Source organism: Larus michahellis, chromosome 3, assembly GCF_964199755.1.
Source record: "Larus michahellis chromosome 3, bLarMic1.1, whole genome shotgun sequence".
Classification (NCBI taxonomy): Eukaryota; Metazoa; Chordata; class Aves; order Charadriiformes; family Laridae; genus Larus; species Larus michahellis.
Genome location: NC_133898.1, coordinates 69,443,686 through 69,507,970, shown reverse-complemented (window position 1 = coordinate 69,507,970; position 64,285 = coordinate 69,443,686). Strand labels below are relative to the sequence as shown.

The 64,285-nt window shown below is 44.5% G+C and overlaps 1 protein-coding gene and 1 long non-coding RNA gene across 3 annotated transcripts; both read right to left on the bottom strand.

Annotated features, from left to right (window-relative positions):
• Window positions 1-7,342: 7,342 nt before the first annotated feature.
• On the bottom strand, window positions 7,343-20,672 carry LOC141740084 (uncharacterized). The gene is made up of 3 exons (XR_012585878.1): window positions 20,582-20,672; window positions 7,919-8,005; window positions 7,343-7,526 (listed from the first exon to the last, which is right to left on the bottom strand). It is a non-coding gene; the product is annotated as an uncharacterized LOC141740084 (long non-coding RNA).
• Window positions 20,673-22,837: 2,165 nt separating this feature from the next.
• SGK1 (serum/glucocorticoid regulated kinase 1) lies at window positions 22,838-31,425 on the bottom strand. 2 transcript variants are annotated; one of them, XM_074580671.1, is made up of 12 exons: window positions 31,098-31,425; window positions 28,304-28,379; window positions 27,793-27,868; window positions 27,242-27,346; window positions 26,689-26,772; window positions 26,454-26,585; window positions 26,054-26,166; window positions 25,725-25,848; window positions 25,288-25,383; window positions 25,015-25,170; window positions 24,819-24,908; window positions 22,838-24,084 (listed from the first exon to the last, which is right to left on the bottom strand). In XM_074580671.1, the coding sequence occupies exons 1-12, from the start codon at window positions 31,327-31,329 to the stop codon at window positions 23,917-23,919; spliced, it is 1,452 nt and encodes a 483-aa protein (XP_074436772.1). In that variant the 5' UTR covers window positions 31,330-31,425; the 3' UTR covers window positions 22,838-23,916. The 2 variants fall into 2 exon arrangements, with proteins under 2 accessions (XP_074436772.1, XP_074436773.1); XM_074580672.1 differs by lacking the exon at window positions 31,098-31,425 and adding an exon at window positions 28,491-28,694.
• Between the last annotated feature and the right edge of the window lie 32,860 nt (window positions 31,426-64,285).

Here is a 64,285-nt window from a genome sequence, read left to right as displayed (position 1 = left end):
ACAACGTGGCCAGGGTCAGCAACTTTAAGAGTTATGTGTTGAAAATCAAACTGAAGTTAAGAACGGAAGGTTGGAAAGTACAATACAAAAAGAATTGATCTCAGAAAATGCAATAAAAACTGAATTTTACTTCAGATTTTTACTTTCATGGCAGTATAGCCTTTCCATCAAATAAAAGGAAAGATTTTCTAGCTTCTGGGTGACCTGAAGGGCCACTTGTAATAGTAACTGAATAATAATATGTGTGTGGTTTGCCATCACACACTGTTCTTTCCTGTTTGCATCAGATATTTCACATGTACCTTTTTTTACCAAACCAAAGAAACAGCAGCCCCATACATTTGAAAGCTGTCCACTTGAAATAAAATCAGGAGGCAGTGATAAATGAAAGCCAGAAGGTTCAGTAAAAATGCCTCAAATTTTATCCAGTTCGTTATCTTGTGGGAAATGGCAAACCAGTTTTTCTACTCAAACTGAATTTTTTATGGGCTTGATTTCTTTATGTTTTTGATATAACTTTTTGGAATCGGTGGGGAAAAAACAGTAGGAACCAGTAAGAGGTATATCAGAGCTACATTTCAGATGTCTTTATTAGTGTATCCAGGACACTGCTTGGTGTGATTGGAGTCATTTCAACCAGCTACTTCACTGGCAGGGGCTGAACTTGAGCCTGAACTTGGAGAAAATGCCTTAGAAAGATGGACGGGGGTGAACAGTGAGCGCGTGGCCCTGATTTCTCACTTTGCTTCCACCATAAGCGCCCTGTCACCTACGTGGTGCAGCGGCTGCTGGTGCGCAGTCCCACGGCAAGGGCTGGGCCTGGAGCAGCCCGTTAGTAATGTCACCCACTGCCTAAAATCAGGCGGTTTTCAGGAATTTCCAAACAAGGTGCCAAAAATGGAAGCCCTTTAGATCACTGTTCAGTGGAAAAAGGGTTTTGCTCTTTCCTAATGTGATGAATTGTTAAAAACGTTAACAGTGTTGTTAAAATTCCCTTTGCCTGTTCCAATTAAGGAAAGGGATGTACATTGTTAAGAAAAATGTGAGCTGCAGAAATATATTTTTTTTTGTTGCTGGGGAGCATTTTCTCCCGCATGGAATATGTCAGTCACACAGGAAATGCAGTCATTTTCATGGTTTTAATTATTTCCACTGAGAAAGTGTTTTGTTTTCTCCTGAAAATCCTGTTGTTGCAAAAATAAACAACTAAACGTCATTAATGCTGTGCTTCGACTTCTTGCTGGTTTTTGACCGCAGTTGGCAACCTGAAAGCCGTTTTACATGCAGTCATTAATACCAAATGTCTGGGTAAGCTTTCCAAAGTCCACCAAAATTTTCAGATCATTGCAGGCAAGCAGGAAACAAAAACCAGCCTCCAGTGCACAGATCATTTTGTGTTCACCCGGCAGACACAAAGAAATAAGCAGCGTACGATCCTGCTTTGAGTCATCCGTTCCCCAGAACACCTCTCATCTGGGTTCGTTAACAGGTAGCAAAGATGGTCTTCAGTAGACAGTATATGTTTGGAGGTCTTCAGGGGAAATTCGGTCCCTTTTACAATCTCAAGCTGGGCGTTCAAAGTAGCTCAAGGTCAGTAGCCACCTCTGGCAGATGCCCAGCGGGGATTTTGCAGAGCAGGTGGGAGGAGGAGAAGAACAGGAGGAGGTGCCATGCTGTGGGCAGGCAGCAGGGCTTCGTCTGCCTCCATCTCTCCCCTTGAACAGAAAGGCAAGTTTCCTCTTCCCCAGCTCCCTGACGGTACCTTGCCAGAAGCTGTCGGTGCCCCAGTCTCTCTGCTCGCCAAAATTTGGAAATGCAGGTAGGGGAAATAATACACTGGCAGCACTTCAACGGGGAGGAGCCAGCAAGGTTTCCTTCCCCCACTGCACCAGCCCCATGGGGGAGGTATGCACTCTGCTGCCAGAGAGGCTGGGGAGGAAACTGTTTGCTACCCACTTTAAAAAAAAATAAAAAAAAAAAAAAAAAAAGAGGAGGGAGCGAAGGCCATTTGACCGCCAGCTCTCCAGTCCCTCACACTGTCTGATGTAGCTCCTGAAGAGAGATTGTGCCTGTGTGGGCAGTAGCAGCGCTGCGCTGTTATCCGACGTGGATCAGCTGGACGCGCGCCTGTGGAGTCCCGGGGACCTCCCTGGGGAGGAAACCCTTGGTGGGACCATGGCCTCAGAGCGGACCCCTGCCACACACCTTCTGAAAGCACTTGGTGCTGGTTGCAGCCCGCTGCAGTTCAGGAGCTGGTGTTTGCTCTTCAGTCATTTGCAGTTTTATTTGCTTTTTTAAAAGCCCAAGGTACACATCACCTCTGGCAAAGCTGATTTAGTGATCTCCAGGGTAGAAGCAAACCCTCTCCTGTAACTTTCTGTGTAGTTTACCAGCGTGATTTTTAGGAAGGACTTCCCCGAGCCACTGAGGACTGCAGCCTGGGGGCTGATGCCACCTCCCTCCCTGCTGCTGGCACGGGCGGACACAGCCTTGCGAGAAGGCAGCTGCCACCCGTCACCAAGATCCCTGCCATCCCAGCGCGGCTGCTTGGCTGAGTTACTTCTGTGAAACAAGAGACGTCGGCCTCAGGACTTGGACCTCTCTGAAGATTACAAAAGTCCTGGTGCACTCATTTGGCTTCTCGACGGCTTGGGCTGCCAGCCTATGAGCAACTCCATTCAGCAGACACCCTTCTCCCTCCCTTCTCATTCAGATTCAGGCTCCGTGCCGCTCGGTTTGGCTTAAACCTCTCTGTTTCAGACTAATCACTGAAGCATTAGTTGTTTTCATTCACGCTGATGAAATAGGCATTGGCAAAGGCCAAGGGGCTGTCAGTGGTACAGCGTGCACTGCGCGGGAGATGCACAGGGGCCTGAAGAGCCACCGTGCTGCCTCTGAGCAGGAATGTCCCCTAGGAAGGGATGACCAAGATTGGGTTCACAGCGAACAGGGTCCACACAATGCTTTAGCCTTCCGATACAGCTTTTAACTTCATCAAGTCTTGTCAAAGAACCATGGGCAAAGCACGGTTTTGTAGTTAGCTGTCATAAAGTTTACCTCTTGGTAAGGACTTTCCTACAGTGGACATAGCGCACGAGAAAGCTTTTTGCACACGTGGAGTAAATAGGCAGGAGTTACTGACTCATCTGAAGGTTATTTTCATACCACAAAAAGTAATCAGAAACTCTGGAGTAGCACTAGGGTGGCTGCTTAGTTGCAGCTACTTTTACGAGAGTAAACGAACTTGCTAGTCTCTTCCTGGCGTCTTCTCCGGGAAGTGAAAGACCCGTTTTCCTTCTCCATCCTCATTACAGAAAGATCACACCAATTTCGTTGACTTTCGGGGAAGCTGGTGAGGAGTCTTAGCACTGCCTTCAACTTCCCTCCCCCGAGACAGGGAACCTCGAACATTTCCCTCATAAATATTAACCTTTCCTAGGTAGGGACCAATACCCAGTCCAGTGCCCGAAGAAATGTCTCCTCTTCCCTGTCGGTGACTCTCCTGAATTGCACCTTTACTTTCTGCAGTGGATGTCTGCCCTCTCCTGTTGGGCACCTCGGAAATGTCAGTTGTACTCAGTGAACGTGCCTTCACCCCCCCCCACCACATACTCACTCATGCTTTCTCACTCTCAGTTCTCTGACCATGTCTTCTCCTCTCCCGCAGCCCACCCAAGGGGGCAGAGCAGCTACAGCAGCGAGGAGGGAAACTCAGACCTTCTGTTCCCTTCTGAAGAAAGTCCCAGTTCGCTGCAAGACATCGGACTTTTAAACGGCTCTCCCTGTGGTTTAGTGTTTTTTGTGGCAAACAACATATTTGGACAAATATATCCGTATTTATCATTGAGGGCTTGGCTCCCTTGCAAACTCTAAAAGCAAATACACTCGGGACAGCTCTCAAACTTTTGGACACGTGCCGCTGAAATGAGAGGCAACATGTTAAAGTGCCTAATTCCTGGAGTCATGATTATCACATCTACACGATCCATCTCTCAGTTGTAAAAAACTGAGTTAGTTGAGCTTCATTCATAGAAACTCAAGAATGAGGATATGAATGCAAGTAACAGCATTTTTTAGTTTTAAAAGCCATGTTTTCTAAGCTGGTCATTTGATTTTGATTTTCCAAAAGGCATATGAAGCGTTTAACATTTCATCCTCAGCTTGAACATACCTGACATTAAAATTGAGGAGCAGAAGCGATTTTATGGATAGAAGAGATTTAATCCTTCAGGTTTATGACCACAGGATAGTTGGAAGAGTGCAGCCCTTGCACCGTTGACATGGATGGGGCAGTGGTGGGCACATACCCCAGGGACTGTGCTCAGATGTGCAGCACCTTTACAGTACTCCTCTGACAGTCCAGTTTCAATTTGCCAGTGAGAAGGGAGGGCCTGAGCACAGGCTTTGTTCATCTGAAATCCTCCCTGCCAAGTGACACCCGTGCTGGTGGCAAACAGAGCAGTGAGGGCTGGGGGGCGCAGCTGCAATGGTGTTCCCCCGTGCTGAGCTCCTGCAGCAGCACAGCGGTGATTCACTCTCAGATTTGGCATGGATGCTTTCAGAGACCTCCGGCGTCATTCCATCCCTCCGGCTTTGTTTCCACGTGTCTGGTGGATCGAATTGAGGTTTGATCGCTGCAGGTTGCCGTGAGTTCAGAGAGGAGAGACCTCTGGCCAGCCCGGCCACCCTGAGTCCCCCCAGACGTGGTTCCTGCCTGGGCTGCACCGCCCTGGGGAAGAGGAACGTTGGGAGCAACTCACAGCTGTCTCAGCAACAGCTTGTGTTGTGCCCCCCATTTTAGTCCCCTTAATTGAGCAGGGAAAGGAATCAAACAGCTTCTCCTGTTTAGGCTGAGTCTCCTGATGATAAGACAGGTTTGTCTCGATGAATCTTGTTCTTCATGTTTGAATACCGCATGGGTTTATTTTATGCACAAGGGCACCTAGAAACACTACTACAAAAGGCAGTTATGTGGAAGTTGGGAAATCCTGGAAACAAGAGAGTATTTGTGCCTCTGTAACTCAGCTCTTTTGTGCATATGCACAATACATTGTTTAATATCCTTATTGCATACAGGTTCTTTCACACGCCCTCACCTTGCTCAGTACACAAAGCAGATAATGTTTAGCTAATAATCATTTGGAGGTCTGTGTTACATCAGAGCTCAAACTGCGAAACCACAGCCATTGCTGCTGCCCTTACAACCTACAGTGCTAGTCAGCATTTTTATTTGGTTTGGTTTGTTCCAGCCTTGGACATGTAGATAATCCGTCATGGAGATACGGTTAACAGTTTCCCTATAAATTGCTAGACGGTAAGGTAATCTATAAAAATTTCATAAACCTGAATTCATACATCTTCACAACATGCCAATAAGATGAGTGGATAGCATTACCTCTGCATTGGGGTTGAAGAACTGGGATGTATCATTTTAAGTCCAAAAACATCCCTTAACTTTGGATGCCCAGTCTGAGAAACCTAGGATCTGTCCTTGTCATTTAGTATTAAACAAGTCTTAATACATATAAAGGCAGTTACTGTTGACTTTATTTGCACTTGGGAGTCTTGAACACAGCTGAAAAAAAAGCTTCAGGATCTCAGATCATACAAAGAGAAAAAATAAGTCTGACAGCATCCTCTGTAGGCCATCTAATCCACCTTCCTGCCCTAAAAAAAGGTTAGCTATATCAGTCTTCCCTGGGTATCCCTATTGCAAAATTGTTCCTGTCTGACCTGTTCTTAAAAATACCTAAAAACATAGAATTCACTGTCTTCTGAGGCAGCTCTTTTCCAGTGCTTAATTATGCTCGTTGTTAGACTGGTGTTTAGACTAAACCCTCTGTACTACAACTAGTCCATCTTTCCTTGCTTTGTCATGAGGGGACATGAAGAACTGTGTATTCCTCCGCTCTTTGAAGATGCTGAGTATCTGCTGCTGGCCCCCGGAGCCCTCACTGGCTCACACCTCTCTTTGGGGAGCACTGCCCAGAATGGGACACGAAACGCCAGCAGAGGTCTCAAGGGTGCTGAGTAAGGCAGAAAAATTTCTCTGTACCTCCTACGTGTTACTTTTCTGCCTGTATGTCCCAGATGTAATCCTCACATTTCTTCACAACAGTGTCAATGTTACTGCTCATGAATAACTTGGGGTACACTACAGTCCCAGTTCCTTTTCTGCCAGGTCACATTTTGTAATTTTAGGTAATCAATTATTCTTACTTAAATATAGACCTTTGTGGTCCTCCTAACTGAATTATTTCCTACATTTTTTCAACTCACTACACTAATGTGTTAGTCTTCTGCCCTCCCATGTGCCTGGTGTTGTTTGTGGTCTCCCACACAAATTTAATACACGCATATGTAATGACACGAGTGATGGAGCAGAAAGCACAAAAGAGAAGCAGAAGCAGGGCAGACCACTTTGGAAACAATGGTGGATTTTCTTACATTTTAACTGTGATTTGTAAATAATTACAGAATCACAGAATGGTAGGGGTTGGAAGGGACCTTTGGAGATCGTCTAGTCCAACCCCCCTTCCAGAGCAGGGTCACCTAGAGCAGGTTGCACAGGAACGCGGCCAGGCGGGTTTTGAATGTCTCCAGAGTTGGAGACTCCACCACCTCTCTGGGCAGCCTGTTCCAGGGCTCTGACACCCTCAAAGTAAAGAATTTCCTCCTCGTGTTTAGGTGGAGCTTCCTATGCTCAAGTTTGTGCCCATTACCTCTTGTCCTGTCACTGGGCACCACAGAAACAATTAAGTAAAGTTCCCATCATAATTATTTTCCAAGTGTTTAAGAAACAAGGCATCTACAAATGAACAAACTACTGTGGAAAGTCTGGTGTAAGTGACTTCCCCAGCATCAGGTAGCAACTCTGTGTCACAGGCTGGGGTTGGAGCTCAGCTTTCATCTGGCTCCAGGATGGGGCACTTCTTGGGCCCCATTCAGTCCAGAGTTGCCTGGGATGGGTGGGTGGATGGGGGGAGCTCTTCTCCCAAGGAGAGAGAAGGGCAAGGTGCAGCCTCTCGGGCACCAGGAGCTGGGAAGGAAGGATACGCTCACTGAAGACAGCACCTTTAGAGACTTCAGCTTTTAAGCTCTAGCATGCCTGTACATGTCCTAACTCCTGATTTAACCAAACCTAGACAGGGCTTCGCAGGAACAGGAAGGCATACATACTTGGCACAAAGGTTACCCTTGCTAAATTTCAAGTGATTGGGACGAGGCAGAATGAGAGAGTAATTACGACAGTAATGTTTTTGAAAGTAAATATATTTTTGACCACTGGCAAAAGCAGATTTTACTCCTAGCATTGCTTGTGGAGAGAACACTCTTTGCACTGAGTTTTGCTGCAGATCTTAAATGCAGTGAACCTGCTGATCACAACGGCTGTGGCCGGAGTGAGGTTTTCAAAGCCGGGGCAAAGGGACCGGAGAAGCCGGCTGTTGTACCAGGCTGCCATTCTGTCCAGGAAACATGAAAAGGAGCTGGGCAGGCAACCAGAGAGCCCAGGACAGGGTGCTCAGCTAGAAGGAAAGATGACAGCAATTAGTCGGTGCTCAAAGTGCCTCAAAAAGTTACAGCCAAGTAGCATTTTTTCATAGCCATGGGCAACTGCTGAAATTGCCTCATATGTTTATGAGTAAAGGGAAAAAAGCAACCCCTAACTCTTCAGTTAAGTATATTAAGTGGGTTAGTATGTATTTAGTCATCAGGAGCCCTGCCTGTGGCCATCTATGGCGTGGGTACTGGCAGCAGCTATTGACATTCACCTCAGGACAGCTCTTCTTTTAATTTATTTTTTTTTTTCCTTAATTTCAACAAAAGCTGCTGAAGTTTAGTAAGACGACAAGCACCCAGAAACAAGGTACCTAGCCCAAAGCAGCGGGCAAATTTATAAATACCTAGTGCCACTTACCGGGTGCCCATTGAGGATGTCCCTCAGAAGAGACCAACTGCCCTCACGTTCTCCACCCTCTGGTGACAGGGATGAACAGCAGCGGACCTGGGGTGGGATTCAGAAGAGGTGGGGAGGGAATTACCCGTTACTGGCTCTTCCCCTTCCCTCGGACTCCACGGGTAAATGTGCTACACAGATGTCATGTACTTCCTTTATTGTAATAATGATATCATAATCTTCACCATGACAGAAATCCATGGGAACGATGTGTTACGGTTTGAGAAAACCCATAAAAATTTATTGTCATTTAGACAATTATTCTACCACCCAATGACCCCTCCCCACCTGGAAAGGGGAATCAGGGAAAGCAAGGAAACATGAGGGCAGAAATATAAATAGATTTAATAGGATAAGACTAAATAATTAACAATAATACTAAAGACCCGGTATTAATCCTGATACTAATGTAAGACATACAAAAATTATACTCAGCCAATTCTATCAGTAGGGAGCTGTGCACTCCCAGCTGTGGACAGTAAATGTCAGACACTGCGAGTACTACGGCTTCGGGAGAAAGGGAAGGCAGCAGGGGCCTGGCACTGGGGCAAGAAGTTCCTCTGGACCGCTGCCATCAAGGGAGAGAGAAACTACGCAGCAAACTTTCTAATTTATATAGAATGTGATTTTCATGGTATGAAATAATACTGTTGGCCAGCCTGGATCAAATGCCCAGGCCTCGCTCCTCCCCATCCCTGCACCTGGCAGGGCTTGAAAACACTGAGACCTTGAATCCTACACAGCCAGCTGGCTATAAAGTGAATATTTTCATGAATTCAGACACTAAAGTCTTCCAAAAGTGGAGTTTTCCCCAGCATTAGAAGAGAAATTAGTCCTGTGTCGCTCAACCCAGGACACCATGACCCCACAGAAGCAGGTTTTGTATTGTTGATTTGTGTTTCTTGAGCATAGACAAGCGAAATAAGCTCCTGTTTTATGGGGTTCAGATTAATACAGTTTTTGAGGAGAAAAATCCACTGCTTTTAACAGGGATTTTTTGGACCTAATTTAAAAGAATAAAATTTGTCTATTTTTATTCCACTAGAGGTCACTAGCACGATATTTTTACAAAAAGGTGACAGGAAAGAACAGGAAAATTTCAGTTCAAGAAGTTCACTTGGGACTCTACTATGGGATGAATCATTCTGGAATAACTGTTTGTATCAAACTACTTTGGAGAAACTTCTCACACAGATTTCTGCTTTGCGAGCTGAGCATTTTTCTGAAAACAACATCACTTTAATTCTGTACTAGAGCGTGCACACCATAAAAAACACCATAGCTTAGAAAAGTTATATCATACCAAAATAAGTGCACTGAGAGAATATTTTGAAGTGGTTAGGCCACAATTAAAGAGTGGAATGTTCACTAATAAGAGGGCAAATTAAAATAAGGATTTTAAATTAGATTCTGTGCTCCTTCTTTCCTGTGGCTAGCTCAGTAAATGAGGACCTTAGAGGAGGTTTTGAGGCAAGATACATTAACCCGGATTTGCGACTAGCCCTGTGGCTACTCCAAAGTCTGCCAGTGTGCTGGCAGATGCCCCTGCCTGTGGCACTTCTGCTGCCTCGTCACTGCAGCCATGCGGGGATCTAGTCTGGGATGGCAGCAGCAACTTAACTCGTTAGGGACACACTCAGTCAGGCACCGCTTCTGCTGCAGTGCCGTGCCCTCGGTTACCCTGCCTCTTCCGTGGAGGCCGTGCTCAGCAAGTGGTTGTCTCATCTCCATTGCGAGTGGTGTTGCAGCTGGCTCGTATCAAATTTGTTGTGATATGCTATGCAATATATAAATAATCAGGGCCAGGGATGGCAGCAGCAGTCGCTAAATGGGCCCCGTGCCTCTCACACACGGAACAACAGGAAGGGAGCACCGAAAATGCCTTTTCCCTGCAGCAGTCTGAGGCCTCCCACAGCTGCCCCCATGTTTCCCCATGGCAACGTTGCAGCTCACTTTTCTGCCCCCAGAGCTGCACCATGCAGTTCTCGCTCTCTGTGTGGCTGCAGCAGTGTCAGGTCGAAGCCTTACTTAACCTGTTATCCCAAGGTCTTAACATGGCCTCGCCTTGACACCTCATCCTATAAAAGGAACAGGTTGTGTAAGAGAGCCATAGGCTATGTATATTGGTTTCGTTGCTGGAAAGTTGTATTTTTCCATGAATAATGCAATTGCAGGCCTCAGTGTGCTTTTCCAGAGGGGAGTAGGGCCATCACACATCCTGCTGCTCCAGGAGATAAGGGCACACAATAGCCCGGAGCTGTGGTGGACAGCCCCTAGCACACCACCGGGAACTTCACCTTTGCTGATGGACCGGGTCAGGGGCCAGGCAACGGGAAACAAAAAGAGTCTCTTCCCAGAAAGCTGTGCATTGCTCATGAATCACCTGATATCAATGGCAAATGCAGCTGCCAAACATTGTGCAGCTCCATGAGCGATGGTTTACGTAAACCATTTAGTGAGTTCATATGCACCTTTGCAGATATTCTCCTTTTCCATGTTCTGCCCCCAACTCTTTGCAAAGCCTTTCCCCAGTTATCTCCTTGCTCTTCAGTCCTCTTTTGGGTCTACTCGCCTTCCTAACCTCACCCCCTCTGTGGGCATCACCTTGGCTGTGCTCCACCAAAGGAGGTCAGGAGACAAAGGGCCCATCCACCTGCATGAAACTTGGAGCCACCGCAGTCCCCATCAGCTATGGGGCAGTTCAGCTGCTTCCTGTTAGAGGACAGGTGCCAGGCAGTGAGCAATTCATGATAGGACACCAAATGTGTTGGCTATACTGTCACTGGGCAATCTGAGTGCTTGCCAAACTGCAACAAATGTCACTCCTTGCAAGACCCAGCTGTGAAGGGAGCATGGCAGACACCTAGAGAAGGTGTTTGAAAAACGTCCAAATGTTTCTGGCAGCAAGTAGTGGTTTAGAGGTATCAGAGACAGCAAAACCTCTACCTGCTTCGCTGGGCCACTGACATTTGGGATGGTTGGAGCAGAAACTGAAGCAGACTCTTTCCAGTGCTCCGCTATGTACCACGTTTTTGGAAGGAACAGCTAATCCACCATATACGTGAACAATTTTATTCCTCATGGCACTTCACAAGCATCAGTTGCCTTTAATCCATGACAGCTAGTGCCTCTCAGCAGCATTATCACTGCAACGAAGTCTGTGTAGTATAGGAAGAGTGTGATGCTCCTCCAGTTCACTTCTCGGTCCTTGCCAACATCACTTTTGCCCTTTCTTGTTCAGGACAATCTTAAGTAAGACTCTGGGATGGAATAAAATTGGCCTTTCACTAAATTGTGGATGATCACCCCCTTGGTAATTTCTTTTGCTCACCTCTAGCTGACTGTCTTATAAATCACAAGTGACACTGAGAGAGTGAACAGGGATTGATCATTCGCCATCCTCTTAATACAGTAATTCTAAATCATCAAGAAGAAAGACAGAAGAAAGATCTGGGAGAAGCGATAGCCCGTGGCAGTAGTCAAGCGCCACTGCTGTCCTCCCACGGTGGGAACTGAGTGAGGCAAGAGATGACCTGTGGCATACCACCTGACACTTTTCTCTTACGTATCAGGAAAGGTGGGAAGCCTGTTGCCACCAGAAGGTGTGATGACAGGACAGGGAAATGCACTTGGTCAAAACTTAATCTGGCAAACTTGAAAACAAGCGGTAGTGAAGAACGTTGCACGTGTGGTTTCTGCACAGGCTCACAGCTGACGTGAGCACCGCATGTCCCCTCTGGGTCTGTTGAGACTAGACTGAAAGCCCGGCTGTCACGTCTTGCTTGCTATTGCTGTCAGAGTTAACTAGGATAAGCATCGATCAAGCTAACGGTGCTCCTGCAGCAGAATTGAGTGGAGATTGTCAAACCTAGCTAAGAAGCACATAATATGTTTGACCAGTCAAGGTCCCTGCTAGCAGCCCCCCGCACAGGGCTGGGGATGTTCACATCAGCTCCTTTGGGACAGCAGCCTACAGGTACCTTAAATCCAGTTCAAGGATGCCTGTGCATTGATGCAGGCACACCCTGGCTGCAGGGTGTGTGTCCTCCCAGGCGCAGGTTCGAGCTATGGTTTGGGAAATGGGATTTCTTACTTCTGGGATGCCATCCCATGCCTCCTCTTAAACCCATAATCACAGCAAACTGGTACTTTTGTCGTGTGCCTTTGGATTAATCCAAATGGGAAGAGCCTCTTATGTCACTTACCTGCAGGGTAGGAAACCTATCCTGTTATGCTCTTGGTGCTGCTGAGGTCAAAAGGCTGCAGATAGAAGTAGTGTACGTAGAATGAGAAAATATCAGAGTATACCTCTGCAAATTTCAAGATGCACCTGCTATCAGAGTTTGGGTTTGCGTGCCTACAAATTCTCTTTTGTCATATTCGGAGCGTAAATTAACTAATTAGCTTGTCATTCAAGTCATTAAGGAGATGTCATTAATTAGCTTGTTTTGGGGAAATCAGTACAAAATATTTAAAACAAATTAAAATCCTTTTCTGATGAAGAATTTATAGCATGAAAGATCTATAATCCTAGCTCTGGAATATATTGGCGAGCCGATGCTATATTCAAAGGAGGGAAGGGGAGCAGGTTTTGCATTTGATGTAATCAGCTTCTGAAGTGACTCTTCATTTCAGTAATGGCGCTTTTCCAGCTGCCTTTTCGGAGTGTGGATTTCAATAATAATTAAAAAAAAAAAAAGGCACGTTTATAGAGAACTAAGCTTCCTGGAAATACCACATTTGAACTCACAAGCGTCTTAACATCCTTTTTATATCCTGATGGTGTAATCAGTGTATTTTTATCCTTAGCCAGCAAGTAATTTAGCATTAGCGCATCACCTTATTTAGGGCGGTTGCAAAAGACTCCCCGATTTACGGTGAACGTAAGAGGAGAATCTAAACCTGTAAAGACAGGCGGTCTAAATTTAGGAAGGGTAATGGAAAGCATTGTGCTTAAAGCTAAAAATGAAACCGGATAGCATCGTGGGAACAGATTACTGCCAGGCTCTTCAGTTCTGTAGCAGGACTCGCCTATTTAGTAGTAATAACCATCATGGACAAATTTTGGTTCAGGTTTAATTATGAAAACCCGTACAGCTCTTTCGCCTTACTGTAGCTTATGTTGACATAAATAACAGCAGATGTTTCCCCCCCGCTTTTTTTAAATTATTTTAAATTCTACCCTTTTTGAAAACTCCTGTTTAAAAAGGACTGAGACAACGAAGTTTGCAGTCTTTCAAATAGGAATAAACTTCTGTTTGAATTTAGAGCCTCCAGGACTAACGTGGAACCTAATGACTCTGCACCAAGTGTCATGTGAGTCTATGAATTCAAAATCTCAGGTAGGAGAAAATCTTTCCTTTAAATTAAAAGTAGATGATTGATGCAGGAAAAGCTGGCATGACCACAGAGACGTGTGAGTCCCTGCTTTTTAGATCTGCCAGCATATTGTTACAGATGTTGTCTACAATTTTTAAAAAATAGTGTCAGACTGTTTGGGACTTGCTATGCCATGATCAGGGCAGAACCTGAACCAAAACACTCAGAAAGGAAGCTGTTGAGGATGCAGTTCAGTGCCTTGTATAGGAAACTAAGGGCCATCTATGGTGGGAAAAGAGAAGATGTGAGATTGCCTGGTGATAGGGAAAATACTCTTGTCTGAATCTGACAGGGACACAGAGACAGGGATGTGACAAGGGGCAGACAAACAGAGAGGGTCAGGGGCAACCAGGGTGATGGGTTTTCAGTTGTCATCTTTGTGAAACCAAATTGCAATTACAATTTGCTACTCAGTGATGGATAAGTAGAGAGATATAATAATAGATCCTGGTTTTGATACGTGGTTACATAGATAGCTGCTGGATTTTAAACCGTGAGCAGTGTGTATTTTGTCTCCACATGTAATGGATTTGGGTACTGCATGTGCCTGTAAGACTAATACAGTATACCTAAGTGTCATCCATCAGCAATGAGCACCGTGCCAAGAGTACAAGACCACTGAAAATTGAGTTCTGGAATTCTCATCCAGGGAAGGGTATTGATCTCTGTTTTTAAATGGTCTATTCAAAAAGGCAATTCTGGGACCCATGCAGCATTTTTATTTTTTTTACTTGAAGAGGCCTTATAGGATGACATGATAATATAAAGGTGTATTTGCTGCAACAGATGAAAGACCTGAAATGGAAGCACTGAATAGAGACCATATACTTGGCTACACATGCAAAAAATATCCACTGCTTTGTTCATGTGCACCCATAAAATTCCAGAGGATAGATGCAAATAACCTGTTTGCAATTGCCCACACTTTGTAGATATTTGGGATTTGTCTCATTTAGAATTGTGACATAAAGCTGTTCCCAGCAGAAAAAGGTAAGGATACATTGTCAAAAATTATTCTCACTATAAAAACTTGCGTGTAATTTTAAAACAGTTGTGGGACCAGTTGTTTTTTTTTAATTGCACAGCAGAAGCTCAGACTGATTTCAGTAGAGTCAACGGTGCTGTGCCAGCATCAACCTGACAGAAAGAAAGGTGAGAATCAAGGTCACACTGTTTTTTCTTACTTCACAACCAGTGATCTTTCCAAAATAATTTTAGAAAACTATATTTATCAAATTTATCAAGTTAAAATGCTGAACTGCATTCAGACACTTAAGTTGAGCATTCCTGGGTTTCCAGAGTGGCTGGAGACTTGACTACGTAATAGGAAGACAAACCCAGCTGCATGAACATACTTAAGAGAAGATTATCTGGATTCAGTTGATGCTTATCTGGAAGATGACACTGCTTCTCTCAGACCCTTCATGTGAACACTATAGTCCAAACATAGGAACCTTTTGAAAATGTTGCATGGTTCATGAACATCACAAGTGCGTGCTGGAACATTGCTGTTGTGGTCCATAGCCCTGGGCCCCGATACGTGGGGGTTCTACACAGGCTAAACAACAATGAAGGTCCTGTTGCCCACAACTAACAACCCACCTGCAGCCTCGAGTCACCACCTGTAACCTCCAGTTACAATCACAGGACTCAAAGGGATGGATTTTCCACAGCCCAGCTGAGTGACCATCAACAGCTCTGACATCTGCATGAGAGTACTGAGCCACATTAAAGTCTCACTTTTGCCAAAATGGCAAGGTCCTGCCCCCCCTCACAGCTCCCCATCTCTGTGCTGGACCCTTATTCTGTGCCAGCCCCAGGGCAGGACAGAAAGGAGGAGGGTTATGGGACCCTCCTGATTTGGTTCAATGAACTGCTGTTTTGGCTCTGTAGTCTGTGCAAACCCATCATCACTGTTAGCCTAACCCAGCTGTGGAGTAAAATTGGCCTTAGGTAGCTTAACCCTGTAGGTTTTACTTTGCAGCCTCCAGCAGGGACAGAGGGTACCTCAGCTGATGGGCAATGGCTCATTAAGGCGAGGGAACTCACCAGCTCTGTTACCCCTCTTTCTTACCAGGCTGTTCCAATCAAGGTGACATGGAAACCAACATTGTACGTCTGGCCTGTCCATTGCCACAGAAGTTGCACAGTTGGAGTGGAGGGAGGGCAAACAGTAAATCACATGGAAAAATGCTCATCTGAATGCATCAGCAAGAGCTAGAGTACATGCAGTGGTAGGCCAGGTACTCACCAGCGTTAACTTTTATTCACATAAATAGTCCCACTGAAGCCAAAGGGAGAACTGGAGTGAAGACGCTGCGTGTGTTTGTGTGTTGGAAGGCTCTATAACCTGGCTCAGAGTGACTAACCACGGTATTTTAGCATGAACAGCTGGTGAATTATTTTTGACCCAGATGGTGACAGGCCCTCACCAAATGTTTGGGCTGATTCATGCTAGCTGAATGTCTCCACTAATGATGCTCTCATCTTGTATGAAAAAATGGTTTACAGGTTTACGTGATTTAGTATAACTCTCTGTAGGTTTTGGCACTATTTCACACAAGAGCTGCTCTTCTGCAAATGATTTTCTAATGGAGTATCCCAGTATCTTATCTATTTCCAGCTCTCTGCCATTACCTGTCACAATATTTTGCATTATGGCAACATGCCAAGAGATGCAATGTCATGTTAATAATTGTTAATATATCATGTATATTTCAGGGCAGATAGCCAAAGTGATAGGTGCTTTAGAAAAAATAAAACAATTTTTTTTTTCTTTTTGCTTTTCATAGTCCTTGTTCTCCAGCACTTTTCATTTTGTAGGCTACTTGTTCTTCTTCTCTCCTTGTTCTCAGATGCTGAAATATTTTTTTAGTGACCACAAAATAAGGAGCAGTATATCACTAGTCATGTGTAAACCATAATTTAAAAACCCATGCTTTGGAAGTGTGTTAATCATCACATCTGATAAACCTTCTACTGGCTTGCAGTGATGTTTTAAACAAATACAGTTTTTCTTTGCTAAATGTTTTTAATTGCTAGCAGGGCTTATCAGCATCTGCAAAGGTAAAATACTTCAAGTCCCTAGCGAGCTGCATGATTTCCAGTTAGCTCTACGTCCTTTTGATATCAATCCCATGTGCCTATAATGTGATCTGGTAAATATATGGCTATGTTGAGCAAAATATGCACATGTTGAATGATCACTTGCGGGGTGTGTGTGTGTGTGTGTGTATGTGAGAGTCTCTTTTAACTGACTGCATTTACCAGTTAGTGAAAACTCCCTTTGTAGGCAACAGAAAGAAAACATCCTCTCCAGAGGGCCCACCACCTCTGTTTAAGACAGGTGAGATCAGTTGCTCTCCCTGGGTACCTTTTCCTGTCTGTAAACTGTAAAGTCACTGGTGAAGGGAGACTCGGTGGCTGGCTCAAGTCTGACCCCATATTTATAAAGCGATATGATTGAATTAACTTAGCCGTAGACTGTTTACTGGTGTGGCTCAACGTATCTCAGTGAGATGATATTCCATATACAGGGCTGAATAAAATAGTACTTGGATAATGTCTTAATAAGCAGAAGTGATTCTTACAAGGTTTAGTCCCAAGTCTGCAAATTCATAATTCAAAATACGTCAGTAAATTTTAACTTATAACCAACCCGATGGCTGGAATTGCTTGTACCTACACCACCAGCCTCTATTTCTTGAGTTTAAGGATGGCATCTAGCCAGGGCTATGCATGTTATCCCAACTCTGAAGCTGAGTGATCCTGAAGCGCAGAGAAACTTCAGACCCAAATCTGGAAACATAAATCATATCGGAGACTCTCTTTATCGTTAGTCAGTAAAGTATGTCCCATAGCTTGTTGCGTGGTCATCACTTAAAAGAAGCAAATGGGTTATTTTGACCATTCTGAAAAGCTGCATATCCACGTATCATCTCTATTTCTTATTTCAACGTACCTCAGCACAATCAGTCAGTAACTGCCATTGTATGGCACAAATTACTTCTGTTCAAATCCATACAAAGGCTATTTTTAGCATATACAACTGAATTGATAGAGCACAGTTCTCAGCAGGAAACTTCTCTGTATGGCATATACTTTGTACCTCAGGAGACATTAGTTGCACAGCTATCTTAAGAATAGTGTGTGCATTTATCTGAAATAATGAGTTGATTTCCCTGAGAAGAGCAAAAATGGTAACTGACTGACTGACTGACAATATATTTTTGAAGCCATACAGGACTCTGTGTTACATCTCTACTCCACTCTTCAGTATCCTATAATGAAGATTACATTTTTACAAAAGGAAAGATACAGATGTTTTCTATACCAGTACACAAAACCTCAGTATCAAGCCACCAGAGAACACTCGTAAGCGTAGACTCTAAAGTGCAGAAGGAAGGATGTTTACGGGTACCGAGAAAGAAGGATAAAGTCTAAGAAGGCTTAGGCCTTATCCTATAAACCACTTATTTGTGTGCTTCATATATTACATTCATAAGAGATGGCCTCAACTGCGGGATATTTTCTCTTCATCAATGTGTGAGGGACCATTCACGGAGTACCGGGTTCCTCACATCCTCCTGCACGGTGGGGAGAGCTGACTCAGTGAATAGACCCTTACCGAATAAAGAGGCTGAGGCTGTGGACCTTTTCCTAAACACCTCAATTTTCCCAAATAAACAACGACTGAAGGACATGGTGCAATGTTGTTCTTGCCTGTTGCTGCTCATCTGGTGCTGCTTATCCCGACCTGCTAGAGGACAGGGAGGGAGACAGCAAGTAAACAGTGTTTTTTGTACTACTCAACGATCTATGCACTAAAAAAAAAGAAAAAGTGGAGGAAACTCTTGTGTTAGCTGGGTGCATCTCAAAGGCAGGTGGATCCAGAGAGGGATGTTACAGAGGAGACTGCACCTGACAGAAGGGTGGGTTTGTCAGGGCTGATTAAGGAAAACAGCTTCGGGAAAGAAAAAACCTCTGCCACCGGGAGGTGACGTCTGCGTGGAAGAGGAACCGGAGCGATGAGATCGTTCCTGCCCCTCACTTAAACCAATCGCCATTCCAGGTGTGGAAGGGGGACATCATTTTCCAGATGCACGAGCTCCAACGCCCTCGTATTCCGGAGTTTCTACGGCCGCTCCAACGCCTTCCTCTCCCAGGCAGAAGCTGAGCGCTGCAGGGAGGTTACCACAGGGTGTCACCCTCGGTCCAGACTGGCACCCACCGCCGCGGCCGCCCCCGGGGGTGGCAGCGGTCCCTCGGTGGGCAGCTGTCCCTTGGAGGTCTCCCACAGTCAGATACGGGCACTGCTGGGGAAACGGCTCAAGGGGGTTCCTGATCGCGTCCCGGCGGGTCCTCGGGTAGGACAGTGCTTCCCCCCCGGCGCTGGGTCAGTGGTACCACGTACAAAGAGCAGAGACCGACCGTGTGGGGGTGTTGACCCCTTTCTCCAGCCCTTGGACATGGGGGCAAAGGCTCTTTGGCAGCGCAGCAGAAGGCACCTCACTGTCGAGGTTCTCCAGGCTTGAGGTCTCCGCTTTCCCCACCCCCCCACCCCCCTTTTCTTTCACTCCAACAAATGGAGCAGGAGGAAACTCCTGAATAAACAACAGGCCCCTGCTCTCTCCGGGGTTGCAAACATCCAAAGTTGGAAAACTCATTTCACACAACTGCAGGTGACCAAACAGAAATGTGTAGTGATTATATACTGTTACTCTAATGCCAGTACTAGTACAGGAAAGCCACAAACTACTGGATTTCAGTCTCTCAAAGGAGAGAACTTGTATTTAGAGCCTTACCTGACACTAAAGCAATCTGCTGGCCAAATTGTCTCTGATTCAAAACATATATGCAGTACGTATTTGTATTAACTGTTTAAAGTTTCTTTTTTGGACAGCATGCTTTTTTTTTTTTTTTTTAAACCTCATTTTTTGGAAAGTAGTTTTGGAAGCGTTTTTGTGGAAACTTTCCATAGACAGTTCCTGCCAGCATGGAAAATTTTATCCCGATCTTTATATGTTGGTCTTGATAGCAGAAACTGTAAATGTGGGGAGAGTCAGAAACCACCTTACTACCTCTGCTGGGGTAACTCTAGCCCTGTTAAACAGGAGAGTAATGTTGTAGAATATTTCACTTCACTTCTTAGAAGAGTACATATGGGCCAGGATTTATCTCGTCTACCCTTTAGGTACCACAGGTAAGATGCCCAATTAGGACCACCACCCAAAGCTCTTTTCTGAGCAATATCCCTCATTTTTTTCAGCTATTTGTAAAACTGTTTCACTGGAGGTGCAAGGCCATACAAAAATCGTGGTTTTCTTCATTAATTTCTACAGGCTCTTTATGAGAAGCGTACAGAAGATGGGCATAGACTACTTTTTAAAAACCTTTTGGGGGAGAAACAGGCATCTCCTGATTAACTTGCTTAACATGCAGACTGTCTTACAGAAGTAACTGCTGGTTAAGTATAGAGGGAGCCCAAGAAAAATACTGTCACACTAAGAAGCTTCACTTATCTTCCTAAGGCTCGTGAAACGGTACATGGCTCATGGTACACAGAGATAAGTAATACAGACTAAACCACGTGAAACTTCTGAATTTACATATTAAAATGTTTATGTCCATATCATCAATGCACTCCATCCAAAGGGTGTATGAGAGCCCAGGCACGTTCGCTATGCAAAATGCAATATAAGGAGTGTTTTAAGGTTCATTGGGTTGACCATTCTGCTAAGTGGAGCCACCCCAGCTGGTGGCAGTTACAACACTGCCACCAGCAGAAAATTTGAATTATTATTTCCATTTTATAAATGGGTGAAATTAAACCATAAATTCAGCTCTTAGTCGAAATAACACATAACATCTATGTCCGCTGGGATCTCAGGAGTCCTAGCCCTTTGCTTCTCAGTCCAGAGACTTTTCTCTAAAGGGAATATAGACCTTACAGACAGGGCATTCTGTAAAACAAACAAACCAACCCCCAAAACAGCTGACTGCCATAGACTCCTTCCCCTCAGGCATGACTGTAATACATCAAATTCAGTGAGATTAAAAACATGGATAATTTTTTCACCTTTTCTACGCTAAAGAATTGAGGCAGCCTGTGTTGAATATTCATTGCTAGCAGTTGCAGACTTTTGCACAAAGCAACAGCCGCATAATGAGCCTATGCACGGTAGAACAGTTAAAATGACAATCAGACATTGCTTTTTGAAAGTAACCCATTAAAATAATACCTACATCTTGGCAAAGATGAAAGGCACCCAAGGTACACCTCTGAGTCACCAAAGTTCCATACTTCTTCATTATTAATGACTCCAGTGCTTTTTTTCTTGAAAACGATAGATACTACTAAATGTTTGGGTACTGTAGGGCTGCAGTTCTCTCCCTGCGTATCTGCACGTAGCACCTTGCTAATGCCTGGGAAATGTGAGGCAAAGATAAAGCGTACTGCAGAACTTTATCACTTGAAAAGCACAGTTCGATTTTCTGTAGGGGCAAATTAGCACTATATATTTTAACATCTCTAGCCTACAAGTCCTCAACACAAAAGATGTTTCAGGCACCTCATAGCACTGTAAGACTTTGCAAAACCTGTCAGTACACTATTCAAAGAGTTATTGAATGCGTGAATTTGGGGGTTGTTGGGGTTGGAGGGGGAGGTGGCAGCATCTCTTTCGTATACTGACATGATCTGAAAGGAGAGAGGTTTCTTGGCTGCTATAAATTAGCATTTTCATCTCTGAGTGTGGTCTCCCAGACACGCTTTACAGCTGAAACCATACAGGCTTGGTTTTTTTGCTCCTACATCCAATGGATAACAAAAGATGGAAAGTTACTACATGCTTTTATCTCGGAAATATGATGAATAGAACTATCACCCCCATGAGAGCTTTGCTCACACTGCTGTTACTGCAGTGGCCTGAGCAACAGTTGACTCTGTCCAGGTTTTTCTCAGCAACGGCTCATTTTGATTCTCAGAATTGCTGAGACCACCAACTGCAGTAACCAGTGGATAATGGGAGCTGTAAGTAAGGTGCAGACACTCAGTCCCTCATAGAAAGAAGTCAGCCATCACCGTGCAGAAGAAATTGAGTGTGATCACCCCAGAAGTGGTTATCTTAATAATTCTTGGCTGAAAGTCCCGCTTGCAGGCCACACAGTAATACTCAGTAATAAAAACCTGTATTTAACAGCTCAGTTTTAGACGAACAGTCAGTTTTACCCCATCCAGATGAGCATATGATCAGTTGGTGAAATCCGCCTCCCCGATACAGATTTTGGCACACTGGCAAACTGAGGGTGCATTACACTGCCCTACCTCATAGCAGCAATGTTCAGTGCTCCAGGATGGACTCCCACGTAGAGAGTTTCCATCAGCCTCACTACAATCTGCTTTTAGCATATGTCTACAGCATAGTGATAAACAGCTCAAGGCTTTTGTTATACAACGGACTTAAGGACTTAATTCTTCAAGTGCAGTTATGCTTCGTCCACAGCAGAGAGCAGTACCTTCACTTTGCCAGAGGTAGAGAAACTCATTTTGAGGAGGTGTGAACATTTGTACCATGTAGGGGCACCCACATTGACACACACCCACTCCAACACCCACAGCTGGAAAACCAAGTATTTTGCTAAGGTGTCTCCATGATAAGACTTGCGTGGGTACAGTTTGACGGAATAACCATTACACACCTTAGCAAAATTACACAGGTTTCTTAGCTGAGTGGCAGCTCAGACTTAATCATAGAATCATAGAATAGTTTGGGTTGGAAGGGACCTTAGAGATCATCTAGTTCCATCTCCCTGCCATGGGCAGGGACACCTCCCACCAGACCAGGCTGCTCAAACCCCCATCCAGCCTGGCCTTGAACACTTCCAGGGATGGGGCATTGACAGCTTCCCTGGGCAACCTGTTCCAGTGCCCCACCACCCTTAAAGAACTCCTTCCTGATATTCAACCTAAATCCACCCTGTTTCAGCTTGAAACCGTTACCCCGTGTCCTATCATTACACTCCCTGATGAAGAGTCCCTCCCCATCCTTCCTGTAAGGCCCCCTTTAGGGACTGGAAGGGCGCTATAAGGTCTCCTCGGAGCCTTCTCTTCTCCAGGCTGAACAACCCCAACTCTCTCAGCCTGTCCTCATCGATAGGTGCTCCATCCCTCTGATCATCTTCATGGCCCTCTGCTGGACCCATTCCAACAGGTCCATGTCCTTCTTGTGCTGAGGACTCCAGAGCTGGATGCAGTTCTACAGGGTGGGTCTCACCAGAGCAGAGTAGAGGGGCAGAATCCCCTCCCTTGCCCTGCCGGCCACGCTGCTTTTGATGCAGCCCGGGATGTGGCTGGCTTTCTGGGCTGTGAGTGTGCATTGCCTGCTCACGTTGAGCTTCTCATCCACCAGCACCACTTGTTCTTTATTTTTTAAAAAAACTAAAACTTTTTCAGAGAGAAAACCTTTGTTTTAAAATAAAACATGACAGAGTTTATGGAAGTTATTTTTCAGGATTTTACTGCAAACCAATGGGTTTGGTCACAAAAAAATATGATACATATAACCATGTTAATTATATTACATTACAATGATGGTATACATTACAAGTAAGTCTGTAAGTTTAAATATACATCTAGAGTTACAACTGAATGTACAGACCTTTTTTACAATACATACAATCAGGAATGAAAAACCCCCAAACCCCAAAACCATAAATAATGCCCATTTTACAGATGACATCTTTTAAACTAAAAAAGAAAAAAAAAAAAGAAAAAAGAAAAAAAAAAAGAAACCAACAGCTTTGACCGACTGCAGCTGGGGCATTTTGGTCCATAAAAACCCTTTCTAAAAATAGAAATCTTTTTTCATAGCAGCAATGCTTTCTTCAAGCATTTGGATACAAGTAATTGTGAGCCCATTTCAATAATTTTAGTTGACTGTATAGATTTACAAAAGAAATTTCAAAATTACACTTAATTTATCTTCCAAATATGGAAGAAACAAACAATGCCCCACATTGTGGTATCCTGCAAGTGTCACACTGATGCTTTAAACTACGTCCATCTGTAGTACGCAGACCACACGCATACCATTTGTTCACATAGTAAACCCACATAAATGAACTGAGAAACACACTCTGCAACAGGGAAAGCTTTGGAGCTCACAAGATCTCATCAGAAAAAGGCACATTTCATAAAATCGTTATCACGTTCAGCTAGATCTTCAGGCAAGGCTTTTCGGAGCACGATTTCAAAACAGCTTGTTCTTACTCCTACGATCTGCCGGAGCAGTCTATGGCAGCAGTCACTCTTGTTTTTCTTTCCCAAGGAGACAGCACCGCTTTGGGGGAAGAACGAATGGAAATGAAAAGCCTGTAAAGCTCATTTAGAGAGTGATGTGCTCTTCAAAAAAAGCTTCCAGCAAACAGTGTAGTTGAAATTAAGGCTGCAAAGCTGCCATGGTGGAAATGTGCAAATTCTCTTTCAAGATGACTGGTCAACTGGCAGTTCCACCAGAAGGCCAAACAAAAATAAAAATAATAATAGTTATTATTATTAAAAAAGAAAGAAAGAAAAATGTTCACAAGAAAGAGTCCACGGGTGGGGCATACGAGAAGCCCAAAAAAGCCTCAGCAGCTTCTTTGACGCTGGCGGTGATAAGGATGCTGTCCGGGGACTGGCCGATGGAGTTGGGGACTGGCTCATCTGTAAACTCCGGATCAAAGTGTCGCAGGTCACTGGGGCCACTCTGTGGAAAGGGCAGAAAAGGAAAGATGCAACATTTAGACCCAAACGTTTTTGTGAGCGCACAGTGCAATTCAAAATGGGGACAAGCATCCTTGAGTGGAGACTCACAGTGTTATCCCCTCGGGCCCACTGTTTAACAGCCTTTGCCAGTTTTAGTTTGACCTTTTTTTTGTATCTTGCTGCACATTGTCTCACTAAAACCAAGATGATTCAATTTAATATGCTACCATCCAACTAAGCTCATGCAACACAAGCCAAACGCAAACACGCCACTCTGCCATGCAGCCGTTTCCAGGGGAAGACTTTGATCTCTGGGCTAGTTATTAAATTTAGTTTCTAAAATGCTCAGAAAGAGAACAACCTCCACAACCAGATCCCTCTCTTTAGATGTTAGTATCTGACAAGCCAAATATAACTCTGCCCTTGGGAAGCGACTTGCTTTCTACACCTTACCTTCCCCCTTTGGTAAAACAGGGATGCTGGGGATTATTTTAAAATAGCCATGCAAATGAAGCATGTGAGAGGCCAAAAAAAAAAGCTAAATTTAGATTGTCTATCAGCAAAAAGTCAGCTACCTCCCATTTTTAACCTTGCGTGGACAGCCCCAGGGGAAGGGAAAGCTGTGCTCCCCAAGCACAGCCATCCAGCCAATTCCCCCCGGCTCCTGGGCACCCCACAAAGACAAGGGGCGAAAAGACACTCTCTGTACGTTCTATAATTAGAAATGATACGTACCACATTTGGGTTAAAAGGGGGTGTAATCTTCTTGTTAATGAGATCATCCCAGTTAATTGGGGAGAAGAAGATGTGATTCTTAATCTCCATCTGTTACAGAGAGAAAAATAGATTAATTCAGACCCAAGCTAATGTAATCAGTATGGCCTAGTCATCCCCCTGCGCTGCCTACAGGCACCTGGCATTTTGCACTTACAAAGTCCTCCTTGGCGCCAAGCCTCTTTGTCCTATCCTTCTGCAAGAGGCCTTCCAGGAGATGTCTAGCCGAGTTGGTAATATTTGGCTTCAGCTGCAAGGGTTTGTTCAAGATGTTGTCGTACATTTCTGCCGTGTTCCTGCTGTAAAAGGGTGGCTGTGGAAATGGCAAAGGAGAGACCCGGGTTAATGAGGCTGACAAGCGGGCATGCAGTTTCTTGCAGGGAAAGGATGAGTAAGCTGGTTTGATCTGCCACGAAGGATTCGCGCTTACCAGGCCATAAAGCATCTCATACAGGACTGCTCCAAGGCACCACCAGTCCACAGTCCGGTCATAGGGCTGCTTATGAAGAACTTCAGGAGCAAGATACTGTGTAAGAGAAGGAAGAGAGCTGCGTTAGCCACAGGGATCTCTATAATTAGGAAAGCCTCCCCATTCTTGAATGAAAGCAGCTTACTGAATCCCAGCAATACCTAAGCTACCGGAAAGCTGCAAGCTCTTTATAAACAGGGAGACGGCCTGAGAGCTGTTCTCTCCTGCTCAATAAGCTCTACGTGTCCTACACGTCCTCACTGGCAGCCTGTAATACAAGACCCGTAATACCCCCTGCTTGTCTAACCAGCTGTAAATATACATGGGAGATGTCAGTTTTCCGTGACAAGGACAGCACTTGCTGCCGCTCTGAGTGGCGGGCTGAGGGCTGGCCGTACCTCTGGTGTGCCGCAGAAGGTGGAGGTCGTGCCATTGTGCTCGATGTTTTCTTTGCAGAGTCCAAAGTCAGTCAAGACAATGTGCCCCTGTGAGTCGAGCAGGATATTCTCCGGCTTCAAGTCGCTGTAGGAAGAGATGAAAAAGGACAAGCATTCGTTAGAGGAGCTACAGTGAGAATATTTCAGGTGCAGTTGTTTACAGAGCTTTACTAAGTCACGAAAAAATATTAAAGGCAATTCTGAGCTCATATTGAGATCAACTTTTCAATGCTTATTCAACAAAGCAGGTGGGTTTTTTTCAGTCTGACAAACCGAGCAAGGCTGCTTACCGATAAACAATGTTCAGGGAGTGCAGGTAGCCCAGTGCACTGGCAATTTCAGCAGCGTAAAATCGGGCTCTCGGCTCCAGGAAGCAACGCTCCCTCTGGAGATGGTAGAACAACTACAGGAGACAGAGAGAGAACAAAGTTGTGTAAACGGCGCCAAAGCCTGTTAACAATGCACTTAATTAGACTCAACATATATAGCGAGGGAGAACAATAGCAGGAAATGGCCTAACGATCCTTTGGTAGTTCAAAACTTGGCAGGCTGGAAACATTCAGTCTCGTAACTTTTCCCCCATGACTCTTCCCCTTGCAACTCTTTTTTATTTAAAAGGAAGGGTGAAAAAGGTCTACCCTACCACTGAGCACATGATAGGAAATACTATTTCAGGTTCTTACTGCTTACCTCTCCACCATTGATGTAGTCTAGGACAAAATACAATTTGTCTGCAGTTTGGAAGGAAAAGTGAAGCCCGACCAGGAAGGGGTGTTTCACATTTTTCAGCAGGACATTGCGCTCTGACATAATGTGCTTCTCCTGAAAACATAAGAAATCATCCATGTTTAGTACACTTGCTTAGTAATAGCAGTAAAAATATCTTTGATGGACATTGCAATGGTATCATGAAGAAGCAGCTTACCTCCTTCTTCTTCAGGATTGCTTTTTTCTGCAAGACCTTAACAGCGTAGAACTGCTCTTCTGCCTTATGCCGTGCAAGGAGAACCTGAAAGAGGATAAAATCCCAGAACTGAGCAATACTGAAATACAGAACAACTTGAAAACACAACTGGAAACAAGCCCCTATGTTAACTGCTGAGCACTGCTGCATCCCTCTGGTTCAATGTGCAAGCCCTTTGCTGGAAATGCCTAGCGCTATTACCACTCTGGTATATTAATCTAGCCCAAAGTTTTTACATCTATTTTCTTTGCCTTCCAAAAGCCAAGTACATATTCCTCCCAGCACCAGTGCATCTCATTCCCTGGCTCTTTTACGGCTCTTTCAGGTGCTGCACCCTACTCCTTCTCCCTGAAGCTACAGAGGACGCCAGGCACTGGGCAGCAGAACATGCTTGGGGTCTGGTTTAAATGGCCATCATTTACTGAAGCCAGTACAAACCTGATCCTTAGGCATTACATACAAGAGTTGAAGAGTAAATAAATTACAACCAAAAAAAAAAAAAAGTTAAGCTTACCTTCCCAAAACTGCCTTTCCCAATCACTTTTAAGAAATGAAAGTCTGATGGTTTGGCATGTGGGTTGGATGATGGACCAAGATTGATCTGCTGTGAAGGACTGGGCTAGAAAAACAGACAGACAGAAACCACATTTATTAAAACAGTTTGGTAGTGACAGTCTCCACAATATCTTTTTAAAAATACAAGTGAAGTGACCTTGAAAATGAAGATTAGGACTCTTCTTACCACTAAAAATTTAATTAAACCTCTACCAGATACCTTAAGCTATTAGGTACTGCCAAAGAAAAGTAAAATAGCCGTAGCTTACTTAAAAGTTCTTGCTGAGGTCTTAGTCATATTCCATAATGAAGTAACAACTAATCAAGTTCTTTTTTTTTAATTTATTCTCTATGTTGGGAAAAGACAAAGTTTCAATTACTCTTTTTCCCAATTACATCAGCGTGCTATGAGCTGAACTAAAAAAATACTCATGATGCTAATTTTGCTACACTTCTATTACTGGCTGATTTGATGTTCTAAAAATGCTTCACTGAGTAAAATCTACTTACCGGAGGAGAAGGATTAGCATTCATAAGTTCAGGCTCTTGAGGCTGGGAGATTTTCAAGATAGATTGAACTTCTGGGCTGCAAGGATAAGAGCATGCACGATTAGAAGAGTTACCAGAAGCATCAGGCAGATCTTTCCGCCAGAGGGCATGCATGTATCACATCAAAAGAGTTTTGGTTTGGGCTATTACAGAAAGCAACTGAAACAATCTATTCGACTAAAGGAGTAAAATTAATCTACAGAAAGTAAATTCCATCATACAGAGAAATATATTTATACTGTAAGTACAGTTCAAAATAGGGACGGGTCACTAGAAATCCCATCCGACTTAGTTCTCCCAAACCCAGCTCACAAAGATTGTTGCCAAGTGAGTAACACCTCAAGATCAATTAACTCTTCCGTAACAGTCATGCCAGAGGCATTACAGTAAACAAACGTATTTTTTTTTACTAGATGTTGCAATACGTAGTGATATTTGTGACTGAAATTCGACCAAATTTTCTGATACTTACTGCTTGCATGCATAGGAGTTGGTGGCTATCTTCTGAATGAAGTCGTTTAGTCCCATTCTTCTCTGCTTCATGAAAGCTATGAAGTAAAAGGACAAGGAAAAGAAAAATAAAATCGTTAAGCCATCCTGCCAGAAAAAAATCACAGCCTTCCCCCTGAGCATCCTCGAAGAAGCCCCCCGCCGCTCACCGATGAGGATGGCCACCATCCCCCTCATCTTCGAGTAAGTCAAAGTAGGACCAGACGCCTCGGCTGCTTTCACGGTCATTTTGGAGCGAATTGGGGGGGCAACGATAAATAACGACCGTACGACACCACCGGCTCCCAGCACCGCACTGCCTCGGCGAGACAACCGACAGCGCTTAAGTGGCGACGGTGATGGGCGGGACTGGGGGGGGGGGAGGGCGGGGCGGCGACGCTCGTCCCGTCGTCCCCCCCCCCCCCGCCCTCGACGTCCTCGGAGGCGGCCGCTGGCGTCACCGCCACTGCCCTACCATAGGCGCACCCCCCGGGGAGCTCCCCCCCCAGCATCCCCACTATGCAGAGCATCCACGACCAAACGCATCAAATCCCCTTTTTTTTTTTGGCACAGCGGCCCCGTCTCTCTCTGCTCTTCCCCCGTCCCCCGCTTCTCTTCCAGGCCCTTCTTTTAATATCAAGTCGAAATCTTGCTCTGTCCTGGACGAGCAGCTCTTTCCTAAAGTGTGTCCCGCCGTCGTGTCCCCCCCGCGACGCCGCAGCCCGTGTCCGCTCCCGGACCCCGCCGCCGTCCCGCCGCCCCGGCTGCGCGGCGATAAGGGGACGCGGTGACTCAGGAGAACAAGATTTCCTGCCCGGTTTTCAATAAAACAAACAAAACGTCTCTTCTCTGCACTGCCCTGATCCCGGCTGGGACGCTACTGAAAGGGAAAAGGGAAAAAAACCCCAACAAACAAAAAAAACCCCACCCAAATCCCTAGATTTTTTTTTTTAATAAAAAGGGAAATAAGGAAAAAATAAATCCCAGTCCCCTGAACCTGGGAAGAGAGCGCAAAGATCTGCTTCTAGAAAAGGCGGGGAGATGACCGAGAACTGGACAAGTGCAGCAAGGGAAGGAAAAAAAAAAAAAAATCATCCCCGGTCTGCAGTTTTTGTTTCCACTGTACACGGTCATTTGGGAACACCGTGTACCCGGGCCTGAATTGCTCACTCGCTTCCTTGCGGGCGCACCGGGGCGCGAAAGGAGCGCTGGTGCATGCACCAAGCACAGGGCGCAGCGATGCTGCCCCGGGGACCCCCGCCCGGGGCTGGGGGGGGAGGGGGGCTCAAGCAGGCACAGCGAAGCGTATCACGGCCTCCCTCCCCCTCATCCTCCCCCCGGCCGCATCCCCCCCTTGCAGCCCTCGCAGGAGGCCGGCGCGTCCGGGGGGGTGCCGGGCTCCTGTGCGCTACAGGCGGGTGGAACTTTCCACCCGACGGCACGTTAATTCATGCGCGTATTTCGCCTCGCTGCCTGAGCGAAAGGCGCTGGGCTGCAGCCAGCGGCTCCAGCTGCAACCTGCCCCCGTCCTCCCCCCGCACGGAGCCCTTCCCCCCCCCCCCTTCTTTTTTTTTTTCTCCCTACACCCGCTGCTGCCGCCGCCTCCCCCGGCGAACCACAGCCGGCCGCTGGGCGGCAGCCCTTGGAAACTGTCGGCGTCGCCTGCCTCGGGGGGGGGGGAGTGGGGGGCGGTGATGGCAAACACCTCGGCACAGCAGCCGTCAAAGGCTGCATCTCAGCCTGAGCAGCAAGACGGATGGAGCAGAGAGATAACCCCCCCGAGGTGGGCACAGGTCTTAAAATGCTCTGCAAAGCCCTGAGCAAAGCGGGATGCTTGCCGGCTCCGCTGGTCTCTGCACCGGGCCGCCAGTATCCTTACCGGGGGGGGCGGGGGGAGCCTTACCCGGCCCCGCCGCCGCGGTGCGGGGGAGTGCGAGGGAGCCGGCGCCAGGGAAGGAAGGGGCGACGGGAGAAGCAAGGAAAAGCCGGCTGCGGCTGGCGGGGCTCTAGTTTCTCCCACTTGTTGCTTTCCTCTCACTCTGTTGCAAAAACTGCCACTCTCATTGATGGAAGCGAAGACCGAAAAAAAAAAAAAAAGCCCCAAACCCACAAAAAAATAAACCGAAAACGCCAAAACCTTGATAGATTGCCACAGGAGCGGCCAGTTTCCTCTGCCCCCTCTGGACTGCTTTCAGAGGGCTGCTGCTAAAAACTACTCGAGACCCGCAGTTTTGAGGGTCACCGGCGTTCCCGTCCCCCGCTCGCTGCTCCCCCGGCATCTCCCTCCGGGCTCTACGACGTGGCGGCGGCGCTACCACCCCGCCGCCCTCCCGCCAGCTGTGCGCAGAGGCCAGCGGCTCCCAGCCCCCAGGCAGGCGCCGGCACAGCCTCCGCCGGCTCTTCTGCACAACCTGCCAGGGGCTGCGACCCACTTCCCTCCTCCCCGCTCCGCCGCGGCCCCCCACGCCGCCCTCAAGTGCCCACGGCGCAGCCCCATCGCGGCCCCCCCCCGCTGTCCCCCCTCCGGTCGGTTACACCACTGCCCTAGCCCCCGCTTTGCATCGGTCTTTTTGCAAGGGCTCCTCTGCTCTTTGCCAAGCCACCTGGCCCCTTTCCGTGCCAAACGCTGTCCCGGCTGTACCCCGCACGCACCCCCCTGTATCCCCCGGTGCCCCGGCCGCGCGGTGGCCCCGCTGCTCGGCGAGGTTATTCCCCCCGTGGAGAGCGGTTTTCCTGCCAGGGCAGGGGTGTCCCGCCGGCAGAGAGCTTGAACCCACCTTTCAGCGACGACTTCTCCTCTTTGCCCCTCATCTCGCTCCCCGCCGAGACCCCGGGCGCGGCGCGGCAGCGCTGAGGCTGTGACTGGGCTCCCGGCCGCCGCCGTAATCCCAAATAACTCCCTTTCCTGGCCGGGCGGCCCGGAGGCAGGAGGGAGGCGGCGAGAGCGGCGAGGCCGGCCGCCGCTCCCGCTGACCCCTTTATGGACGCAATATCGAGGGCGGCTGACATGCAGGAGCGTTATAAAGTTCAGCACGGGCCGCCCCGCACACTCTGCCCCGTTGCAACATCACCCTCAAAATTACTGTAATCAGCGCGCACACGCACGGGCCGCGGCGGGGAGGGGGGGGGGGGGGAAGGGAGGGGAGGAGCGGGGGGGCCACTCCGGCCCTAATTGACCTGCCGGCACCGGCTAACCCTGCCCCACGGAAGGAGGCGCTGCCCACGCTCCCCCCACGCCACGGCGCGGGTCCCGTACCCCCACGCCCCTCCCCCCCCCCCCGCCTCCAAAAAAAGGGCTCCGCGCCAGGAGGGGGAGAGGCGGTGCGGGGGGCTGCGGCTGCCCGCGGGGGGCGGAGGGCTGCGGCTGCCGGCCGGGCTTCCCCGCCGGCCGGATAGCGCCGGGGCGGGACCGGCGCCCCGCTCCGGGCTGGCACCCAGCGCCTTCCGCCGGCAGCTCCCCGGCGGCGCCCCCCCCCTCGCCCGCCCGGCTCCGTTCCGCGCCGCCCGGCCCGGCCCGGCGCCGCGCACCCCCGGCCGCGCCCCGCCGCGGGAACCCGGTGTCCCTCCGTCCGGTACCCACCTGCCGGCTACCGCGTCCGGCAGGGCCCTCGCCCCCTCCCCGTCCTCGTCCTCCGGCCCGGCGGCGGGCGCTTGACAGCACGGACGTTTTTAATGTGGAAGGGAGGAATTCCTCCCAAGGGACGAATTTTTATTATTTATACTTCACGCGGCGCTTCAGAGTCATGAACTGGGTTCTCAGAAGCCCGGGGTTCGGCTTAAAAGCCTGAGTGTCCTTGGGTTGTGTTTGAGAACTTTCCTCTCCAAGGATAGCAGTGAACACCTTAGCAGTTAGAAACAGGCGAGAGAACACAAGCAAGGAAAAGGTACCCAAAGATCCCCGTATTCGAAAGCTGACTCTGACAGAAAAGCATCAGATATTGTGAAAATCTCAAATCAATTGCAAGCGTTTGCGTCAATAATTTGTATAGTCAGTGGGTTAGGAGTGCACAACTAGAAAGTAGATACAAGAGAAGAATAAAAAAACCCACTCGTGTTACTTTTCTCCCTCAGGCTAAAATTTTGGCAAATTTTCCTGAACTTCTAAATTAACAATTTTTCAAAGCAAAATGAATGAAAATAAAGTCAAAGTTGGGCATTGAAAATACAAAGGAAAGGGAGACTCTACACAAGGAATATTAAAAGTTATAGAACTCCTTGCCCCAGGTTGTGTGCACACCAAAAGTATGGGTGGGTTCAAGACTGGCTGGGCAAATCAATAGGAAAAAGAAAAAAAAGATTTGACTACAAAGGTGGTGTGTCTGACCTGGAATGTTCCTGGACCACCAAATCCTGTGAGTCAGGGCTGTTTTGGGGGCACATCACCAAGTGGTTGCGTGTTCTTGCCCTCTGCCTTACCAGTGCACTGTTAGCTGGTGCTGGTAACCCAGACTGACCTACATGGACCTTGGGCCCATACCTTCAGTCTGATAGTCTTATATTGCACTTCTGAGTGGCATGCTACCGCTTTTTGGTCACAGAGTTTAACCAACTCACAAAATCACAGGAACTGCAGCTTACTGGCAAGAAGAAAGAGAACTGATTTGATTTGTAACCTGATGTAAAGCGTTTGACTCTGCCAAATAACTGCATTCCATGTAAAAGTAGCACTAGGTAAACAGATGGTCATTAAGCTCTTCACCATGCCAGCATCCAAACCAGGGCCTTGCTGCCGGGCTGCGAGAGATACAGAAAGACACAGACTCTGCTGGAACAGTGGGCAACCTAGGCATAAGGGCAGAGCAGGCATGACATGCTGGCTTACCCAAATGGGTAACACCAAGGTCCTGCTGACACAGAGACTGGGACGTGCCCAACATAAAGCCAGGAGGGATGTCTTTCCATTTATCTTAAAGAATGAAGACATGCACATCACTGCTGTTGGCCTGTGTTGGCCAATGCACTTCAAAGCACCTTCAGCAGTAGCTGGACAGTGGAAATTCGTCTCCCTAGAGGAGTCTTGCTGTTTAGAGGGTTTCTTCATCTGCGGTGGATAGATAGATGTTAGTCTTGCCTGAAGGTTATTTATGAGGCACACAGAAACTTTTCCCTCTTGCCCTTCAGGAAAGTCAGAGGCTTCAGCAGCCCACACGGTAACTGGAATTTGTGAGCTCTCTTCCTCTGATTCTGTCCTGGTCCTCATTGTCCTCTGCGGAGGATGATTTATGAATGTAATTCAGTGCCTCCATCCTTCAGGAATTAGATTCACTGATAGCTTCTGAACTTCGGTTTGGCAATGAATTCAATGCTGAATGGATGAATTCCTGCTTGCTGAATCTTGCTGAATCAAGACCTTAGGATGCAGCAGGTTGAACTGTTCCTAAAATTACTTGGCTGAGTCCGGAAGGAAGCTTCCACAAATTCTGCAAATATTTTCAGCAGTATTTGGCTTTGGGTTAATTAAACAAAGATGGAATTCAAGCCTTGGACTGCAGGAATGACATAGCCCCCAAATGCAAAAGGCGATGGCACTCCTAACAGCATCTGTCTTCTGAAGCAAAATCTCAAAAAAAGCTTTTATTTTCCTCCTTTAAATCCCCAACAAACAAGTTCTTGTTTCTGACCTTGTAATTAAGTTTTGTGTGCAATAGCCAAAACTTTCAGTCAAGACCTTCAGGCTGCCCCCACAAATGATGTCTACAAGTGGCAGCAAATAGATAAGGAACTGAATAACAGCTTTAATAACAACTCCAACAGAGATTTTAAATCAGGAGCTTTCTAATGTTGTCAACAGGTCTGCTAGACATTGTTCTGACAGGAGGTTTATTGACTGAAGCCCCTATTGATCTGGAAACATCTAATTGATTTCAGTGTCATATTTTGCCAAACACAAATTTGTAACATCTTTTATTTCCCTTTTCTGATGCTTACGGAGCAGGTTTACTGCATTGTCAATAAGAGGCTTTAGTGCCAAGGGATTACGCTCACAGGATCACAGAGTGATGCAGGGCTGCACTGAGAAAAAAGTAATTCCTGTCCTTGTAGAAAGCAGTGGAAAATTACAGCATCCTTTAGATGCACTGACCTCTAGTTAAAACAGCTGATAAATGATGCCCTGAACTTCCATTATAATTCCAGCACACTGGTTCGAGTCAAACGGACTTCTTGTCACTTTATGAGCAAATGTTGCAGGTACTTCAGCTTGAAGCAGTCAGAGAGCAGAAGCAGCACATTTTATGCCTTCCTCTGAGTGCGTGTGTCCCTCCCCATTAGTGTAAGTCCTTGCAACTCTAGCTTAGAGTCCTCATAAAACTAGGTTGAATTCATTATTGTTGTTATGAACTCAAAATAATGTGCTGTGACTGCACAGAGTTTGGTCTTCTCAGAACTGAATACTGTTAGTATGGTGAAGGAGGTGAAAGCACAAGAGGCAAAAGTGGTAAAAAAAGGCTCATGAGAAAAATAAAGATTCTTAGTGATGCCATGAATTTGGTCTGCTGGTCTCCTTTGGTCACAAGGCAGCCTAATGTGAGGAGCGAGTACGTGCTGTGGAATGAATAGTGTAAGCAGACACTGTCTGCTGTCTCTGGCGCTCAGATTTTCCTTCCAAAACTTTACCTTTTGAAGGATAATAGCAGAAATGGATTTAGGCATTTTCTATCAAGGATACAACGTGAACAAGTTTCCCTGTGCTTCTCGCTTGAACAGATGTGCTAAAATACAAATGATAGCTGATCTAACCTAGTTATCAGGTCATTCCCTTATCTCTTCATCTAGTGTTCCACGAGGTGTTTGCTACCATGATATCTCAATGCCTTTTATGTGCATACAAAACCCCCATCATCACCATTGTAGTTCATTATCTTAAAAGAAAGATCTCTTTAAGCCTGTAAGCCCTCCAGCAATCTTGGAGTTAAGGCACCAAATACTGTAAATAGTGAGCAAATTAGTCAAAGAGAGGAATTTTTGCTCGAGAGAGGTTCAGCTGGCTGCTAACTCAAAACAGCAACTTGGATTCTCGGAGATGAATTGGATCTCAAAACAGAGGCCTGCTAAAGGGAGGCTCACACTCGCAGGTCTTAACGCTTTTCCTCTTGGTGACACCACCACATCTCTTGCCATTATGTCGACTGCTTTAATATTCCGTGTTATTTCTAGGAGATTTTCTTTCAGAAAGTGTAAGAGGCTTCTTGGGCAGAAGAATGCACAGCATACACTCTAAACAGAGCTCTCTCTCTAGCGATCTATAATTTGAGGACGTATTTGCCACAGTTATCTGGGTCCATTGCTTTCAATATTTACCTTTCTTAAGTTTGGCATTTGAGTTAGGCATATAGTCACCAAAAGTACCCTCTTTGGTCAGAAGAGACAAATAAGCACCCTGGAGGTAACTCAGTGAATCTGTCACCTGAATCAGGCAGTGTCTAATGTTTCGTTGAAGGAATTTGGGCCTGAAACCTACAGATAGGTAGAGGCTTTTTTGAATTGCAGGTAATTTTTTTCTTATTTCTGAAGCTTCGCGTTTAAAACATGTGGAATTACTTTAGAGGATCATATTGTCAACATACCCTGAGAGAGCTGGTCATTATTTTCCTGATAGATATATATTTATATAAAAAGACAAAATCTTAGGGAAAGAGATTCCTGGCTTGGTTCAGTCCAGTCTAGCTATGGACCAGGAAGAAGACTTGTAACATAGATGTAATGTTCCATAGTGCTCGTCAAGGATGGATTATGCATCTTGGCTTCCAGCTAGTAGCCCTGCATGGTTCTGTATTGCGCTGGATAGACAAGACGTACCAGCTTTCTTGAAATTACTTGGTGTTATCTTGCCTTGCACTGTGCCCAATATCATCCCAGAGAGATATGAAGTATTAGTTTTATTTTATAAAAGTGGGAATTAAACCACAGGGTAGACAATGTGTCTCATCCGAGGGAAGTCTGTGGCAGAACCAAAAATTAAATGCAAAGTTAACTTTCACCCATTCTAATAACTAGATTAAGATTACTGTGCAGCAATATATATTCCATATCTGCCAACCTCATTCATGTAATTACATGCATTGTAAACAGACAACTTAGGATGGCAAGAGCCAGAGCAAGCACTGCAGGCATCTACTGTACCTTGGTGGAATCCTACGTAAGTAGCTGATATTACTATAGCCCTGGTTCCTTTCCCAGCAGGAGCTACCAATCACAGTGAAAAATGGGGGACTTGGAAACACTGACATCTAAGAGATTTTCTTGTGATTGAAAAAAGGACGTGAATCCAGATTTGTGGGAAAGGGAAGGAAGTGTAACTGTATGCCCATTGAACTGGCAACTGGGTAGCATCACCTGCCACCATCCAACATGTCAGAAATGTCAGGAAAGTGCTTTTCCCACAGCACACGATCACCACAAAGAATATTACTGTAAGACAAAAAAACGTCCCACAGCTGTTTCACAGGCAGACACAGAAAGAAAAAGCCACGAACATCTGCAGTATTAATTTCTTTTTTTCACTTCCAGATGCTATTTTCAAACCTGTTCAGTCTTTCACTGCACTGTGAATCTCTTTGTAGTATTCCAATTAGTCTAAATTTTTTCAACATCTTAAGCCCTAAAGTGAATTGGCAACCTTTGATATGGGTTTCATTTACTTTGATAGAAGCTGCCTTTACTTTTTTTTTTTTTTTGTCAATGGTTTATGTGATTCCACAAAGAGGAGCTTAACTTCAGGCAGCCAAGCTCAAATGTTCTGGCCATAGGTTTACTAGACTTTATGACCAAAAGGAGCTGCTTGAACATTGAGCCTGTCTGTCTGCGTAACACTGACTTGCATTTGCTGCTACGTATATCAGGCCCAACAACTTTACCTCTGAGGTTTCTTGTCTCTTCCTCTTAACTCGAGCTTGACTATCTCTAAATTTTCATCCACTTCAAGGATAAGCATCGTGAGGTTTTGACAAGCACAGACACCCACCCGTGCATAATCACGCAACAGGCCACAGGCTGTGAGTATGGGACCTTTCCAGCCTTCAGCAAGGGCTTCCTCGCCCCAGTGCGCCTGCAGCTGCTCATCAGCACCCACATGGTGGGTGTTACCAACCCTTGGATCAGCTGGCAGATCTCCAGGTGGGAGCTCCCACTAACTGGCATGAGTCACCCAGGTGATGAGCACCTGGGAACAGCCTCTTTAGCTGGCAGGGTCGAAGCCGGAGGCAGATATGTATCCCAGCCTGCTTAGTCAGTGTGCAAGGCAAACAGTAAGCCTAATACCACTGATCTTACACGCATTGGCTGCATTGTTGTTTTAACCTCGCAAAAAATAGGATACAGACTTGAAAGGGTGCCATGCTCCAAGTAGTTGCTGATACTTCTGTAATGCTTCCCATCAGAACCTTTTAACACTGCACTTTTTTTCAGAAAATATTTGCATACCGGAATGGGGAAGAGCAGGTCCAGCATATTGGATTACTGGCAAATGCAGTGTTACTGGTACGTAACTCTCAGCGTGACACTAATCTCTGTACCTGCAGTGAGATGAACACACCACCTCTCCGCTCTGCCTAGCTAAATAACATGCATTGATCTTTCACACAAGACAGGTTGAATAATGCTGTAGAATATTCTCTTCAGGGAAAAAAAAAACCCAACCAACCAAACAAAAAAAAACCACCAAAACCAAAAAAACAGGAGAAAGAGAATCAGCCTTCTCCATGTATTTTTAATAGCTCATTAGAAAAATTAACTCACGGGACTCTGGCATGTTGCAAACACGTCTCAGCCTGCTGCAATATAGGAAACATTACTAAGCAGTTTGTATTTTGTTGACAGTGGAGTTCTTTAGAAATGCAGATAAAGTTCCAGGTGAAGAAATTGAAGCATAGAGAGGTTAAGCAAAGTACTGTCCAGGGAGACAGAGGATTGAAAACAAGACTTTTGGCCTTTGGTGTTTTATCACTTGTGTAGACAGATGAATCACTGAGGGCGAATATAGAGTTTAAATACAGAAAGGTTACACACAATGTAGCTGCCAATGGCAGCTTTAGTCTCTTGCAAAGCATAGCACCGAGGACTTCTCTACAGTTACTAGTGTTACTAGTGCTGTCATTCATTATTTTCACTAAGTGACAATTTTCACTTTTGCATGTTTTTATCCAGAGATCTTTAAGCCCTCACATGGGTAAATATTAACCGTGACATTTTAAAGAATGAAGAGATGGGGAAGTTGGATGACTTGGGTCATTGTCATATGATGAGCCTGAAATAGAATAAGCATTTTGTAGGGCTTGTGACTTTCAATCCCATGCTCAACTCGTTGGACATAGAGCCCACCACCTACATGGCAAAACTTGACAACAGTTTTGCTCATTTAGTGACTGACCTGGTTTGACTGACTCAAAACAGTGGCTGAAATCACAGCTATTGGACTCTGAATAAAAATCAAATGCTGTTTTCTCCCAGTTTCCATGAGGTTTGCAGGTACTGCTCAAGTTTTGACCCATTCCGCAATTTTGACATTCTTAGTGCTTTTTTACAGAAATGACGTAAAGGCAGACAAGGAGCAGAGAAAGGAAGGGTATTTCTCAGAAAGGAAGAAAAATCTGTTTGTGCCAGTGTTTGAGATATGAAAGTATAAAATATGTGATGAGATGCATATGCCAGATTCAGCAGAGTGGTAACTCTCTGTATCTGCATAATCCTTTTTTGATTTTACTGTACCTGCTTCAAAATGGATAGTACATAGTAGTAAAGTATGCCCAGCTTTGTCTGGAGATAGGGCTCAAGCGTTTTTTACAGTCCCTGTTTTTCTCCTCTTTAGTATTATGTATATATATATTTATCATTGTGATCGTGTTTTTCATTTAATATATATTTATTCTAGCTTTTTTAACTTTTCTAATTTGAACAGCATACACAGAACTTATAAGTCTTTAATCTAGTCTCAGGTCACACTGATGAAAGATCCGTAATCACTTAAGCCACAGAGCATTCACCCTCGTTTTTTTCAAGTATATTTGTCTTTAGGTGCTGCAACCACAACTAGTAAACTTCCAAGTCACTTTGGCTCTGTGAGCTGAGTCATAGAATAATATAAAAGGACTTCTATTCGTGCATTTGTGCTCACTGGAACATACTTATATGTACAGTAATGACTAATGAACTAGTGAACACATTTCTTAAAGGCAGCTTAATAGGAAAATGTGATTTGTTCTTGGGGGGGGAGAAGGCTGTTATGATGTTAGAAACTGTGAGAACCAACATTAATTCAGTAATATAATGAGTGTTTTTTCTTTATATACACATTTTTATTCTCAGATGTGGTGTTTTTCAATATAAGAGAATATTATGAGCCTGAGACATTAGGTCCCACTTTGTTGTATAACCCTATTTGTGGCTGCCAGGATAAGAAATAAACTTCTTTGAGTGTTTCTGAGTATCTTTTGCCTTCCCTTTTAACAGTGTCTCTCAAATCCTGTGAATTCAGGGATTGCTTAGATTTTTGGAAAACTATCCGTGGACCACCTTGTATGATACAGCTATAAGGTTTTAATTAATAAACAATCATAACGAAGTTAAGCTTTGAGTGTTCACTCTTTTGCCTTTTTCAAGAATGTTTTGATAGTATTATTGCTTTTATTTCTGTGTTTCATTTGCTTGACTGATTACTTAGAAAAAAAATTTTTTCAGGTCACCATCTGAGGTTTAATGACTATGAGTACTGCAGAGGCCACAGGTAGAGATACACCTCTGCACGGTGTCTCACACTGACTGTTACGGGAGATGTGGTCCTGGGCCAAGTGGACTTTTGGTTGGACCAAAGTGGCAATCCAAATGCTCTTAAAGCAATTTAAGAATGCTAAACTGATTAAAAACTATTTGATCGATATCTTTACAGCTATTGACATGTAAAAGGTTCTCTTTCATCACTCATCATTTTCCCGGAAGATCTTTAAATAGATTTCCAAATCACATTTTACTTCAAATTGGCTCCGCAGGAAGACCAGGCTTCCAGGCTGTACACCCTCAATCATGAGCATGGCTCAGCATCCTGACACTTCTGCGGGGCTGGCTTACAAGAAATGTGGAACTGCTGAGATGCTGAATTCTTTTCACAACACGAAATGTTTAGACTGCTAGGAAAGAAAAAAAAAGAATAAAAGGGAACTGGTGTGGGAGTGCGTGGGGAACTCCATATAGAAAGCGGAAGTATCCTGTGACTGATCAGGAAATGGGTACAAAGCATCTGTTTTGGTAGTATTTTCACTTGTTTTGGGGGCATTTCCATAGAGAACTGGAATCTGGCCCTGCGCGTAGGTATTACTTCACTTCAGAGTGAAAGGCAGGCACTGATTTAGAGTGAAACACAACAGCTGTCAGCATTAGCACATAGCAACACGGCACAACAGCTGAAGGCAGGTCGCGCACAACACAACATCCTGCTGAAACTGCAGAGTGTTGTAGAGGCCTTCTGGGCTGCAGGAATCACAAACAATGCTGTGACTTCTATACAAAGAGAAAACTGTTTTCAAGGCTGTCTTTTCTGACGGGAATTGGTTCTCTTTTGCCTCCAAAAACTCTGGGATACAGTCCCATCTGCACTACAAAAACTCCAGGGAAGTATGCAAGGCAGCAAGGTGAGAACATGATGAAAGGTCTTTCTGATCCTGCCTGGCAAGGCACTTCTTTACCGCGCATAGATTTGACAGGAGAGAAGTTTAGCCCTCATCTTTCCATAAACATTGTCTGGTCTGAAGTACAGTGCCAAGCCCTCGTCAGGGCTCTTCACTCCTTTGGTTTTGTCACATGATTTTTTTATTTTTTCCCCCCAGAAGCTGAGTCCAAAAACATGACAGTTTTTCTTGTGTGAAGTTCTGCTTATGTACTAGCTCTTGAGCAAGTTGTTGTTAGATCTTTGCAGAGTTGTGGGGAGGGTAGTGTACTTCCCTCAATGCAATGAAGTAATTTTTAGAGGAAGTCCTTGTATGGACAATTTATTCATTGTTTTAGAAGACTTCAAATAGCATTTCCAGGAGGACCAATTCAAATTCCAGATTTGGTTCTACTTATTCAGTCATTCCTCAGTCAGCTGGGAGGCAGAGGCCAGCTTGGGTATGCCGGTGGGCAGCACAGAAAGCTGAGACAAAATCCCTGACAGAGGGTATTTTGAACCTCCGCCTCCAAGACAGAAATATAATGCTCCTATAGAGTTATAAAGGGACTGAAATAAATGAAAGACGTATTTCAAGGGCTGTCATGGTAAAGCTCCCGAGCAACATACTCAGAGAGATGTAAAGTGAGGCAATTATTTGGAGGACTCTTTTTGCCATTGGCTTTACCCTCTCTGGACAATGGAAGTTGTTAGCTTGAATGGTTTCAAATATGACCCGTCCCCATTTGCTAAGCAGATCATATTAGTCTACATTTGTCCTGGACCACAGCTGTAACAATAGTGACAAGGCATAGTTTTCTGCACTGCTCCTTTACTCTTCTTTTTCAGACTCGTTTTTCCTCTGTCTTCTTTCCACTCTTTCCGCTGCTCCTTGGGGTCATCTTTTTTCCTTAGTCTGCTCCTGCATTTCACTTTCTCTTCTCCCTCAGGCCTTTGTTTCTTCCTCGATGCTTCAAGTTGAAGCTGGCACTCTGAACACAACATCATCAGCTACTGTCACCTTCAGAGGAACATCATGAGTTCAAAGTCATCTTCAAAATTATTTCAAGTGAGAATTCACTTTCTCACATTTTTATTTCTTAGGGTAGAGTCAAATAGAATATAGAAAACTGTGCACAGTTTTGGCTACCCACTTCAAGAAGGATGCCAAGAAACTGGAGAGACACAGAGTGGAGGGCTACAGGGATGGTTAGGGGTCTAGTGCATAGGACCACTGAGGAGAGGGTGAAGAGCTGTGCTTGTGTAATCTGATGAAGAGGAGGCCAAAGCAGTTGAACAGCAGCCTATGACTTCATGACGAGGAGCTACAATGACACCAGAGCCGAACAGTGGTAACAGAAGGTGCAAGAGAGGGCAACGGCAGAAAGATGAGTGTTGAGCTTGGACATTAGGAAACAAAATGCCCGCCAGGAGGGTAGTGCAGCCTGGGAACAGGCTTCCTTGAGAGTCGGAGGAAACCCCATCCCCTGGAGGCTTCCAAGCCTCAACAAGACAAAGCCACACTGATCTGCCCCATCACACTGATCTGCTCCAGTGCTGGCCATGGTCTGGCCTTGGGGTGAGACGAATGACCCACAGGGTCCCTCTAAACAGCACTGTAACACTGCAAAATCATGTACTTGTCCTCTCAAAACGCTTAGTATATAGTTCGCTGTACTGTCCTTCAGTTAGCCAGTCTCTCCTGAACTGGAAGAGGTGGATTTTATTATTTTTTTTAAGGAAGGGATAATATAAATCAACCTGAACAGTTATGGTAATTCTGGCATAAATTAAATATTTGTGAATACCTCTAACCCTTGCTTTAAACCGAATGTACTTCATGCAGACAGTGTCCCTTCAGTTTTCACTGCCTTTCAAAACTCTATGTTCTTGCAGGTGCTGTAAGATATGCAGGCAGAGCACAATGCTGAGAGCCCAGAAAACACGTGCCTGGTAGAGCAGAACCTGTAGTTTCTGTGGTTAAGACTGTGTTGCAATTCTGATACATCTATCACGTAACAACAGATGTAAGAGGAAAAAGTTTGCGTGGATGGAGAACTATTTCTATCCCTGAGTCAGGTTGCTCCCCAGTTACACTCTGATTCTAAAATAGTCCTGAAGATGATGTTATATTTCATCTTAAAGGATATGTATATTCGCCAGCACATGGTAGGTCACTTGTATTAGGACATATACTCTCAGCTTAGGTCGGCAAGGAGCCTCTTTAGTTTTAGCAGCTTGATTCACGTCCATGTGATGATGCGTGTGTGTGTTTATAGAATAAAAGTTCTTTATTTGTTGTTTCAATATTTATGACTTTTCTTTGAGTTCTTCTAATGAAATCTTCGGGTTTGGGTGGGGTTTTTGTCTTTTTTTTTTATTTATTTTTTCCTGGAGCTGTCTACAGGCATTCAATGTCTTTTGTGGAGAGGTGTTTCTTTTACAGCTCCAATTCCTTCTTATGAATAAATTCACCCATTTTTACTGGGATGCTTTAAATACTTTGTTTTGGGCATGGGCTGTAAGCCACAACCTTGCATTTGCTACAATTACTCTTAAAATACTTGAAAACTTAATTTTTTGTGCAACTATATTAAAAGCAACAGCAATTTTCCATCTGTTTTAATTTGCAGTAAATGAGTTTGTGTTGCTGTGTTTCAGGCAGACAAGAGCTTGTCTTCTTCTGTAATTATCTCCAGACAATGCTGTGTGAATGATGTGATAGGCTAAATGAAAATGATAGCATATCTCAGGTAAACTGAGCAATTTCACTCCAACATATTAAAGTCTGATTATAATAAAAGGTTTTGAATTCATTTCCCTAGCCACTGAACTGATATTCACAAATTGCCTTCTGAGGTGTACAGTGACAAAGCTGATGTAAGTATCTCCTTGAGACCATGGAGGATGTTAAGGAACGATATGATTGTTGACATAATTTAAAATAAACCCTTTGTCACACCGGCGACTGGGATCACACCTCTTACTCCCCTGGTTCCTGAGGAGTGGGAAGGTTTTTGAGTCTCTAATACAGTCATAGACATCAGTAATTGCTACATTTTACATGAAAAAGTTTAAAACATAGTTTTTTCTGGAAGATAGAAGCCTTCCATCTCCTGTATAGGAGCTGGAAAAGCAGTAGGTTTCTTTGAGGAAGCTTTCCTCTCTTTCCTAAGGCAATCAGTCTGTGGACAACCAGCTCTCCACCTAAGGCCTTGAAAGGTAATTAGGGGATAATGAATAGCAAACCTTAGCCCTTCTCTGTTCTAAAGCACATTTCCCTCAGAGTATTTGCATTGGTGTGAAAAGAATTATGTCTCTCCTCAGTCAGGCTGTTCTGTTATGAGATCCATTTCTGCTGTGTGATGGTAAGGGCTGACGAATCTGGACGTGCTGCTCTGTGGTACCCTATCTTGTTAGGGTTCCCCCTTCCTGGACAAACCTCGCCCTTTGAGGAGTGCAGTCACACAGATTTCTCTTGCAAAATATAGTGCCGAAAAATACAATACAGAGAGATCTTGTGCTTGCATTACAAAACACAAAACACTGTCTTTTTTTTTTGTAAGGAAGCAACATGGACACATTCCCAATTTCAAGGTCACCTTTAAAAACAAAAAACAGCAAAAAAATACAGAAAAAATTATAGCAACTGAGTATTATAATTTTTCTGTAGGGGCATCATTCAATATAGCTTTTTTTTTTTTAATAACCACTTATTTAAGTTTATTTCAATGCCTATAAAATACATAGCAATAGTTCTCCTTGGGCAGGAGCCAAGCAATCCAAATGAACATCCAGGAGACTCCTGATACTCAGCTTCTCTTCTGTGCCATGTTTTCCCAGAGCTTTTCTCTGTTAATGTTGCAGCAAGCCCTGTTTCTGTGTGATTTATTGCTTAGCTGCATAACTGCAAAAAAAGGGCTGTGGATGATGCCCCTTGTGCTGCTCTTCAAAAATATAACACACTGCTATAAGGCCTGGAGTTCTTCTCACTGGCAAGGCTTCAGGTAAAAGGGCTTTCCATTAGGTCTTGCCAGCCAAGATGTGGATCCCTGCTGAGGAAACAAGATCTCAAACAGAACAGAGCTGCAGTTTAGACACTGGCTGGAAAAATACATGGTGGTGAAGGAAATGTTAGCATAAAAACAGAAGTCAGATGTGGATATCCTTCTGGCACCTGGGAGAGCAATGGATATGATGCCTCCTTGTTTTCTCCGGTGGCCTCATTTCTATTCTCTCACCCACCCTTACCTTCATCCTCCACCACTGCACCAATATATCAGTTCCTCTAGAAATCTTATCTGCTGTCACACTCTGGAAGAAAGCCCTCCAGGGTCCTGGCTTGGCTAGTTTGTTGCTGGCCTCCTTCACCATATTCTGTGGTATATCAGGTGCCAGATTTGTAACTCAACAGAACAAGGAGCAAATTTTTAAAAAAAGAGATAAGAAAGAATAAAAAAATGCAAATACTTAGTCCTACATTATATCTGCATGGGGTGTCCAAGAAAATGGGATTCTGAAGACAACAACATAAAGTTTGGAGCTGAAAAGAAAGGAATAGAGTGGTATTGAGGAATCCCCACCACTGAAGGTTTTTAAGAAGTTAAACCCAGCTCATCTAGCCTTCCTTCACAGTTAGGGGAAAGAAAAGGACACAGATAGGGACTGATTCTTCTGCTCCTCAGATAGAAGATCTTTTATATGTCAGAAAAATGGTGGTTGTTCCTCTCCATTCATTGCCACAAAAACCAGTGACAACCTGTGACACCACCACCCCCTTTATAGAGGTCTGAAGTCAGGTGAGATTATGGTTTTTGGTTTGTATTTGAGAAAAATTCTTCAGAGCTACAAGTACTGGGAACATGACTTTTCACCAAAAATGTAGAATGGGCGGTCACCGCAGACCTTCCAAATTGCAGCATCTGAGCCCCCGTGGAGCCCTTCTTGCTGCCTCACACTGGTGGCTGCTGACTGGTGTGAGGCTGTCCTGCAGGTAAATCTGGAATGACTTCACATGCCTTCAACCCGGACTGTTACATTTCTTTTTTAGTGCAAGGGCAGTATGACACATAAAGAGACATTTATATTAACTGCAATTAAGTTCGATTAGACCTTTGATCTGCTACCATGTTGTAGTGTATAAATGAATACATAAAGAAAAATAAAAAGTGAAATAATTATCTTTTGTAAGTTGCAAAGCTGAATTTCAAGCTGTGCCCTTAGAGCAGTTTCATCACATTTTTAATTGAGCTAGCTTTTGTGTCAGGAAAAAGAGCTTTATTGGAAAAGATGAGGGGAAAGTAGAACAAAAGCTGATGTTTCATTAAACTGAGAAATGCCATGGGCTTGAAATTGTAATCTTCAAAACTTGTGTATTAGGAAATCAAATTACCAAATTGTTAGGTTTTGGGAAGTAAAACCTTAGTTTTCTCAAAGAGACATACACTGGCAAGAAAAATACCAAGGCTGGTTTGGACATCAATTTAAAAAACCGTTGTGTTGAAAGGACAAAATTAGCCGAGTATGATGGTCAGCTGAAGTGGGAAAGTGAAAAAAAAAAAAAAAAGACCATCCTGATAATCTGTCTGAAAAACAAACTCTTATTTTCCACAGCCAGCTCAGTCAGACTGGCGCTTTCCTTGCAGAAAGGCACTGACGGACTTTATTGCTGCATAGCCAAAAGACAGCCAGAGCACAGAGGGTCGAGCGGTGGAGAGCAGGGCTGGGGACAAGGGCTGGGTCAGTGGGGCGACCAGGTGAGGGCAGTTCAGGGAGCTTTGTATGGAAGAAATGCCGTGCTTCTGCATTTCCAACAAAGGTATGTTTAGGAAATGCATTTCTGCTTCCAGTCCTCACAGATAGCAGAGACATATGTGGTCCCAAATAGGAGGCACCCATCCAGTTGTCTTCAGTGCGAACTCTGCAAGTGCAAAGTGAAACTTTCTGGCACTCCCAAAGAAGAATATCCACCTGCGACTTAAGAGGACCATTCTTGGGCTCAACATTTACACTGCTGTGCTGTCAAGTAAGCAACAGGTGTCATGGAGGCTGTCGTTTTTTCTACTTCTCAAGGAGGAGAAAGGAGAAAGAATGGCTTTTTCTGTCCCTTCAGGATTTTGTACATACACAAAATGCTTTACATCCTATGGTGTTTTGTTTTGTGTTGTTGGGGTTTTTTTTGTTTTTTTTTTCTTTTCTTTATGTCTACTCTTTGACTGTATAGGCTGTTTTCAGTTTCACTGCAATATGAGGTGCAGCACCTAGGGAAAAATTCCAGACAATGCCCCAGTTATTACATTTCTGTATCTCTGGAAAATGCCCCAATTATTACATTTCTACCTCTCCGGCTGCTCTTCCCTTGAGGCACCATATATTCTCATTGCAGAAGGGGACAGTCCATTAATTCCCACTGCAAAAGCAGATCTCCCCATGCATATGCTCTGTAGCTAAACTGTCAAAAATGGAACTACACCTCAGCCTTCTACACCTCTCTCCCTGCTCTGTTCAAGGGGATTTTAACTTCAAAGTGTAGTTGAGAGCATTAAATTACCAATGTTATCAAGCGCATTAAGCCTGGAAACCCAACAGACTGATTATCTGTTGGTTTGCTTCTTTGGTAACCACTGATACCTGCCAGAGTGAATAGCACAGTAGGTCCAAAATGATATCAAATCTAGGCAGGAGCATTCTGCAGAGCTTTGGGCTAAGATGCAGAAGATCAGGCCCAGCAGGTGCAAATACATGCAAAAGATTGTGGGATCTCAGTCTCATAAAAAACCCCACTTTTCTTTCATTCCTTCTTTCTTGCTTTCTCTTTCTGTCTCCTCCTTTCCTGCCTGCCTTCCCTCCTTCATTCCTTCCTTCTTTCCTTCCTTCCTCTCTCTCTCTCTCTCTCTCTCTTTAGTAGTGAGTTTCTAGCTGTCCTGGTGATATATGATCCAAGCAAACTCTAAAGCCTAAAATTCAATTAATTGTCCACCATTTTGAGTGTGGGGAGGAAGGGAGGAAGAGAGAGAAGGGAGAGGGCAGGTCACCTCGTGAATGTTGAATGTCTGAGATGGTAATACTATATCTAATGTTGAAATGCTGGTTTGAATGACTGCTGTAGATATAACAATGAGAAACAGTATTTGGGAAGCAGACCAAAAAAAAAAAGTTTAGAAAATGACTCCGTTTTGTAGCCTGCAGACAAAGTGACTGGGAAAGATCCCAAATAACTTTGCTAAAAGTGCTTGAGTAAACACTGCAAGTCTCATTATCAGTGATGAAAGTCATTAATATAGACCCATTTGGTATGAAGGTCAAAAATCACACTGGTTGTGGAGATCTAGTCAGCCTCAACAGTAACAGAGAGAGGACACACTACACCAACAGTCCCCATCACCCTTAGCAGGAATGGACACCTTTGCAGGCATGCCTGCTCGTCACGGTGCAGTGCCGGGCAGAGACATTGGAGCCAGCACAGAGACCGGGGAGCAGGTCTGTGAGAGCCCTCCCCAGCGCCTGTGTCCCCTGGGAGCTGATGGGGAGCCATTGCATTGGGCTGCGTAAACATTCCCTCCGTCTGACACCCGGGATCCAAGGGCCCCATCTGCAGAGCCCTGCACCATGGGTGCACATGCAGTTAGTTACCTGTGTGCTGTTGCCTGATCACAGCTTTGATGGTTATGATCAAAGCATGATGGTTTTGCTTGGTGTATTTCTGCGTAAACATGCCCTTCTGAACTAGTAAGTAGTTATTGATCTAGAGCACGATCCTGCAAGGGTCCTGACCCTCTCAGGTCTTGACTAGGCTGCAGCAAGTTGAGTAGATAGATACACACATTTTTTACAGTAAGTTACTAAGCACAGAGCTGAGCTCCTGAACTGCAATATTTTGGGCCAGGGATATCTGCTTTCCTCCTCGTATGAGCACTGCGTGGCACAAGTAAATGTTCACTGCTCAGACTGCAGTGATCCTGTGCTGGAGAGGCAATTGGCACTGCCAGCTTGGTTGTGAAATGCTGTAGTGATTTGAATTGAGTAGACAGGAACAGAGGACTGGAAATAAAACAGTTGCTAGCATGAACAGTATTGCCAACCTAACAAGTTCCGAAATCATGAGTCCAGACACCGTCCCTAAGTTACAAAATTGGTTTACACACCATTTTTAAATAAAAATAACCAATGGTAAATTCGTTCTTCTCGCTCCCCAGTTTCAGAGCTTCCAGGTGCTTCACAGTCTCACATTTTCTCTTCAGCCACAAATAGTAAGTACCTAAACACCCTTCTCCTAGGTCAAGCAGGTAGGTATACGTAAAGGAAACTTGAAATATCATGAGATTCATCATCAAGTTGCAAGAATTGGCAAGACTGCTATAAGCCTGGCATTGCAAACTAGAGTCATTAAGTATCACACATTTTTGATCTTTATTTAATAGGCACTTCAGATCCAAATTATTAAGAACAATTTGAGGTAAATGGTGTAGAAAAGTAGGGGCTGCTTCCTTCTAACAATGTGTCTTTGAGATCAATGAATGTGTGGAAAAGCAAAGCACGGTAGGGATGGTTTCCCACCTTCTGTGATTTGCAGTTGCATTGGTGCTGGTGCGGGGAGGGCATTTCCCCTCTGTGGTTTAAGAGCTGGTGGAGCCCAGGTGAAGGCAGAGCTGCCTGTGAAGAATGAATAACAATCTCTTTTTTGTGGTGCCACTGTTTAGTGTTATACCCAGCAATTCCAGATTATCTAGTGGTAGAAACCAGAGGTGTCAGGTCTTTGTTTCTGTTTCCATTTACTTTTCAAGACCAAGAGACATATTATATGTATTTATATAAGATATATAATGGGAAAATTCTATAAGTGTTAACCATGGTTTGAGTCTGTAGACAGTTCACGCACTTCTTTCAAAGGTCATAGTAAGCTTAGGACAACTGCTCCTTCATTAAGACAGCCAAATCTTTGATAATGCTTTTAAAGATAATTTGGAGAAAGTATTTAAAAACTGCCTTCTCATGATCATATCCTGTCTTTTCTTACTCCTCATCCTCTGACCAAGGAATTATTTTGCCTGTTGCAATCATCCCCAAGGACACCCAATTTTGTCATGTAAGCAACACAAAATGTCTGAGTCATAAGACTCACTCTGCTTTGCGCTGAGAACCCAAGAGTTCAAGCTTTTGCTTCAAAGTGGTTTAAGTCCTCTGGCATAATCAAGAGCCAATATGTAATTAGAATACAAACATACTACTTTAGTCCTAACTGAGGGGATTATGCAGGTGCTAAACAAGATCACCTTTGATTGCTGTGGTAGAAACCTGGAAAGAAACATTGCTTTAGCCCTCTAATGGCATTTTTACAGACGCCTAAGAATTGGCTACCATGTGTGCTATGGTGAAGCAATTGGGTTTTAATCACATTCAATTAACTGGTATGGTGAAGTAGTTGCTAAATGCTTCTTAGAAGCAGAAGCCGTTGGAAAACGTTTAAAAATCAAAGGTGAGTTAAGGTGTTATCCTAAATGTCCCTACCCAGCCAGGCAGTGCAATCTCACATTGAAGGAATGGTTTAGGGCAGTTGTGTCATGGCAGAAGAGCCCTTTTAAGGGGCTCTTTAGTTCAGTCACCCTGGGTCTAGGTCCCAAGGTGGTAAACCGTGAGCACTTTTTCTGCTTTAACTGAAATTAGCCTGGGTACCTAATCAACCCAGGTAAGAAAAAGACCAGCACCCCCATCCCACCACCACGGCCAAGAAGTGGCCCCTAAATACTGTATTTTTAACTGGGTCATTCCCCAGATCTGTTTTCACATGTAGGCAGCTCTTGACCTAGCTGAGAGGACAATAACTTCTTGTGGAGAAGAGAGGGCAGGAGTGAGTGGGAGGGATGTTGAGAGCCCTTGCACTGCCCATGCAGCTGGCAGAGGGGTAAGGCAGATCACTGGCCTACTGTGCTTCAGGCAGAAGAAAGCACTGCTCAAATTAGTTACATCAGTGGAGGTGTCCTGTGTGGGTTCACATATTTTAAGAAAAAAAGTATATTATGGCTATAGGTAACATTGTTTAGGAATCGATGTAACCTGCAACATTCACGCACCACAGTGAGTTCTCACGAAACACTGAGAGTGTTTAGTTAATTAAATGTATTTCTAAACTTGTTTCTTAAAAGTTTATCATCTGGATCAGCATTTAATCTCCATGCATAGGAGCCAAGACTGGTTATAGGTCAGGGGAATTAACCAGGAGCATTAAGCATTCAAAATCAAAGCGAGGAAGTGAAAGATTTCCTCCTAATGGGGACAGAGGCTTCTGGTATGTTTCCCAGGGGGACAGTTGCAAAAATGGCAAAGAGAGCAGGAAGAAAATCCCCAAACCATTCAAGTGAAATCTGCTTCAGAATCTGACAGCTACTTGTCATGCTAGGAGCGGTTTATGTTTGCTGGGACATTTGCACTGTGTAGCCACAGCATTTTTGGGGCATTTATTTTCTTGGCTTAAATGCAGTTCTGACATGTCATCCAACCACAGCACCAACAGGCTAAATTAATCTGGTACACTTTTCACTTGCAAATAAGATCTTATAGCAAGGCAAAGAGAAGCAGACAAAGCACGACACACACCCACCCCCCCGCATCCTCCCAAAAAGCAAAACGCCAAGACAGAAAGGAGGCAGAGTAAAAAGGATGTGTGTGAGTTCAACATATGTTTATGCCGTCTATGCTAAAACTAACGAGAGTCCCTCCTTATATCCACAGCACTCGTGTCCTCGGTCCTCCTGCAGACAGACCAGGACGCACCGAATGGCCGCTTTTGCCCTCAAATTTATTCGCAGAACTCTTGCTGGTAGCTAATGAGAGCCCTGCTCACGCAGCAGATCAGCGCTGAAATGTGGCTGGCGGCTTATTAAACAGATGTGCTATAATACTTTTGTTTCTCCTCATTGTGCCATGGCATGACTCTGCAGGAGCCTTTGTGCAGCGGCATTGTGGGCTGTTGTTGTTGTTGTTTTTGCTGTGCAGCAAACACCCAGTGGGTGCGAGCCTACATCTCGTTTTGACATGAAAAACATCCTTCCATTCAGCGTGGCCTGGGGATAAAGCACTTCAGCCCTGACTAAAGGCCTCCCGCAGAGAGCTCTGCCCGCCCGGCCCCCGCTGCCCCGGCCCCGCCGCCCGTACCTGCCTCCTCGCCGCCCCAGAGGGGCCTGGGCTCCGGCCTGGGCAGCGAGTCTGCTTTGCCGTGGGGATCCTTCATCTGCAAAAGAGAGGGAACACATCAGATCGCGAGAGCTTCCTCTTTTGCCGGGTTATTGCTTTAGAACGCTTCAGACCAAAGCTATTTTTCCGTCTGAAGAAAATGTGTCGGGCGGCAGCACAAGGCCCCTCTCCAGCTGTTTCTATGATCAGGGTCAAACTTACGAGGAGCCAGGTACAGCCATCTTCTGGAAAAGAAAAGGGCTCTGTGCTTTTACTGTACTTCCAATTGCGTTTTCCATTCAAAGTGTGTATGTTTATTTTACACCCGTGGACGAGATGGTTAGCCCCGTCTTCCTGCCTTGGCCCTGCTGAGAGGGAGAAAGGGAAAGGCAGTGGCAGGCTGGGCTCCAGCGGGGCTGTCTTCCGACATAAGGCTCTTTGTGGAGTGACACTTTGTCCACTCTTTTATGCAGAGCAGGGACAGCCTTCATGGGGATGGGGTTTGGGGTAGGGGATGCACAGGTGATAATCCCTTCAGTATCCTTGGATATCACCAATGGGGGAGCTACAGACCCCTGGGTCCCCTCCCTGTTTAACACTTCATCCTCATCCCTGCTATTATGGTGCATCTAACTGCTTGCCCTCTGGACCTCTCGTATTCATACAAGAGGCTTGGATCAGAGCTGTGCAAGAATTTGGGAGAACTGGGAGTGTGATCATCCTCTGGCACCACCTTCATACGGGTATCAGCTGCTGGCCTCAGTGGTGCTGCTTCTGGGTGATAAACTGAGTGTGAGGCTGAAGTCAGTCTGCAGGATGACACATTTGCTAACCCTGTCTATCCCAAAGTACTTCCCAGGCTCTCCATCCCACTGAAATGCCGCATCCAGCATCAGGATGGGAAGCAGCAGCAAAATGGCAAATAAGGTGCTGCAGAAGAGCAAGGTAAAGAATTCACACTAAAATCACTGCACAGGCTTTTGGTAAAAAGTTCTTGTGTCTGATGACAGGAGAAATTTTTTTGCTAACGTCAAAACTTAAGTGCTTCTTCAGAGAAATGCACTGTTCTCAAAGTGTGCATTCCTGAAGGATTAAAGAGTTTATCAGTACGAGTCTGGGGCTCTGGTGGGTCACTGAAGTAGAGTTTTCAACTCTGATGTTTCCTGTGTTTTCAGTTTAAGAAATTCTTTCATTCAAAAGATTCCCAACTCAAATGGCAACTTCACCTGCCGTTACACATACTCCAAAGAGACGTGAAGCTGGCTGGAGGATGCCCAGCAAAGCATTGAAAAGGTGACTCACTTTTCTGACGGCATATGTCTGTCTATCTTTATTCAGGAGATTAAGCACACGATGAACAACAAGAAAGAAACAGGCATTCAGGACAGCCACTGTTTTAGCTACTGTAAAGCTCTGTGATTAAAGAGCCAGAGGGACTGTAGGAAAGAAGCATCATGGGAATAGCAAGTAAGTGTGGGATGAAGGGAGGGAAGGAGAGAAAGTGCTTAGTTTGATGCATTCCAGGCAGAACTGTGATTATGCCCAGAAGAATACAAGCTCAGAAAACACAGGGAAAAGCATTTAAGAAAAAACACACACTAGGCATGGATCTGTCCCTACAGAAAATCACGTCTTTACATATGTGCAAAACAGTATATGGCAGAGCCATTACGTCAAGGACAGAAGTGTAATGTCCACAATGTCCATGAGCAAAAGGCTGAATGCTGAAAGCTGCAAACTCTGAACTCTGTTCCTTAACAGAGTCCAATAAAAAGGGAAACTCTTGGTCACCCTGCCATGAAACAAGAAGCATCACAGTCAAAGTTTGGCAAAGGTGAAGATCTGTGAAGTTGTACAGAGTATTTTCTGACTGAATTGACAGAAAAATCAACAGTATCTTGTCCCTTTTAGTGACCCCAGAGCTATGGTGATTGCCCCACTGGACCACATGCAACAAGTCCCAAGGAAGCAAATTTATGCTAAACAGGTACAAGAGAGGAAAAGAGCAGAAGGGAGGCCACTGTTACTAAAGGCAATGACTCCCGGAAGGATCACACACACTTCCCTCCCTCACCTCATGCACACACAGTGCCCTGTGTATGCAAGTGGGGCCAATGGAGGCTTTTGCCAAGTGACCTGAAACACCAGCTTATCCATCAACGAAGAGTCGCACTGGGTCACTGTGAAGGCGCACGTTTGTACCTGCCAACAGAAGGAAAGTTCACAGCAGAAGCCTGGGATTGTGCTGACACTGCAGCAGCATCACCCTTGTGTGTCTCACCCGGGTTAATGCCAGCAAGTTGCAGAGCTGACAACCGCCTCACCACACTCCAGAGTGTGCTGGTCTGCAGGATCACAGCCAGTAGCACTTCTGTATCTCACAGCAGTGGTGGGAAGGTAAAACCATTAAATCTCGTGAAACACAGAAAACACCAGTGACAGAAGTCACACAAACAGGTAGGAAATCTGGTTTGAAATAGCTTGTGGAGCTCCTATAGCACTAAGTACGCCCACTTTAACTGTATATCATATTGCTAACATACACATCCATTCCAGTTATTTTGCTGCTCCATCTTTTTTCTACTTGAATTGCTTCACAGTTATCTATGTTTAATCACTTTAATCACGCCTTCCATTTTTACGTCTATGCTGCAGTTTCAATTGAGGTTCTCAAAAAGTGAGGCATCCCTAAGGAGACCCCACTTGCAGGGTGTTTCTTTTGTAAGTTTTCCTGGATTACTTTCACATACTATCCATTCAACTGAATAATCCGTTCTCTGAATATGGGAATTTCCCATGAAGTATAGGTATTACTGATTCTCACATCTTAACATGTGAGAAAAAGTACAAGGCCACCATATCCACAGAATGAAAAGTGCTTTGCGGGTGCTATTTTTTTTGAAGTCATTTTTCCTCATTATAATATTTACACTGAACAAGTTTTGCTTTTCATTTGTGACAGTGAATGTGCTTATCATGGTGCTTGTAAAATGCTGGATTAAGTCTGTTTCCTAGCTGACATTGCTCAAGCCTAAAGTTCAATGAGGGGAAAGAAGACAAATAGTTTAGTGTTAGTGGCCAAGTCTTTGTGCTAGCTGAGTACACTTAAGCTGCAGCAGATAAGACCTCAACAGGTCAAATATTTTAAAACAATATCCATGCAATAGTGACTCCGTGTAGAAAACAGCACATTCTTTCATCCTATGAACACAATTTCTTCCTTCCCACATTTCTTTTCCAATAATGTGACCCCAAAAGGCCAGCCACCCTGGTGAGAGGGACTGCTCCCACTAAGCCTTTCCATAGAAGCCAGCTGTGGAAAACTACAGCCTCCGATTTGGAAGAGGTAAACCATCTTGGAGGATCTATCTCCAAACCAGAGTTTAAAGGCACTAAACTGTATTTCAGGATTACTCCTATCTCAGTGCCACTGGGAGAAGATAAAGGCAAGTAGAAGTCAAAAATTCATATGTCAGGGCAAGCAACACTGGACTTGAAATACTGATTTTCACTTAAATTCAGTGCTTTATATATTTTGTGCAAACATAATATTAATTGCATGATCCGGCTTTCTCTTGTTTTAGAAACAGCAGTCTTTATAAATGCTTAATAAAGTAGCAGCTACATCACTTTCTTCTCAACTCCTTTTGACCTAGGCACACAGTTCTCTTCAGCTGCAGCACCCCTTGGTGTGACCTCAGCCTGGAGGCTGCCCGTAAAAGAAAGACTGGAAAAGAGAGAAGGTGGGCAGACTACCTGCCCGTTCTTGCAAAGGCTGGTGCAGGCCAGGGAATGGGAAAGGTATTTGATGCAAGTATTTGATGAAATACTCTGAAAAAGCTCATCTCCCTGATGGCATCCAGCATGGGGATGGTTGAGGGCATCCAGCCATTGTTACAAGTGCCTCTGTCCCATTGTGGGAGCTGGAACCTGGGGGAATCACTTTCTCCATTGCGGTAATGCAGCGTCCACGTTCGTTCACTATGCGCAGCAAGGTGCCGTGGGGGGGAACCCCCCCACTAAAAAAAGCAGAAAGGAGACAGCATAATGAGGACCTGTTATTCTTTGAATAACGATGTTAGTAAGGCAGGTAACACTTCTGGTCCAGCAATGACCTAAGACTCTAATGCATGTACTTTTAATGGGACTACTATGTTTAGCATTTAGACAGTCCTCACCTGCCCTGCTGAACCAAAAGCCAGAGAAATGTGATCTGCCTTATTCATTGTAAAGGCAATTTAAACTCTGCAGCCTAATTTACACATCAACATTGTTAATTATTTCATTGCTGAACATCTTAACAGAAAGAGCTCATTAATGGCTTCATATTCTATTCACTTGAAAGGACATCAATACCAACAGTGGAAGCAGAATACATTATCTAGACTAAATACCGGAGTCGCTTTGTATTAAAAAGAAAAGATGTTGCTCACTGATTCCAAATGATACTCATTTATTAAAGTTGTCTGCCTTCACTGCTGTTTTGTGCAGTCCTATAGAGGATCTAACTTATTCAGCAAGACCCATCCTTGGGATACAGCATATTTTTGCTACTGGGATGACAATGAATATCCTGTTTTCACTTGAGGCTCTCAATTATCCAAATAAGTCACTGAATTCTTTATGACACTTAACATATTCAAATTCACAGCTTCATTCCTGTAGACAATCTCTTCCAATGAAGACAATATCAGGATGTGACAGGGCTGAGCATACATTAGTTCTGTATATTATGTTTGTGAAATGCTCACCTGAAGTGAAAAGATTCATAAAGTTGGTGACCCAAAAATGCCTATAATCAGGCTTTAAAGCCAGCTATCCATTGAAATGAATGGGAGCCATCCACATTTCTCTTGGTGAGACTGCTTCCGTACTGCTGAAGTCTCAGCGGTGTTATCCGAGCCAAGGTCTTAAGCAGCTACCAAAAGACTACTGCCATGCCTAGTGCCCAGGAAGGGCTGTCACCACTTCTGGTGACCACAGTCATGTGCAGCTTGTGAAAAGAGAGGAGACTGGACTGCCCTGCACTGGTGTTCAAAGCAGGAACCCCAGGTGAGTCTGAAATCTGAAGTTGCCTGGACCAGGACATGGCTATTGTAGCTTCTTACCAGCAAGTTTTCCCAGGCTGCCTGTGAAAGAATATTCAGAGGTTTACATAGATGGAACTCTAAAAAATGTGAGGACTCCAAGCTCTGCCTACGGGTGGAAGAAGCACTGATGCAGATTTCTGTAAACAGCCGTGACTCGCAGTGGGTTTGATTATGCTGCGATCAAGTCAATTTGAAGGGCCGTAATTAAGTGAGCTGCAAAGTTGAGAGCAGGCCATTGTCTGCATTTTGTGTGCTGCAATACCATTTCTCCAGCCTCTGTGTTTCTCCACACAGCACTCTGCATCCTTGCACAACAACTCTGCAAGGGGCCCCAGTCCTAGGCAAAATGGACTGCAGGATCCCATAGCTGCAAGCACAGCTCTCCAGGCTATTACTAACATAAACACACAACGTATATGCTACGTAAGATGCTTGTCTACATTTTTGTTCTTTTCTGGGCCTCAGCCTACGCAAAGCCCCATGTTTGTGTTATAAGGGTCAGAAATTATATGCTTTGTAGACAGGCATCTTCTGGTGTCCTAGTGAAGACCATCATCAGTTCTGAAGAGATTTGCAGCCAGGGTGACTCAAACCATAAGACTCACTGGCCCCTGCACTGTTCCATGGGTGAAAAGAGCATGCATTTATTTTTTCCACTTTTGGTCAATAATTTTAATCTCATTCCATCCCCTCAGTCTTCAACTTCTCTCCTGCTACATTCTTTGCAGATGGGCTGATCTTCCTTTTATGGGAGGTATAATTTTTCAAGACACTTTTCTTATCTTGAGATAAGACTTCATGCACCTGTATGAAAATGGACTCCCTTAGTAAGATGGGAAAATGTCTGGACTAGAGCAGCATAGGCACAAGGTGGGTTATTTATCTCTCAGGAGAAGAGAGTTGCCTGCTTTGTAAAATACTTTTTTCTTCCTCCAGAATAATCACCAAATATAGATACACCAGTAGGATCTGAAGGATTCTTTTCCAAGGAGAAGCACCAAGAATGACAAGAATAATGTTCTTCAACTGCATGAGTGATTTATTCAGATCATTTCCTATCACATCTTTGCTATATAACAAAAAAGCATTTGGCATAGGTGCTTGTTATTGGAAAAGATGTCCTCCCTTCATAAAAGGAGTCTTTTATTCAGGCTGCAACTTTAATTTTCAATAAATATCGTGGCTTTGCCTTGGCAATTGTCAAATTGTGGGAGACCTTAGTATTTATGTCAATGTTTTGTTCTACTAAGATTATCAGGGAAGTGAGAATCAGGTATTATTGTTGCCCAAAACCCACAGTTAAAACAGAGCACAAAAGATTGGCTTTGGATCTAATAGGAGAATTACTTACTATGTAAGATTTAGTAAAACTTGCAGCTGATCAGTACAGGTCCAAGCTATTTGTGAGTAGCTCCCATCTAACATGCAAAAACATAATTCTCTTCCAGAGCTTCCTTCACTATTGGCAACTGACAGAAAAACCATCCGTCTGCAGAAGGACAGACTGAGTTAACTGTGTTTCCACGTGTTTTTGAACTAAGTAGACTGTATCGCAGCCCAAAGCCAAGCTCAGAGACATAACTGAACAACACTGTGAATCACAGCTTTTGTGATTCATTGCCTTCAACAGTGCAAACCAGAGCTGTATTTAATGATGTTGGGAAACAGATCTGTTTGAATAGGGCCGGCTGATGTAACATGCTGAAGGACTGTGTTGTGGCTCGCAGGACAGGCACCCAGGGACAATGAAACTGCAGAACTGCAAACCTGCAGTGCAATGTAAATGCTGCATCAAACAGATACCGATTCATTATGTCACGCTGTATCTACATCACTCATTCACTTACTGAAAGAGTCCTTCCTCCTGTATTAACAAAGTCATGGAGCTGGGGGGATGCAGCAGTGAAAATCAGCACTTTACTTCCCTACACTTACATGAAATTTCACCTGTGCTTCATCTACAAAAGAATGGTACCAGTCCAAACAATGCATATAAACGTTATTTGTGCAATAAAGGCCTTCTGGATTGCTCATTATAAAGCAGTCAACAACTTTTGTAAAATGACAAAAATAAGAGAGCATTAAATAGACAATTAAAAAAAAAAAAAGAGCTCCACATTTTTCTCTGGTAAACTCTTAGTTTAAAAATTCACTAAAGCCAGAATATTAGATCAAAGGCTTCTTACCTCAGATATTGTAAGAGCTTGAATTAAGACTCAGATTCATATCTGTGTTTTGCTCCATGGGGCTAAATAGGAATCCGGAGGCCAAACCATTCTGAATGGAGAGGAAATTCAGGCACAGGTGTGAATTTGGAGTTACAGTCACAATGAGTCAGAAGTAGACGGTACAATGACCTTATAGAATCGTAGAATGATTTGGGTTGGAAGGGACCTTAAAGATCATCCAGTTCCAACCCCCCTGCCATGGGCAGGGACACCTCCCACTAGACCAGGCTGCTCAAAGCCCCATCCAGCCTGGCCTTGAACACCTCCAGGGATGGGGCATCCACAGCTTCTCTGGGCAACCTGTTCCAGTGCCAAGAGCCATTAAACCTTGTCTAATGCATAATGTGGGTACAGAATCTTACCAGGTTTATTGCTACCTCACTCCCCTCACTTCTGGCATCATGTCATATCTGTTTTTGAGTTCAGGATTTCCGGTGATGGAAACCCTTCCTTATACGAGTTACATGTTCAACAAGTTTTTCAATTTTTTTATTATTGATTGCTTTTTCTTGATCTTCCAGTCACAGTATACTTTTAAGTCTTTTCTTGGAGGAGCTTTGTGTTACAAGTAGCTGATCCACCAGAGAGATATTTGTAGGCTCCGGTCAAGTTGCCTCTCAAACTCATTTTTTATGAAGTCATCATAGCCTTTAACATTTCTTACTGAGGGTTAAATAATCTTGCATTTGGTGTAAGGAAAAAACCACACAGTTCCTACAAAGTAGTAAACAGAGCTATAAATTTGAGCCCTTGCAGTTGCCTCACATAGCAAGTACCTACATCCTAAATCAAGTTCAGAAAAAAAATATTAATTAATTAACATTAGCTGTGTTTTCCAGAATAAGGCAAAGTGTTACAGAAATGGAGCTCATGTCTTGACTATCAAAAATAGGATTTATTGCTATTTTTCTCTTTTTTATGTAGATTTTAGCAGATCAATCTAAAGACTACAATTTAACTATCACAAAAAACCTAATGCATCATATCGTATAATACGAGTGATAAACTGTGCTTGAAATTATTTTGAGCATGGAGTTTAACTCTCTTAAGAAGCACAGATGAGTAAAAAAGTAGCTGTATGCAGAGCTGAAACAACACTTCCAATAAATGAGGTATGTTGATTAGAAAGGACAGAGCTTCCACAGGTTCACAGGGTCCCTTGGAGCTGTGGATATCTCCAAGGCTCACAAAATACTTCCCTTTTTTCCAGGAATCAGCCTGAAAGTGTCATAAGTCTGGACTTTCTGGTCCTTGCTGGCTCTAACCAGAGCAGAGTCATTCAGTTGTACATTATCTTGCTCTCATCCACAAACAATGAGTGCAGGGAAATGAGCGTTAACTCAATTTACTTCAAGTTTGGTTTAAGATTTGGGCAAAGGTTGGGGTCAGTTCTCACTAGTTCTCTGCCCTGGGTGTTAAAGCCTCAGAAATAATCAGTGACCCTTGCGTGCTCCCAGCTTGCTTTGAACTGCTTCTGGACGGAGGAAGGAGCCTTTTTCCGTGGATGAGCAAGTGAGATGTCTCAGCAACAAACATGTACCTACAGTGATGGTTGTTCTCTGGCTGTTCAGCCACAGAGCACAGATTGCCAGGGAGAAGATGGTACTGGATTTTGCTTCAGATACTAAGTGGACTTACTGTGTAGGCGGTTTATTGACCCTCTAGACTATATCCTCATTCTGTCCTAGGCACCAGGATAGAAAACTAGTTCCAATATTGTATTATTCTATATTTTTCAGTGTGTGGGAAGAAATAAAAGCAGTGACAACTTGTGCACTGATGGATGCTTTCCATAAGCCAGAGACAATTGATAATACATGGCATCTTGAAGTACTGAGCCTAAGGATTAATCGTATAATTATTATCTCCATTTTACAGATGGCAAATCTAAATAGCAAAGAGTTTGAAGACTTGTTCAAACTTAAATCTCAGTTCAAAGAATCTGGAATAGACTAGTTCCCAATCCTCCAATTAAATTTCATTATGAAGTTATTTACCTAATACATTCTTACGTAAGTATGACAATCAGCTCACACAGACAGTGGGTTTTACACCAATGGGGATGCTCTTTTTTCTGCATATTTTCTTGATGCTCATCAAACACTTAGGAATCCTTTTTTCAAGGTATGTGGTTCTGCCACGTATTCAGATACAAAGAGACTGAACTCAGTTAAGAGAGACAGTGGATCTCAAATCCCACCAAAAGGACTAGCAAGCCTTTGAAACTTCATGTTTTGCTCAGAAACAGGGGTGAATTACTCAGGAATAGAGATAAATTTGTTTCTGAATGATGACTTCTGTTGTAGCACAGCTATAGGTCTTTGCAGCTTGGTGAGAGGAGGTGAAGGACAACAGCTCCGATTGTGTGCAGGGCCCATGCTGAGCCAGCTGTGATTGCAGCTGTTGAGAGAAGCAGGAGCAAGTTATCTGAGGGGTGCTGTGAGGGGTTCTATAGGTTTTCCCATGGACTGATAGTGGCCACGTTTCCAGTTCTGGCCCCAAATGCGGCCCTAGCCTAACCCCTTTTACAGCCCCTAGCCCCGTGCAGTGTCTATGCTAGCAGTGGTGGGGAGCTCTCTACGGATATCTTGATCCCTGAGTACAAAGGCACTGGTTGGCAAATCCTTTAGTCTTTTCTGAAACACAAACATATTTATACAGGAAGAGGAACAGATATGCTTGACTGAAGAACAGAAGGTGAGGACGATGGAGGAGCAGACAAGTACCTCGACCCACCGGTAGCAAGCACACAGTGCTCCCGTTGGCTGTCCTGCTGCATTGAATCTTCCATTTACATTGCCTGAGATGTATATAGCCTGAGGAAGACAAATGGCCTTTGCTATATGGACAACTTTGATGTCCTACTGACACTGAAGTGTTATATTTTCATAAGACTGTAGTGCAGTGTCACAACAGCAAGGTCAAGCACATATTTTTATAAGAAAAGACTATCAGTTGTGCATGAATTAACATGCTGTACTTAGGTTTAATCCTGTTTTTATTAGTACCTGATTGTTCTCCCTTTCTTTTTTGCTGCTAAGGAATCATTTGACCTGAAAATAAAGAGGAAATGAGGCTGGTTAGAAGCAAAGATTTTTTTGGACAGTCACTGTCTACTGTGCTATACTTTGAATCATATTTCCATTAATTTCTGACAGGTCAATGACACAGCGAGGAATCAACTGACCCTGTTCTCTGTTTAAGACAATAGAAAATCTCACTCTGTCCTCAGGGTTCACCTCTTTGGGAAAAGAAAAATGAAAGGACACATTCTAGCTGGCACAGGCAACGGTTTCATTCATGGAGAATGTGAAAAATCAATTGACGTTTTAGCTGCCTGACCTCTGTTACAAACATCTGCAGAGAAAGAAGGCAAATTAGCAAAATGTGTCCTTTTTCACTTAGGTTCATTTGAGGTTGCAATGTTAGTTGCATGTGAGTTCAGAGGAAGAAATGAAGAAAAGTTTTATTTCCGTCATTAAAGTTGAGCTGCAGAGGGGATATAAAGGGATGTCTACATAACACCATCTCTGTCTGCTGTGTGTGTGCAAAACTTGAAACTGAATTGTATGGAGCTATTACGAGCGCATGTAATTCTACACCCACATTTTGCAAGAGGTGGTGGAGGTGGAGTGATACTGGCCTGATAATGAAGGTTGTTGTTTGCCATTTAGAAACAGGAACAGAAACTGAAATAACTTGAGCAAATAGGCTCTGGTTATGTCAGGGGCATGATTAGTTCTTATCAGTGGGTTTCTTCTGGCACTCATGACAGGAGCCAAAAGTGGTTGGGTCACTCGTGTAGGTTAGATGAACTGTATGCAATGTATGTCCACTGCATCAGAGACAGTCAAGGAGATGTCCCCCACCTGTGTAAAAACAGCTCAGCCCCAATGAAGCTTCCAGCACTGGGGAGTGTAATGGGATGGTGTGCTCTCAACACTGTGCCAGAAAATCTCTCGTGATGTGAGCATGTGGCCACAAAAGTGGCTTGTGACATCCTTTGTGTGACTGCAGTATGGGCTCACCCAATGTTAGCAATACTGGGATCGTTTTCCTGAGTTTGGCCAGCCAGGCAGTGTGGGTGCCCAGCACCCTGTCTCTCCCTGCTCTTGCTGTCAGACACCCTGATTCCAACACAACACATGCATATGTTAGTATAAATATACGTGTTGGCATTAAGACATAACTATTGTTGCTGTAGATAAACTCTAAAACTTCATTCTACCCAAGAAATAAATTGTGCTATAAAGTTCTGTACAAACATAGTTCTTATCTGGATTGATGTTTACACTTGTCAGCCATGCCATGTAGCAATATCCAGTTTGGCTGGAACCTTGTTTAAATCAGATTTAAATCCAATTTCTTTGCACCAGTTTCTATTCACAAGATGGGCTTCAAGGGAGGAATGAATAGGGCCTGTGTGGTCCTTGCAGTGAGGCTTTGTGTTTGCAAAGGGTCTTATTTCTGAACATTTCCCAGTTTGATATTTGGTGGTGTGATTATTAACAAGACTTGATCTTGTACAAAATGGCTGGTGCATGGTGGCCAAAGGTTCAGCATAAAGGTTCAGTGTTGTTTAATACACAACTACTCGCATGTCTGCTGAGAATATACATTGGTCCTTAGCCTCTGCTGCTCTGGGCTGTCTCTAGCCCTGAGTCTTGAGGAGTAAGGGAAGAACAAGGGACATTTCACTGTTTATTGCAAACCATAAAGGCACCAAAACAGGTCTTTTGGATGTGTTTATACTTTCTCCTCCAACTCACTTTATCTGTAGTCATAGCATCAAGAAAAAGGCGACTTGTTAAATTGGAAAATATTTAACACACTACTAAGGGTAA

Excerpts from the sequence above, each read along its gene's own strand:
- SGK1 (XM_074580671.1), bottom strand. The coding sequence starts at position 31,329 with ATGTCAGCCGCCCTCGATATTGCGTCCATAAAGGGGTCAGCGGGAGCG. Across the intron at positions 27,869-28,303 it reads AACTCCTATGCATGCAAGCA|CCCAGAAGTTCAATCTATCT; the intron begins GTAAGTATCAGA and ends TTATCCTTGCAG. Across the intron at positions 24,085-24,818 it reads CCCCTTTTAACCCAAATGTG|AGTGGCCCCAGTGACCTGCG; the intron begins GTACGTATCATT and ends CCCTTTCCACAG.